Genomic DNA, 60,948 nt, shown 5'->3' on the forward strand with positions numbered 1-60,948 from the left:
CATTATCAGAGATTCTAGTTCAAGATGGCTGACTGAACCAGCAAATTTACTTTGACCTCTAAAATTCCCATTGCAATGTCACAGAGATGAGATTATATAACAAGAGTGTGTAGAATAAACAGAGTAGTTGATTAAGAAACACCGTAAGTGGGAAAAGGAAGCCCAGGCAATGAAAAGAAAAGGAACAGCTAGTTTCAAGAGGCAAAAGAGTGCAATGTCACAGAACCTAGGGAAGTAGGAAGTTTCAAAGGAAACAAGGAAAAGAAAAATAAAAGACTAAAAACATCCGTTGGATTAAGCCATTAGGGGGCCTTTGGTGACCTCAGTAGGAGCAGTTTCAGGGCAATGAGGGAAGCAGAAGCTAGAGGGGATCATGGGTCAAGCTTCCTTGACAGTACTTGTCATACTGTTATTGTTGTTTCGGATGGAAAGAACTTTAACAAGTTTATAGGCCAAGAAGAAATAGCCAGTAGAAAGGGAGGTAAAAGAGAAAAAGGTGGTGAAACCTATGAATCGAGTTTCAAGCAAAAAAGAGAAAATGAAGTTAAGAGCATAAAGTAAGGAGTTCGATTTGAACAGGAAGGGGAACCCTCCATCCTCTAGAAGAAAGCCAGGAACGTCGTGTGTGTAGATGAATGGTAATAAGGGGGGTGGAAAGTTGAGCAAGAAAATGCCTCTTTTTTTTGTTGTTGTTGTTGTTGAAGTAGGAAACAGTGTAGTCTACTAAGAGTAAGGGAAGTGAGCACTTAAGAAAAGTGGTACAGACACAGCATATTTGTTGAGGGGAATGAAGGGGGAACCTGACGACAGCCAGGCAACAAACTAAAGGAAAGTGAAGAGAGCTCAGAAAGAGCCTAGGTCGTGAATGTGTAGTGGCACCGATCTGCAAAGTTGTTGTTTTTTCTTTTTGGCATCAATTGGTTAATCTGAAGATAGGGGTTGTTGTTGTTGGCTGCTATAGAGTCAATTCCAACTCATGGTGACCCTTTGTGTTACAGTAGAACTGCTCCGTAGGGTTTTCTTGGCTGTAGTCCTAAGGGAAGTAGATTGCCAGGCCTTTTCTTCCACAGAACCACTAGGTAGGTTTGAATCACCAACTTTCAGGTTGGCATTCAAGTGCGAACCATCTCAGCCACCCAGGACCTGAAGATAGGGGTGTTGTTGTTGTGTGCCATCAAGACCAGTCATTTTCGACTCATAGTGAGCCCATGCGACAGAGTAGAATTGTCCCACAGGGTTCTCTTGGCTGTAATTTCTACAGAAACAGATTGCCAGGTTTTTCTCCTGAGTTGCTGTGAATTTGAACTGCCAACCTTTCAGTTAGTAGCCAAGCGCTTAACCTTTTGTGCCACTAGGGCTCTTTGAAGATAGGAGTAACCAAACCCAAACCCAGTGGCGTTGAGTCAATTCCGACTCATAGCAACCCTATAGGACAGAGTAGAACTGCCCCCACAGTTTCCAAGGAGCGCCTGGCGGATTCAAACTGCCGGCCGTTTGTTTAGCAGCCGTAGCACTTAACTACTAGGCCACCAGGGTTTCCTTGAAGACATGAGTAGAGGAAGCAAATTGTAGCATTGCTCCAGGGTTGAGATATAGTAAGTAGGTGGGTTTGGCAGTAGAAACGAATTAAAAAGATCCCCCAGGTGATTCCTATGCACACTAACGTTTGAGAAGCACTGGTGTAAATACCACTGTATTATCTGTTCTTTAAAGGCAGGTAGAACTCAGCTGTGAAGTTATGTGGTACTAGCGCTTTTTTAGTGATGGAGCTTTAATCACTTTTCCAATCTCTATTATGGTCACGAGCCTGTTCAAGTTTTCTGCTTCTCCTTACATCGCTTTTGTTCATTTATATTTTGCTAAGAAATCTTCCCTTTCCTTGAGGTTTCCAAATAGCTACCACAGATTTGAGGTGAATATTCTCTTAAAATCATTTTAATCTCTTCTATTTCTATGGTTATGTCTCTTTTCTCATTCAAAATAGCATATAATTATGCTTTATTTTTTCTATAACGTGGTGAAGCAAAGCCAAACCCATTCCTATCAAGTCAATTTCAACTCATAGCAACCCTATAGGACAGAGTAGAGCTGCCCCATAGGGTTTCCAAAGGCTGTAAATCTTCACAGAAGCAGACTGCCACATCTTTCTCCTGTGGAGCAGCCAGTGGGTTCAAACCACCGACTTTTCGGTTAGCAGCCAAGCACTTAAACCACTGCACCACTAGGGCTTCTCTTAACCTGGTTAGTGATGGTGTATTTACTCTTTTTCACAACACCAACTTCTGGATTTATTTAACCTTCTAATAAGTCACTTCTGTTTTCCATTTTTTTAATTTCATAACTCCCCTTTTCCTAGTTTCTCTTGGTTAATTTTGTTTGTATGTATTATATTTTTCTCTTTCTAATTTCTTAAGATAAGTCTACGTTATCTTTAAATAACTTGTCTGTATAATGAAGGCTCTGAAATTAATACATTTTATACTGAGAACAGCTTATGCTGTATCCTATAGATTTTGTGTAAAATGTTGAAGTTTTCATTGCTTTCTTAGAATGTAATTTCAGCATTGATTTCTTTAATAATCCAGCATAAGTCTTCATTTCCAGGTGTTTAAGAACTTTAGAAACTTTTTAAAGAACTTTAGACACCTTTTTAATTATTAATTTATAATCTTAATTGTGGTCAAAGAATGCGGTCTATACCAGGGCAAAGTCATAGAAGCTTCACAGACACATCCAAATGCCCTGAGAGACCGACCTTCTGGTCTGTGGGCTTGCAACCATGGTCTCGGGGGATACCTAGCTCAATTGGCATAACAGTTCCTAATGAAAATGTTCTACATCCTACTTTGGTGAGTAGTGTAAGGGGTCTTAAAAGTTTGGGAGCGGTCATCTAAGATACATCTGTTGGTTCCATTCCACCTGGAGCAAAGGTGAATGAAGAAGACTAAAGGCATAAGGGAAAGATTAGTCAAAAAGACTAATTGACCACAACTACCACAATCAGTTACCACCACCAACTGGTCTGACAGGGATTGCAAAAGAGGGTCCCAGACAGAGCAGAAGAAAAATGTAGAACGAAATTCAAATTTACAAAAAAAAAAAACCAGGCTTGCTGGACTCACAGAAACTGGAGAAACCCCAACTGTATGGTCCCTCAGGCACCCTTTTAACTCAGTACTGGAGTCACTCCTGAGGTTCGCCCTTCAGCCCAAGATTAGACAGGCCTGTAGGGCCAACAATAACACACATGAAGGACTTGCTTCATAGTTTAATGATGCATATGAGACTAATGAGCACATCAGCCCAAAAGCAAAGACAAGAAGACAGGAAGAGATAGGAAAAATGGATAAATGGAAACCGGGAACCTGGGGTGGAGAAGGGGGGAGTGTTGACATATCACGGGGTTGGCAACCAATGTCACAAAACAATTGTGTATTAACTGTTTAATAAGAAAATAATCTGCTCTGTAAACTTTCACCTAAATCACAATTTTAAAAAAAAAAATGTGGTCTATAATACCTCTTCGCTTTTTTTTTTTTTTCTTTTTCAATGTATTTAGGGTCTTTTTTTTTTGTACAAATACAGGACCATTTTAAATGTTCCAAGAACATGTGGGGGGAGTATGTCTTCTCTATTCAAGGATGTAAGGATCTTTCTCCCACCTATATGAGTTGCATATGCACCCTCACATATATAGACACACACACAGACACACACATTTATTTGTTGTATTGTTCAATTCCCACATGTCCTTATTTATTTTTTCTTCCTGGAGATGCCCAATTTATATATATACATACTAAAATCTCTCACTATAATTATTTTGTTTTATCTCACTAGTGAATAAATTTGAGATTAAAGAATCCGACAACAATGAACAGAGAGGCAAAAGCTAAATCCCTTTGTTAAGCACCAAATGAATCAGAAAAACATTAAACGAATTCTGTCAATAGAACTGTCTATATCTAGACACATTGTTGATTAAATTACAAGATTTTTTTTTCCTTCAGAAAAATACTTTTTCTGTTGATGTCAAAGTAAATCCCGCGAGCACATGAGCTACGTATCAGATCATTCACCCCTTCCCAGGCTGTAAGACACAATGACTTCCTTTGACTCATTTTTAATGCTGGCTTTTGTAGGGTTGAAATTGACTGTGCAATTAGGTGATTTTGTTAAAAAGACAAAAATTTGGCTTTTCTCTCAAGAAACAGACGCCATCATGAATACAGTGGTGAGAAACTAAAAAGCAGTCCAGAAACGCTTTTAATTATAATGCAAAGTCCTGTTATATAAACCTACAAATATGGTTGTAAGCAAAGAACCTGCCTGCATTGTTCATCTTTAAAGGTCCTTTGCTTTTCTTTTTGTTAACTCTTCTTTGGGATTTTAATGAAGGAGTAGGTAATGTACAAAACACAATTATGTTTTGTCAATAGAGTAGCACCACACAGAAAGAAATCAGCCACAGGAGAGAATTGTTACTACTAGTCACATTGGTTTAAAGCCTGAGAGGCTCTGTGGGGATAGAATAGGTAGAAAACTGTAGGAAAGGGCCCAGAGTTGGACACTACAATAACCATAGCTGTTTATAATTACTATTATCATAATAGTTATTTAGTGATCATCCACCAAATGCTTTACCCTCATTATTTCATTTAATTTTCATAGTAATCCTATAAAGTAGACGGTATTACAGTGTCTCTGTTTTACAGATGAGAAATTCGAGTATCAGAGAGTTTGAACAACTTGCCAAGTGTAGCGCAACTGCTAAATGGTAGATCAGGGACTCGAACCCAGTGACTCCAAAGCCTCTGGTGTGGCTGTAATCTGGGGCGTGGGTGGCTTTGGTTAATCTGAGAGACTAAAAAAGATCAAGATTGGTCACTGCGGGTGGAAAAGGCACAAATATTTCGCCACCAGGCCACGGAAAAGCCACTTTTAGACTGGCCACCTTGGAGCCACGAGGATGAGGAAATGCTGGTTTCCTCCGGACCCAGCCCGCGAGCATTCAAGCCTGCGGCTGAAGGACGCAGTGTAGGAGGGCAAAGGCGAACCCCTCGGCAGCCGCGCGGCGAGTTGCAGCGCCGCCTGCCGGACGCACGGAAAGCCTTCCGCGCTCCACCCGAGGGGCCGCCCTCCTCATCGTCCAGCGTGTTGCGGTGGTGCAGGGGCTGGCAGTCGTAGTCGTCGTCCAGACCATGCCAGGCCCGGGTAGGAGCCAGAGCCTCTCTGAGCCGGACCCACGGGGCGTCCGGATTCCAGAACCCCAAACCCCGGGCAAGTCCCCACACCAGCCGCCTCAAGCGCGCGAACTTGGCAGTCGAAGGTTCCTCGAAGTTTCCTGCGGCCACTTGGGGGAGGGCCAGGGGTTTATCCTTGGCTGTCCCCGCGCCCTAAGCCCCCCTGGACACCCTTCCGCGCCTACCAACCAGTCAGAGAGCCCGCAGGGCCGGGTGCCGCTCTGGTGGTGAGGATCCCGGCGGAGGCTCCGGCAGCATCTCCCCCACTCAGGGCAGCCAACCTGCGTCCGTTCTCGGGTCCGTTCTCGGCGGTCTCCCCGGGGCAGGAGGGGAGAGGAGGCGGGCAACAGCTCCACAGCGGGCTGGACCTGCAGCCCGTCGTCCAGTCACTCTTCTCCCCGGGACATTGCCACACTCAGCGCGGACCACACCTGCCTGCACCTTCTCCCAGGCAGGCCCGTCCACTCCACCTCGCCCTCATCACTGTTTCCCCGGCCCAGGAAAAAAAAAAAAAAAGGAGAGGCAGAAATTAAATCCACTGGGCCAGGCCCTGTGGTGGGCTCCTTACTTTATTCCATTTACTTCTTACAGCACCCGCCTGATTAACGTCTGATTTTACAGCGAAGAAAACCGAGGCTTGGAAAAGCCAGCCAGAACAGGGAGGCCCCAAACCTGCTGTCTCTGTGCTCTCCTGACCTTCCCACTTCACCTCGCTCAGTGGCAACGGAGATTTTACAGACGTCAACCATTTTTAGCTTACATTTTCACCGTCCTCTCTGAATTTGATGAAAATTGGACCATTGCCTTCCATTAGGAGGAAGCATTTCCCACAGTTTATGAAGCGGACTGAGGGAAGAAGACCTGTTTTCCAGAAAACGTGCCCGAGCTTTCAGAGTTCTTGCCCTTTAGCTCTGGGGCTTTGTCATTCTCAGCTCGCCTTCTAACATACTCTGAGAGAAATTCAAGGCTTGGTAATCAGTTTAAGGGAGATGTTACACGTGTGTACACAAGAGGAGGCATCTCGGCCTGTGGGAAGAGTTCTATCTTCTCATTTCCGGACTCTTCTTCACTCGTGGTGTCACAAGGGTTGGTGTCATCCAGTGTGATAACTCATGTTGTCACCTCCCCATGGACCTCTTCCCATACTGGACCATACAGAATCCTTGTAGTCATTGTTAGGTGCCCTGAAGTCAGTTCCGACTCATAGCAACGCTTTAGGACAGAGTAGAACTGCCCTGTAATGTTTCTTGTATTAATGTTTCTCGTAAATCATAATTCCTGTATATCACTCCTTCTTTTGCTTTAATTACTACTTCATTCTCAAAAAAAAGTTATTGATATAGGTTCACAAATACTAATTACCACAATACTGTAGCTAAAACACCAGTAAATTTGACAAAATTAGTGACTATAAAATCACAGGCAGCAAGGAAAACAACATGTCATTTTATTTGGGTAATGACAGCTCTGACCGCAGTGCATCAGAAGGTTTAAAAAGTAAATTAGCACAGAGTGTTAGCCTTAGGTATATTGATACATGTAAGCTGGGCTTACAAAAAATGTTTTTGATGTTATAACTAACTACAGGGATATTTTTATAGACAGTCATTTTGGTGTCACCCCCTCTGACAGTGTCACCCAGTGCCATCTGCACCCCTCACCCCCCTAATGACATCACTGCCTTCACCTTGACCTGTGAAATAACCACTCTGAATAGTAAATTCCACAAGCAAAGTGAAACTAAAGCTGCCCACCTCATAGCGTTGTTGCCAGGGTTAGTGACCGGCACAGAGTTAGCCTCGGGGCTGTTTAGTTAGTGCCTCTATACCCGGCAGGCAGTCCCTGGGTGGTGCAAAGGGTTAAGACACTCCTCTGCTAACCAAAAGGTTGATGGTTCGAGCCCACCCAGAGGGGCCTCAGAAGAAAGGTCTGGTGACCTATTTCTGAAAAATCTGCCATTGAAAACCCTATGGACCACAGCTCTGCTCTGACACACATGGTTCACCATGAGGCAGAATCAACTCAATAGGAACTGGTACTGGTAATAACCCGCAGACCCTATTTCATAGGCCTCAGCAGGGGGTAAAAATCTCATCTTGAAGAAAACAGTTTCTGTATCTCTTGACAACCCTAGCATGGAAATTACTTTTCTCCTTGAAGACCTGCCTGTTCTCACTGCTGGTCCACAGCCAGGGCACCCTAACACTCTCTTTAGCCTGCTCGCTTTCAGGAATGAGTTCCCACCTCTTTCTCAAAAAGTAGATGTGGCTCTGGCATTCCTCCCACCATCAGTAACTGAAAAACAAATGCTAGGCCTTTACAGAACCCTGTGCTCAGCAGGTCAGCCCAGCTCCTAGGAATGCAAACTGGAGTTTCAAAAAGATTATTGGAGGATTTTCCAGCGTTTTGGAGAGTCCCTCTGGGCAGATCACACACCGTAACAAGTTCTTTCCAAATTGTGACAATTCAATCACACCTTCCACAAAGAATTGACTTTTCACACTTAGCGCAGGTGGTGGCTGCCCTTGCTCACTTTCCCCTAAATCTTGAAGTGGGTCTGGAATTATGTATGATACTGAAGCGAATGCAAGGTACTCTGAACACTGCTCCCGTTCTGTGGCTTCTGTGCACAGGCAGGAGGGGAGGGTCCTCTGCAGAAGGTTACTTTGCAGTTAGAAAGTTTGTCGCATCCAGCCACATCCACCCAGAAAAGCCAGTAGCCCCTGCAATCCCACCCCACCGCCAGCTGTTAGGGAAAGAGAAACAAGCAGCAGGACAAGGGGCAAAGGCCTCACATCCTAGGCATGGCTTTCTGCTAGCAGTTGTATTCTTTTCTCTCGAAATTCTCTTTAACCGCAATTATCTTTATCAGGAAATCGGATATTGGGAGGAGGAGAGAGACATGTACTTCACCTAAAAAAATTTTTTTTTCCCCGTCAGGCAATGCTTGAAAATCCTTTGACTGGGGACAAAGCCTTTTGTTGTACAAGTATCAGACTTGAAACGCAAAGTCCTATCTGGGAGAGATAATAATGAGATTTAAAATCATACTAAAGTATAAAATATAAAAGACCGATGGCAGATTCTTGCCTCAGACAGATTGTTCCATTGTTATTGCTGGAGGAGGAGGGAGAAGAGTGTATTTGTAAGAAAATAGGAAGAAAGAATATTTGTGACGTGTGCAAGGAACAAAGCCTTATCCTAGGGATAAACATCCCACTTTTACTTTAACATTTGACATGGGGCTTCTCTGATGGACACAACGAAACCTGATGGCTCAAGTCTTGAAACTAAACTAAATATTTCCTTGTTACCAACAGCCAAGGCAGTCTCTGTTTAAGTCTCAGGTTCAACCCAGCATTCAACTCATAGCCTTAAATATGTCCATCATTTTAAAAATTCAGTTATCAATAAGAAAGAGTAATTTTAATATTAAAGTATATGAACTCAGTGTTTGGCTCAAAACTCTAGAAAAAATAATAAGCAAAAAGAAAAAAATAAAACAAAAGAATTATCAAGACAATTGTAAAAAGTAACTAATAAATTCAAGAATTACTGTTCCAAAAAAAGAAACCCTACAATACAAGCAAACCTCTATCAAATGCAATCAAGAAAAAAAAAGAAGAAACATAAAATGCAGTAAATGAGAAATGGGAAAAGAACAACAGAAATCAAAATTTCAAAAAGAATTCTATGATCTTTGCTTTCATTTCTTTAAAAAAATTTAAAGAGGGTCCTGTTTATGTTCTCTAAATCCCCTTCCTCTCTTCAAATTCCCTACCACTCCAAGATTCTCACTTCCCAAATCCCTCAGAATCTTCTCAAATATTCCCCTCACCCGTCTTTTTCAGTCTTTTTCCTCCCTATTATGTAGATTGGTTTGGCTTCCCTGGCTTCTTTTTGTAGCCTTTCCACTTCTTCCATCATTTGAATTTTCCACCACAAAGGATAGCCCAGGAACTGACCCAGCGAGCCAAAATTCTAACCATTCTCCTCCTGATTTTCAGGTCCCATTTGCTCCTCCCCTTCTCCTCATACTTTGTCAAAAGTCTAGGAGCCTAACCAAAGCACTCACACCTGAACCAATCTATAAATCTTCTCTCTGGCACCTAACCCCATCACAAATATTTCCGAGTTGAAGTCAGCATTGAAATAGTAGCCCTAAGAAACCAAGGAGATTCATCCCCAGAATTCAAGGGTGGTTCAGTATTCGGAAATCTAATATAACATGCTGCAACAATATAACACCCAAAGAAAATCACAGGCTCTCCACGGGTGGTGGACAGCATTTGTAAGTACAACTAGGAAGTCACTATGGACAACAATTTTGAAAACTAAAATATAGTTGCTGAAAGAGGCAGAGGTTGAGAGTGGGGACAGAGACTCTGCTACTTTTCTAGATACAATGATAGGGAACTCAGATCCAGAACGTGAATTACCTTAGTTTACATCATCCTAAATTCCAGTTGAACCTGTTAAAAGTTTAGGGTTTGGCCTTGCAGAGTGCCTATTTGTTTCTGAAGGGCTGGAAAAAACACAAATGGAGCCAGCATGACTTTCCCAAATAATTCAGAAATAGGCAAAACAGGTTAACAAAATTTAAATTGCCCAAATTCTTGCATCCAGAGAGAACCACTAATTAACATTTTAGCATATTGTCTTCCACCATGAACTTGGAAATGTAAGCACTCTTGATGATTGGTAAGGACAAAAGTTTTGTCTCTGAGGCTATAACAATCACTTCTGTGTCCCCAACCCCTCAATGGGATACCACAGACTACTAGACTTGGGAGTTTGAATAGTTTCCTAAGGCAAGGGATTAACCATTTGTCTATCCCAGTGGCAGGAGGGATTAGATGCACTCTCATCAGTAGCAGAGCTACTTTCTGTGTGTGGTTTTGGGGAAAAAAAAATACTATCAGATGGGGGCCAAGGGGGCATACCTACACACATACACACACACACATATACACACCAATTGAGAACTTCCCTAGGGAATCCAGGGATGATTGGTTGTGGGGCATTTTCCTTGGTTTTGTATGCAAAATGGATGGGGAGAGGGTCCTCACCTTTCACTAAATTCTGAGAGTCTGTGATTCTCTCAAAATGTCAGGAACCCCTATTTGTAAAGTCTTTTCCAGCTCTAATACTCTAGCACTGTTTGGGGTTAGGGCATTTATTCTGCCTGGTCACTAGACGGAAGCCTTGGAAAAGCTGGAGGACAGAGAGAAAACTAGGGTCTTACAGCAGAGGGAGGTTTGGGGAGCAGGAGCTGGCCCATGAAAAATGCACACAGACCTTAACCTTCTTGATGTCATTTGTCTTGCTTTTACAGCATTTCCTCTAATATTTAGCCATCAGAGGCTTAACAACAATTATGTCAACATAAAAAACACATCCCTTCTCGATAAGATGCCTAAGATAAGTCCCTGCTCCCAGTGCTACTCCTAGTTATACTTGTGACAAGGAAAAGAGTCACTAACCTTGGGGTCAAATTATGAAATAAGAGGAGACAAGAGCTAGCATGTATTCAATGCCTACCATACACTTGACTTGCCCCCAAACCCTCATCTGATCAGTGCCAGAATCAGATTTCAACCTCAGCTCTAGCCAATTCCAGGGTCTATTTAACCTCTAAGCTGAACTACTTCCCCTATCAATCAATTTTGTCCATTTTGTATTCTTACCTACACCCTCGTTTTCTCTCAAATTTCTATACTCATGTGAAGCACACATTAACTTGATTTAAAATCCCCTTACATACTTTATTTGACTCTGAAACATAAAAGAATTATGTAAAACTTTGAATAAGACTCTGTAAAAAACGTTCTGGATTATAAAAACAGAAGAATTTATTGTTCAAAGGCTGCCATCAGGTGGCCAGAGATAGCAAACCCAGAAAACAGACCCTTCGCAGAAAAGACATGGGAAACTCCAAAAGCCTTAATCACATTTGTTAGCAAAGATTGATAATAGGAAATATCTGGAACATTGTGTGAGAAAATGTTAACATGCTCATGTTCCACTAATTCTGACCTGTCAGAGCTACTCTGCCCATAAGCAATGGCAGCAAGATGTTTATCAGAATCCGAACCAACACACTTGACAGTTGATAGCTCTAACAGAAAGAGTTCTGTTTTCTCTATGCTTTCAAAATGTATGGCACAGTTTTCAAATTTACCCATCAAAATTTTATGGAGATACTGCTATGGCCCAGGCTCTCTGAATTGTACTCGGTATGTGATAGAAAAGCAAAGAACAACATCTGTCCTAGAGAGCCTCAGTCTGGTGAGAAACAGGGTCCCCACCCTGTAAAGTGATATACACTCTGTATTCTTACTTATTCCCTGGGGCAGGGAGGAGTTTTCTGGGAAGGTAGAAAAGAATGGTGATTATACAGTCGTAAAAATGAAAACACTTAAAATCTGTGTCCTTTACTGCACATAGATTATACAACCACTTTAAAAATGAGAAAGAAGTTTAAAAACATGAATAATCTGGTAGCCATGAATGAAATTGATAGTTAGGAAAAAATTCCCCCCTCCCGGAGAAAGAAAGTGGCAACCTCACTTGGTTTTCATAGGCCAGTAACATCAAGACATGTATGAGTATACATAAGGGTAACTATGGATATGGATATATATATGTTATATATAAGAATAACTATGGGTAGGTGGTTTAATAAAGTGAGGATTACATTCTTGGAGTGCAGAGAGGACAGAAAACAGAGATGAAAGATATTGGGTCGTGACAGATAGACAAACCAAAAAACCAAACCCACTGCCGTCCAGTCGATTGCAACTCATAGCGACCCTCTAGGACAAAGTAGAACTGCCCCACAGAGTTTCCAAGGAGTGCCTGGCAGATTTGAACTGCCAATCTCTTGGTTAGCAGTTGTAACACTTAACCACTACGCCACAAGCATTTCCACAGATAGACAAAAGAGGTATTAAAGACCTCAAGGAAATCGATGAAACCCCATAGAAAGCTTTTGGTTAGCACAGCTCAAGGCCCCTGGGGTTTAAGATCCCTGCTGGTTAGTACTGCATTTATATTGTTCAACTCTTGGAGAAAATAATGAGTTTGATGCACCAGAGCCAAGACTGACTTTGGAACAAGGGACCTTTATAGATTATTATACCCTTATCCATAAAAGGGGGAAAACAAAATTATGTATGATAAGGATTAAATGAAATTATTTTAATAAAGTCCTTATCATTATACCTGGCACATAGGATTTAGACAAATGTTAGCTGCTATTATCATTAATTATTACTAGTTATTACTACACACACTTTCACAAGCAATCACTGCGGCATCTCATTTTTGAAAGGCAATAAGGTCAAATGTGGTCTCTAGGATAGATGTTTCCCCTCTCTAGACGTAAGCTTGTTAAGGGTGTTTTATTTTTTTGTTTTTTTACAAACTCAAGAATAAAAGAAGACACATTCCCAAATAGATCGACAATTTGATCAAAAACAATTTTTTATTTTCCCTTTACCTTCAGTTTGATATTATCCAAAAATTGACTTGATTAACCATAAAGACAAGTGAAATTCTGATACATGCTATGACATGGATGAACTTTGAAAACATCATGCTGAGTGAAATAAGTCAGTCACAGAAGGACAGATATTCCTTGATCCCACTTTTGTATCCTATTTATACATAAAATATCTAGAATAAGCAAATACATAGAGACCAAAGTTTACTAGTGGTTACCAGGGACAGGTGGGAGGGACAAACAGGGAGGTATTGCTTAAAGGGCACTGAGTCTCTGTCAAGGGTGATGAAAAAATTTGGAAACAGTGGTGATGGTTGCAAAACAGTGAGCATAATTATTGTCTCTGAATCACACACATGAAAATGGTTGAAATGGCATTTCGTTATATATATTTCACCACAACAAAATTAAATTTATAAAAAGTCAACTTGATCCAACCGTTGCATCCAAGGTTGTTCTGAGGGAAAATTGAGGCTTTGGTTCTGTGCAATCTTTTCATTCAATAGGTACCTTTTTGTACCTCAGAACTCATTTTGTGATTGCCAGCTGAATTTCCAATACTTTTCAACTACTTAACAGAGATGCCTCAAAGGAACTTTATTTTCAAGCAACAGATCCAAGCAAGCCAGCAAGACTTTACAGCTGAACTGTGAACATATGGCTGAGTATTTCCTCACCAATCGGGAACTTTATTAGAAGTTCCTATATTAGAAGAAAACTCCATTCCCCCGCCCCCTCATTCTAGACCCTTTGCTCAGAGTGAAGGAGAATTAATGACACAGGCTTCCTGAGAAAGGAACATTTAGGTGGTCTTGGATAGGAGGGAATGAAAGGACGAGAGAGACTAAGCCTCCCCACAAAAGAGGGAAAAAGAAAGTTACAGAACAAGTTAAGGCCAGTTAAAACCTATCAGCACCTTCGGAATAAAAAAGAGACCATTCAGACTGCTCTGATGAAAGGGTGCCACATAATCCGAGGGAGGAAGGGTAAATGAAAAGTAAGGAATAGAAATACTATATACACAGCCCTCTGTTTCTATACTCTGCATTAGGTCAGTTTGGACACGGCTTTGCTCCCATTAGTCAGACCTGACATGGAAAGACCAAATTAAGTACAATAAATGCTAACTATATGGTCTGAAACTAGAATTGCTTGACACATTTGAGCAACTTTTACAGATCAGGAAGAGGGCCTGCTGCAAGTACGAGGGTTGATAACTAAAGAATAGGCCTGACCCGGTACCATGTGGGATTATTTCATGAGGCTGAATTCCCATGCCCCTTTTCAATGGAGAGAGCTGCTCAGTCACACACACTTTGGCTACATGGGGCACATGCAGAGTAGTGCAAATCCACCCCTCAATACCAGAAAGCACAATTATATATGAGTCCCAGCTACGCTCACCAGAGAACACATTCACAGCAAATTCAAATTTCTAATTCCTGAACTATTTCGAGTCACCCCACATTGTGGCCACTCAAGACTAGAACAAGCAACTTCTAGAATAGAGGAATTTAGCAAAGTTGCAGGGTACAAAGTCAACAAAAATCAGTTGATACTATAGATTGAGTTATGTTCCAAAAAAATATGTGTTGTAAACCCTAGCCTCTATGCCATTTGGGAATGGGTTGTCTTAGTTATGTTAATGAGGCAGGATTAGTGTAGGGTGTATCTTGAGTCAATCTTTTTTAAGATATAAAAGAGATTAAACAAGCAAGCAGAAGAGAGATGGTGGCAGAGGAAAAGACAGATGCCAACCCACATGAAGATCACCCAGGAGCAGAAGCTCAAGAGACAAGGACTTTTCTTCAGAGCCAACAGACAGAGACAGGCTTCCCCTACAGCCAAAATCCTGAATTTGGAGTTCTAGCCTCCTAAACTGTGAGAAAATAAATTTGTTAAAGCCACCCATTTGTGGTATTTCTGTTATAGCAGCACTAGATAACTAAGACAGAATTTGGTACCAGGAGTGGGGTGTTACTTAACGGATACCTAAAACGTGGAAACCATTTTAGAATTGAGTAATGGGTAGAAACTGGAAGAGTTTTAAGATCCATAATAGTAAAAGCCTAGATTGCCTTAAAGAGACTGTTGGTAGACTTATGGACATCAAAGGCAATTCCAGTAAGGGCTCAGAAGGAAGCAAGAAGAGCTAAAGAGAAAGTACCCTCTTAGAGAATACATATGGCACCAGCAACAGAATGTTGCTAGAAATGTGCACCTTGAATGTACTTCTTGTGGGACTTTAAAAGAAAAATGATGAACATGTGTTTGGACAATGGCCGAAGGGTGATGCTTTTTATGCAGTCGCAAAGAACTTGTCTCAATTATGTTCAAAAGTTGGTAGAACTCGTAAGTGATAAACTTGGATATCTGGCTGATAAGATTTCTAAACAAGTTGTTAAAGGGGCCGTGTGCTTTCTCCTTGCCACTTATAGCAAAATGCAAGAGGAAAGCGATGGACTTTAAAAAGAACCGTGAAATCTGAAAACAGAACTTAAAGATTTGGGAAATTCTGTTGTTCAAACTGAGGACACCTGTTCTTGAATATTCACCAAGGACATGGCTACACAACCTATTGTTAAAGAGATTAAGCCTGTGAGTAATGGATCTAACCAGCTACTACAGCCGAAAACCCAACAGCCAAGACTGAAGGGGACAGAGAAAAAAAGGGAAAGAACTCTGTCTGCTTCTTCCTCTACAGGCAGGAAACAGCCCCAAGGAGCTACACCTGTTGTCCTTCAAGAAAAGAAAAGGACCATCCCTGGAGCAGCTCAGAGATCAGCAGAACTGTTGGAAGGAGCACAGGAAGTAGAGCTGCCTCAGTCTCAAAGGGTGGGGTCATGGCCTCTAGGATTTCAAATGGTGGAGTCCCAGTCTCCTGGATCTCAAAGGATAGGACCACAACCTCCTAGGTTTCAGAGTCAAATCTTCACCAACTCAGCTCTGGAGAGTGGGGGGCCCCTGGTAAGGTGTGCCAGGGGATGGGGACGTTGCCCAAAGCTGAGGGGGCAGGGCTTCCATGCCCATGGGGCAGAAGAATGGGCCTGTCAGGCCCAACAGGGTGAGGTAGCCACTTAGATGGACTAGGAGAATGGGGCTGCCTAAAGCTGAGGGAGCAGAGTTTCCAACCCAGAGGGCCTGGAAGGTGGAGCTGAAACCCAGGGCAGAGGGGCCTCCACCTAGAATTCAGAGGCCATGGCCAACACCCAGAGTCTGGAGGGTGGGGTCATTGCCCAGATGGTCTCAGAGAACTAATGTAATTTGTTCTGCTCAGTTTTGGACTTGCTTGATGCCTGTTATCCCTTCTTTCCCTCCAATTTCTCCCATTTGTAATAGAAATGTCTACCATGTGCTTGTTCCACCGTTGTATTTTGGAAACAGATAAACTCTACATTTCACAGGTTCACAGATGAAAAGGAATTTTGTCCCACAATGGAATATGCCCAAAGTCTCACCCATATTTGATAAGATGATTCAGAAGATGAGAATTTAGACTTGAAATGGATTTAAGACTTTTTGGATGATGTGAGGGTATAAATGTTTTGCATGTGGCAAGGACATGAATTTGGGGGGGATCAAAGCGTGGAACGATATGGATTGAATTATGTCCAAAAATATGTGTTGTAAATTCTAACCTCTATGCCTGTGGTTATTAATTCCATATGGGAATGGGTTGTCTTTGTTACGTTAATGAGGGACTACTAGTGTACAGTGTATCTTGAGCCAATCTCTTTTGAGATATAAAAGAAATCAAACAAGCAGAAGAGAGATGCTAAGCCACAAGATCTCCCAGGAGCAGAAGCTCAAACAGACAAGGACCTTCCTCCATAGCCAACAGAAAAAGAAAGTCTTCCCCTAGAGGAGGTACCCTGAACTCAGATTTCTAGCCTCCTAAACTGTCAGAAAATAAATTTCTGTTTGTTAAAGCCACTCACTGGTGGTGTTTCCATTATAGCAGCACTAGATAATTAAGACAGGTTTCTATACATCAGCAATGAAAAATCTGAAAGGGAAATTAGAGAAATAATTCCATTAACAATAACGTCAAAGAGTATAAAATACAGAGGAATAAATCTAACCAGGGACATGAAGGACTTATACAATGAAAACTATAAAGCACTGCTTAAAGAGATGAAAGAAGACTTAAATAAAGGGAAAGGTGTCCCATGTTCATTGATCGGAAGACTTAGTATTGTTAAGATGTCAATACTACCCAAAGCAATCTAGAGATTCAACACAATTCCCAATTAAAATCCTAATAGCCTTCTTTACAGAAATAGAAAAACCAATGCTCAGCTTTATAAGTAATGGTACCAAAACCCAAAACAAACCCACTTCTGTTGAGTCAATTACAACTCATAGTGACCCTGCAGGACAGAGTGGAACTGCCCCACTGGGTTTCTAAGGCTTTAAATCTTTATAGAAGCAGACTACCACATCTTTATCCTGTGGAGCGAATGGTGGGTTCGAACCACCGACCTTTTGGTTAGCAGCTGAGCACTTTAACCACTGCACCACAATGGCTCCTATGGAATCCCAAGAGGCCCAGGATAGCTAAAGCAATGTTGAAAGTGAAAATCAAAGGAGGAGAACTCAGACTTCCTAATTTTAAAACATACTATACAGCTACAGTAATCAAAACAGCTCAGTATTGGTATAACAATAGACACACAGAACCATAGGATAGAATTCAGAGCCCAGAAATAACCCCACACATCTATGATCAACTGATTTTTGACATAGGTGCTAAGTCCATTCCATGGGGAAAGAAGTGTCTCTTCAATAAATGGTGCAGAAAAACTGGATTTCCACGTGCAGAAAAAATGAAACAGGATCCATGCTTCACACCGTTACTAAAAGACAAATTCAAAATGGATTAAGGACCTAAATGTGCAAACTAAAACCATAAAATTCTTAGCAGAAAAAGCAGGGGCAACATTGTCAAGCCTAGTTTTTAACAATTTTATAATAGCAAAAGCACAAAATGCAAAATAATAAATGGAACCTCATAAAAATTACTAACTTTTGTTCATCAAAAGACTTTGCCAGGAAAGTGAAAAGACAAGCTACCAACCAGTAGAGTATCTTCAGAAACCATATATCCAACAAGAACCAAATAACCAAAATATATGTATCAAACTTTGACAACTTAACAAAAAGACAACTCAATCACCAAAACAACTCTTCACCAAAGAGGATATTCAAATGGCCACCAAACACATGAAAAGATGCTCAGTGTCAACGGCCATCAGAGATATAAATCAAAACCACAATGAGATGCCATTTCACTTCCACTAGGATGGCTAAGGTAAAAAAAAAAAACAGAAAACAACAAATGTTGGTGAGGATGTAGGGAAACTGGAATCCCTACCCATAGTTAGCAGGAATGCAAAACGGTACAGCCATTGTGGGAAAAAAACCACCATATGACCCAGCAATTCCACACCTAGGTATATACCAAAAAAACTTGAAAGCAGAGATTCAAACAGAGATTTGTACGTGAATGTTCACTGCAGCACTGTTCACAATAGCCTAAAGGCAGAAACAACCTAAATGCCCATTAACAGATGAATGGCTAAACAGAATGTGGTACATATATACAATGGAATACTGTACTACTCAGCCAGTACATGCTACAACATGGATGGAGTTTGAAGAAATTACGCTGAGTGATATAAGTCAATCGAAAAGGACAAATATTATATGACCCGACTCATATAAAAGAAATGACAAATGTATAGAAAACAAAGTTTATTAGTGCTTACCAGGGGCAGGAAGAAAGGAGGAAGAGGGGAGGTTAACGGTGATGGAAATACCACATTATTTGAATAAGGGTAGGGTTGTACTGCCGATTATTGTAACTGCTGTCAATAAGTTGTACACCTGTAAAAAGCTGAATTGGCAAAAGTTGTGTAATAGATATATTTACAACAAAGACAAAAAAGGAAGAGGAGCTGCTGAAGCTGAACATGTAAAACCAAAAACCTCATGGGATTTGGTTTCTTGATTTGGAGGTTCAGGGTCATGATTTCATGAGACATCCCAGTTAATAGGCCTAATGTAACATGTTTAGTGCCTCTGTTCTACCTCCTTGTTCGATGTGTAGTCCTGGGGTCTTAAAGCTTGTAAGCGGCCATCCGAGGCACAACAATTGGTCTCTATTCTCCTGGAAAAACAGAGGAAGAAAGAGAGTCAGGAACACAGGGAGGCTATGGACTGTGTGGCTAATTGCCTTCATTCACAACCATCTCCGTTGTCATAAGACCAAAAGACCTAGATGATGCCCAGCTACCATTACTGAACATTTTGATCAAAGATTCCATAGAAGAATCCTGGTCAAAAGGGGAATATGCAGAACAGAATTTCAAATTTCCAATGAACTCCAGACTTCCTGGAGCCAGGAAGGTTGGATGAACAACAAAATAAATAATATTAAAAATAAATAGACAGATAATAGAACAAACTTTCTGAACAAGCTGCCATGTTTTAATTCAAGAAATAAGTAAAAGTTCACAAGCAATCCAAAACAAGTGCCAGGAGTTCGTGCCAAAGGATTGGCCACACTTGCTGCAGAAGTTCGGTCTCCTCAGAGTCACTTCGGCCAGTGCTTCCTGAGATGCTCCTTCAGCTGAGGAATAGAAGGTAGCAGCTGCCGACACTCATGACAACGAAGGGGCAGCTTCAGGAGCTCGGGCATCCCATCTCGAACAGTCACTCTGCCAGCCTCTTGTACCATCTCGATCACAGCTGCAGGCAAGAGAAAAAGTTCAGATTCCAGCTACTCTGGAAGGCTGGTATATCAAAAACAGAAAATGTGCCTCCAAATCAAGATATGCCAGATACCTTAAAGTTCTGAAAATCACATTGAGTAAGGGTAGGGTTGCACCACCGATTATTGTGAACTGTTGTCAATTACAATTGACAATTGACTCCCTGCTAGGAAAACGGGCTTGATGAGCTTCTAAAATGAACAACCTATCTTGAGATGACTCCATGTCTTCGGACACACCCTAAGCAATCCATGGAACTATGTCGAGGGCTTATCACAGTGCTTTACCCCTGCTGGCCCTTGGTAAATGGTAGCTATCATTGTTAATACCCCAGCATACTCAAATTCTATAATATATAATCAGGAAATGCCACCTTCTACGTGTGTAATGGTTAAGCACTACGGCTACTAACCAAAAAGTCAGCAGTCGGAATCCATCAGCTGATGGGAACCCTTTGGAGCAGTTCTAGTCTGTCCTATAGGGTCGCTACGAGTTGGAATCAACTCGACAGCAACGAGTTTGAGGGTTTTTTTGGTACATATACACAGCCTTCCCCTGTCAAAGAACCACTTTGGACATGAGGTAACCCCTGAGCTCCCACCCAGCTGATGGCAGAAGAGACAAAGGACTGTTGAGAGCTTTCCCGTCTGTGAACTCCAATAATCCTCAGGACAACTTAAATCCCCTCCTGTTACAATAGAACACCATTTAGACCCTGATGAAACAGCTTTCTCAGTCACCCAAGAAGGCTGTTTACAGCAAAATGGCAATTCTACTACAATCCAAATAACCCGGTTTCTCTTAATGGAGCTCTCTTTACAGAGAACACAGAGTTGCACATGGGTTTTTGAGGTCAGGTTATTATTTACAAAAACAACTGAATCAAATAGAAGAACAGCTGAGAAAGTGAAACAAATGTGGAAATCAAAGAACATGGCTTACCTTGTGATTCTAAGAAGTATTCCGTATTGAAAGAATTCCAATGTTTTTTGTTTTTAAGGCAGGGGGAATCAAAGTCCTGGCTGATCACATGAAGGTGCACATGGCTAGTTGAAAGGAAAAAAAAACCGACCATTAAAAACTACGGTTAAATCAAAATGACAAACAGCAGAAGTAGGGGTGCATACAGTATGGATAGTATGAATCCAATTCATTCATTCATTCACTTAACAGTATTTAATACTTAAGTACCTACAAGGTGCCAAGCACTATTCTAGGCACCAGGAATTTAGCAATGAGTAAGACAGGAAAAGCCTCTGTCCTTATAGAAATTACATTCTAATGAAGGGAAAAATACAATAAGCATATAAATAAAGGAAATTCAAATCGTTATCATTGCTAAGAAATAATAAAACTAGGAAATGGGACAGTGAGTGTCTGGGGTTGAAGTTGCCTCTTTACTAGTTAGTGTGTTCACAGAAGGCCTCTCCCAGGCAGTGATTTCAGCTGAGAAAGTAGCCAGGCAAACAAGGTCTGAGGGAGGAGTGTTTCATGGAAGAGGGGAGGACAAGCACAAAGGCCCTGAGACGAGAAAAAGCTTGTTGTAACCAAGGAACATAAAGAAGGTTAATGTGGTCAAGCGTGGTAAATAAAAAAGAGAATGGTTAGAGACTAGGTAGAGGCCAGATCATAAAGGCTCTTACAGACAGACAAGGGATTCGCATTTTATTCTGATCACAGTGGGGAGCCACTGAAGGATTTTAAGCAGAGGAGCGCTGATACATGATTCATACTTTTGAAAGATCACTGTGGCTGTGGTGTGGAGTAAGGACTGTAAGGAAGGTAAGAGGGACACAGGGAGACCAGTTAGGAAGCTGTTGCAGTAGCCCAGGCCAGAAAAGAGTGTGGTTTAAACTAGAGCTGTAGCAGCTGAGAGGGTGAGAAGCAGTCCAATTTCAAATATATTTTGGAATAGATCCAGCAGGGCTTACTAAAGGATTAGTTGTGGGTTTGGTCTAAAACACTGGCTGGTCCCACTTGCTGAGATGGAGAAGGCAGGGAATAGCAGATTTGGAAAAGCACATCAAGAGTTGTGTTCTGGGCTTATTAAATCTGATAGAATGCTTTTTTGTATAGTTTTGACTCTTGGAATGATAGTAATGTTTCACATTTCCCCAGTAAGTTATCAAAATCAAGCAGTATATGGGGGAAATCAAAATGGAACGTAAGCAGTAACAAATAAACTTAATTGGATTATAAATGAATAATGAAACCACACTGAAAAGGATGGGAAAAAAATAGCTAATCTAAGTAACTTCAGAAAACAGTATTAGAACTGGATACTGTAAGGCTAAAGACAAAAAGAACTGTACACAAATTATGTACTAATTAGTAATGTCTTTCTCACAGGTTAGCAGTTCTGTAACTATTTTATATGTATACTAAGATTGAACAAATAAGTGAATCTATTATAGCTAATGAGAGCCAGGTTTCTCTGTTGGAGAAAGAAGTTACAAATAGGGAAAGGGGGAAGACTAGAATGACCCCTGTGGTGCTGGTCTGAAATCAATGCAGATGTGCTATTTATGTTTTAGTATTCACTCATATATTTCCTAGCTCTATCTGCTGAGAGGGCCTATGAGCAATGATACCCCAGAATCAACCACTTCTCTCATTACAGAAACCTAGTGCCCAGGTCTTGGTTTATATATAAATACTACTCTCCAATAAAAGTAACCAGGGCTCCTTGGAGAAGTGGTCCATCCCATAGCTGGGACAGGACGAATACAAGATGAGCCTGGACATCTTGTGGGGCCAGAAAATAAGGAAGTGCTAAAAATATATAGGATGATCATGTAACTTGGGAATGGATAAGGGTGATGGTTGAACGATATGATGTCATTTAACTGTACATGAAAACAATGTTGAAATGGGAAATGTTTTGTTACATATATATTAACCACAATTAAAAAAAAAAAAGTTGTGGGGGCATGTCAAAATGACACAGGATCCAAGCTTAAGGAGTTCATAATGGCTAAGGATGAAACACTTTGACTAACAAAGTAATGATGGTAATGAATTATAACCTATGTAATAAGTATTCACGAGTCCATAGTGATAAACAAACAACTGAATAAATAATGGAGAAAGGACAGTGCTATCATACAGAAAAATTCCAATTAATAATCAGAAGGAATGAGAGAAACAGAAAATAATCATTGGGCAAACATCATATTAACAATGTTGTGGGCAAGATCCACCAAGAGATACCAAAATCACCGGGCAAAAGTTTAGTGAGAAATAAGATAATAGTGTAATCTCAAAACATATCTCCTCCACAATATTTATCAATTACAAATGGAAAAATAGTAACTTTGAATGGAGAAACCTGGCAGACACCACCTTAACCAAGTGATCAAGGTTAACATCACCGTACCAATGGAACACACTTCTAATAGGATGCACTGAGAAAGACATAACATCACTTCTATGGAGTTTTCGGCTAAAAAAAAGCGCAACCTCAGTCTAATCATGAAAAAACATCAGATAAGCCCAAAATGAGATACCGTACAAAACTGGCCCAAACCAAAACCAAACCTGTTGCCAACAAGTTGATTCCGACTCATAGTGACCCTACAGGACAGAGCAGAACTGCCTCACAGAGTTTCCAAGGAGCAGCTGGTGGATGTGAACTGCCAACCTTTTGGTTAACAGATGTAGCACTTCATCACTACGCCACCAGGGTTTCCACAAAACTTGCCAGTACTCCTCAAAAGTCTCAAGGTCATTTGAACCAGGAAAGAAAGCAAAACTAACACCAATTGAGGGAGACTAAGGAGACGTGAAAAATAAATGCAATGTGTGATCCTGGAATGTATCCTGGAGCAGAAGGACATTAGAAGAAAACCAGTGAAATTCAAATGAGGTCTAAAGTTTCAGTTGTGAAGACGCTGTGGAAGATCTTCGTTTTGCTACATACTTTCCCCTATTATGTTTTCAAATTGAAAACATATTACCTTCACAATAAGAAATATTTGTTTACTACGTTTTCTTTTCTATAATGTCTATTCAAAATCACATCATGAAGAGTGATCATAAAAGGGTAGGTAAGTGGTAGCTTACTGACTTACTGCTCATTTTGCTTCCCACCCACACCTGCCACAGCGCTTGCTTTTAGCATTCTCCCTAACACAACAGCACTTATATGAAAAAAGGTACAGACGCCACGGTTACTACGTGAAAACAGATAACTAGTCATGGGCTCTGCTTTTACAGAAATAGGAATATGGGTGAGTTTTCTTCCTAAAATTTCAAATACAGTTTAACAATTTAAAAATATCTGTCTGTCTGTCTGTGTCTGTCTATCTATCTATAAAATGAGATACAGCATACATCTACCCTATGACTCAACAAATCCACTTCTAGGTATTTAACCAACAGAAAAAAAAGTCTGTCCATGATATATGCAACAACATGAAGGTCAAAATTACACTGAACAAAAAAAAGCCAGACACAAAAGTGTGCACATTGTATGAGCCCATTTACATGAAGTTCTAGAATAGACAAAACTAACCTATGCTAAAAGAAATCAGGGCAGTGTTGGGGGGTGGGGGAGGACTGACTGGCAAGGGGCACAAGGGAATCTTCTAGGATGAGATGATGAAAATGTGCTGTATCTTGACCAGAGTGATAGTTACATGGGTGTACACGTTTGTCAAAACTGATCAAACTACACACCTTAAGCATTTTACTGTAGGTAAGTGATGCCTCAATTTGAAAGAAAGAATTTGATGGGGAGGATGGCAAAAAGGTTCCACTTGGTTAAAGCGGTCAGTAATCTAAGTCATATAATTACCTACTTAAATAAAATGTAAGAGTATCGAGTGGTTAAAAAAAATAAAAAAATCAAGGTAAAAACTCTGAAATCCCATTAGTCTGATGATCTTGTTGATGCTTAGCTCAAAGGAACTGTGGAGATCCTCCTTGCCTGCATTCTCTGAAAAGAATCCATCAGTCCTTTCCAAGTCCTTCTGGGAATGAGCCGAAAGGAAACCAACTCTACACTTCTCTCTCGTTTTATTTTAAATCTTAGATCTACGAAGCTGCCGTTATAGAAATCTATGGTGTTTGTTTCCTTCAGAGCCATGGTCCTTAAGCATTTTGGAGTTATGATCTATGGGCTCTTTTGAAACATCTGACAAAAGTCACTGACCACCATCCTTAACCTGAGTATGATGCAACTGCTTCATCTAGTGCTACGTCAGGCCCTCAAAGGTTGAAACTTCTGAGAGGAGCAAAAAACCACATGTGATTGAATTACAATTAGAAGTAGAAACTCAAGGCTTGCCAGGAAGTCAGGCAGAGGGTGGAAACTTCAGCCCATCTGCCTTAGAACCATCCCACCCTACTTCCCTGGGCCTTGGGGCTATCAGCACACTCAGCAAGCCCAGCCTGTTTCCACCTGTCCACCTTGGCAGAACCAGGAGGCACCAGCACTACCCACCAGGTTTACCTCATGCTGGGGATGGCATGGTAGCCCAATCGAAAGCGGAGTTTGCTGGAGCCAGCACAATCTGCAATCACCTTTTCCCCCACAGTGTGCATGTGTTTGAGGAGCTCAAGGTGTTCCCGGGTCACAGCCTTCAGACTGGAAATGGAGGCCCATGGTAAGACCAGCCAGTGATGACGCGCCTTGGGATATTTATCCTTAATCACCACCACCTGCTCATCTTTGTAAACCTAGCAGAGGCACAGAGAAGGAAACAGACATCTACTGAGCATCTTCTGGGTGCCTGGTGCTGTTATATTCATTAATTCGCTAAATCTCCCCCACAATCTTGTACAAAAGGTTTTAGTATCCCAATATTTTTAGATGGGAGTGCTGAGACTCAGATAAGTTGAATGTCTTGAGCAAAGTTACCAAGTGGCAAATCTAGGACTCAAACCTAGATCTAGCTGACTGCAGAGTCAGCGTTCTCAACTATCATACTATACAGAATACACAGAAGATACGGAATACAAAATAGTTCCATGCAGCTGATGTGAAATTGCCACAGGCATAAATCTGAATATACTCTTCTCTACTCCAAGGGTAATGTGATGCACACACCTGTGTTCCAAGAAGCCCTATCAGCCCTGGCCCCTCGCTAATCCAGGATATAATTTAAGAACTCAGAGTTCCTTCCAGGATGATGCCTAACTATTAACCCCAGGGTAACCCAGTAACTACAGTCACGATACAAAGCTCCCTTGAAAGGGACCACACTAAGGTTAACACAACTTACTAGTACCCAGAAGTTTAGGAGGGACAAGGGGAAGGAAGATTCATTTGAAGTATTTAGCTTCTTTCCAAAGAATTCCAGTTGCTACCATTACTGCCAATGGGAAAAGCCATTTGTTCTCACAAAACAGCCCAAGAAAACAAATCTCATTCAAAGAACTGATCTCCTTTGATTTCATTTGTAGTGTAGATATGACCTCTGTGGAAGGGTCATTTAAAACATGAAATAGACTTTAATCCCGAAATTTATTCTCACCTGCATTTTGGGATCCTGCATAGAAATCTTCAAACCTTGACTCCAGTGGCCTAATGATACCTAAGACATAAAAAGGGCGATGTAAATTACAAAAGCCAACAGCTAAATCTGGCATTAGTTAATCTAGGGGGTAACAGCAAAGTCCCAGCAAACTTGGAAATAAGGTTAGTTTTTGAAATTAAACTAGCTGCCTTTGCTTTCATCTACTACCTTGTAGGACTAAAAGCCCTCCCCACTCTCTTCCTATTTTGGAGCTGGGTGTCATGATAGAGGCCAAAAACGGTACACAATGTGAACTGCGTTATCTTCTTTGCCCTCTCACTTCTATCTACAGCCTGATTAAGTTTCCACTTTCATATCAGGATGGGAATTATACGACCTAGGAAATCTTTTCCAGTGCTAAACTTTTATACGTATATAAACGATCGACCCATTTTTAAATGGTTCAATGTTAACTCCACTGCCATTATCGCTCTACCTTCAAGTGGCTTACCTCAGGAATTCAAGAGAAAAATAAATAAAGGGACATTCACCCAAATGATTTTCATCCCACAAACAAGTAACTCTTTCATCACGGTTAATAACCCTCGTCGCGGTTAATAACCCCTTTACATGACTGGGTTTTACAGTGTACAAAATGCTGGAACCGTCATTGTATCTTTTAATCTCCACATCATCTGTCAAAAACCCTACCCTCACCTTTTTGGTAGCTGCATCTTCCTCCTTCTCTGTGGGCACAGAGCATTGGGTAGGGCTGCTCTTGGGATCCAGTCCTGTCCCTGGCTCAGCTTCCTGGGCAACATCCCTTTCTACAGAATCACTGTCACCTGACCTCTTTCTCTTCCTGGGTGTTTCCAGGCCAGGGCTCTTTGCCTCTTCCTCAAACTCTACAATATATGGATAAAGTTCATTCACCATGTGGAGAACCTGGCCAGGCTGCAGCTTCACCTCTTGGTCCTTCCCAATTATGACTGAGTCAATGCTGGTGGGATTGACCCCTACCTATAGAGTAAATCATCAGAAGATAGTTTTAACAACTGCAATAACACCTTTTATAATTCAGCCATTTACAAAACAGGGTCTGTTTCCAAAAGTTCATTTGTAAACTGGCTACAGGAAGTTTAGAACACATTTTCCCCACAGAAACAGTTTCCTAAATCAGCTATAATACCAAGCTGACCCACAGAACCCTTGTTAATCTGTACTGTGGCATGCTACCATCGCCAATTTTTCTGCAGAAAATCCAAGAGGCTGGAACACATCTCCCAGGCCATGGTCCAGGGTCAAAAAACAATTTCTCCCTTTCCCCTGCCCTACATTCCTTTGACAGAAGCAATTCCTCCCCCATTTCCCAACACTCCCGGAATTTAGGTTTGTTGGGAGAAGCCTTCGAAAGGCAGGAGACCTTTCCACACATGAGAGAATAGCCTTCATTGGCTGGCACAGACACTCTAAATTCAACAGCATAAGAAAACCATCAAGTGTAACATCGAAATACACATACCTGCTTTACCTTGACATATCCCTTGTTACACTCTGCTTTCAACTGTACTGAAAGAGATTGGGAAAAAAGTTAAACTTAAATGTTACTTAGAAGAAGCACCTGCTTCTGTTCTCCCTACAAGACAGTGAAGCCTCACTCCAGAGAGCAACTTGACAGATGCTCCCCCAAGGCCTATGAGCGTGTTACACAGAGGGCTGGGGCTCCAAACCTCACCAATTTCTAAGAGCTTCAAATCCTCCATAAAATGTTCAACAGTGTACATACTCCTTTAGCTACTGCTAATATTCCAATGGGAAACCCTGGTGGTACAGTGGTTAAGTGCTATGTCTGCTAACCAAAAGCTCAGCAGTTTGAATCCACCAGGCACTCCTTGGAAACTCTATGGGGCAATTCTACCTGTTCTATAGGGTCACTATGAGTTGGAATTGACTCGACAGCAATGGCTCTCTTGGCTCTAATATTCCAATAGGCAAGCTTCATCGAACCCCCACATATCTCCCTATTCCAGAGCCCCTGACCCACTTGGGATCAGACTCAGCAGTCAGGAAAGATGACCCACCTCCCTCACAAGCTACTGACTCAGGATTAAATCCGACTTCCACTATTATATGAAACTATCAGATGCCTTCAACAGACACCCTGGTGGCATAGTGGTTAAGAGCTATGCCTCCTAACTAAAAGGTCGGCAGTTCAATCCACTAGGTGCTCCTTGGAAACCCTACAGGGCAGTTCTGCTCTGTCCGATAGGGTCGCTATGAGTTGAAATCGACTCAACGGGAATGGGTTTGGGTTTTTTTCTTTTTTTTTTTTTTTCGGTTCAACAGACAAAGAGGTAAAAGATACATTCCTGGTAAACAAGCTCAGCTGGTCCTGGGTAGGGGAGTGGAGGGAATGTTCTGGAAAGAGGATTGTAGTGGTAAAACAGATGTAACATTAAACGTGCAAGTTTAGGTAAGTGTCTGGGGTGAGACAGGGAGAAAAGAAGAGACCCCACAGCTGCTCACCAGGGAGAACAGCAGAGGGCAGACCTGCATGCATGTAGGTCCCATGCAGCTGATGCTGTGAGAAGGGGAAGAGAGAAATGCAGCGTCTGCATCTGTCTCTTGGGCCTAACCACTCAACCGTGGCTTTACTCCCATTTACATTAACTCGTGGGAAAGTCTGTAACCAGTGCTGCAGACTCCAACTCTCAAAGTCCAGAACGCTTGGAAAACCCTGCTATTGGGGTCACACTGCAGATGTGTTAGCAGTGAGTACATGCAACTATCAAAAAATGAGGTACATGGTAAGGCTTTTCCTGAGAGCAAGGACTTTCATTTCATTAAACCCCAGGAAAGTCATTTCAAGAGCTGGAAGCTATGGTCTTACTGAGACACCAGCCTCTTGCGGGGCAATATGTATAGGACAAAACCACTTCATCACTTCTCAGACACAGTTTCAACCTAAAGACCTCAGAATTCATCTTGCCCACTGCCCAGTGAGGAATTTCCCTGGGCAAAGCAGGATACAGGCCTCAGTTCCATTATCCCGTGCTAACAGGATGGAGTCTGCCTGCCTCTAACATTCACCCAACCCATCCTGAATATCACCACGTGGGAAGGCAGAATTAGGAATGAATGGGGCCCAGGTGTTGGCCAAAAGAGTTCAGTCCCTGAGTTTTGTTTATGGCAGGGGACAGGTTTTCATCAACAGCACCCAGGAAATGTGCATCTTATCCTGGGGAACCAAGCATGGTCATCTCTACATTCCTATGGCCAGTTACCTTGCTGTCGAGAACATTTCTTATCAGTGATCTTGGTCTCGGGGCTGCGCCCAATCACAACTGCTTCCAAATGTGGGAGCCTGATTCGCTGGTGCCGGCTGTCCTGTCTCACCAGCCAGCACACCCGCATCATTACCCTGAGACAAAACAGAAGAATAAGAGAATCGCTGGAAAAACAACTGCACCAGCATGGCAAGTCCTGCAGGGCCACACCCCAGCACCATCTCACACACCATTTACCAGCTGTTCATCTTAAGGTAAGTGACTTCACCCCTCTAGTCTCAATTTCCTCCCCTGTAAAATGAGATAATGACAGCCCTCATGAGGCTGTTGTGGAGGTTAAATGAGATACTATGGGTATTTACCTGATATTGTGCACATTTACCTGTGTCTGAATCATGCTAAACAATCAAATATTTGTAAAAATCAAAAAAACCAAATCTGTTCCCGTCTAGTCAATTCTGACTCATAGCAACCCCACAGGACATAGGGTTTCCAGGGAGTGGCCGGTGGATTCAAGTTGCTGACCGTTTGGTTAGCAGCCATATCACTTAACCAATGTGCCTAGGTTTGGTGATATACCCTATGTACTGGATGTTGGGCTACATGCTAAGAATCAAAGGATGAATAAAGGTGCAGCCACTGTAGAAATCTGTTGGCGGTTCCTCAAAATGTTAAAGATAGAATTACCATATGACCTAGAAATTCCACTCCTAGGTATATACCCAAAGGTACAGAGCAGGGACTCAAACAGATATACTTGTACACCAACATTCATTCCATAAACAGATGGATACACAATATGTTTATATATGTGGTATATATATGCAATATTTTTCAACCACAAAGAGAAATTAAGTTCTGATATACACTATGACATAAATGAACCTTGAAAACATTATGCCAAGTGAAATAAGCCAGACAACAAAGGACAGCTACTGTACGATCTAACTTTTGTGAAATATCAAGAACAGGCAAATGCATAGAGACAAAAAAATTAGTGGTTACCAGGGGCTAGGGAAAGAGGAGTTATTGTTCAATGGGTATAAAGTTCTTACGGATTGAATTGTATCCCCCAAAAATGTGTGTCAACTTGGCTAGGCCATGAGTCCCAGTATTGTGTGGTTGTTCACCATTTTGTCATCTGATGTGATTTTCCTGTGTTGTAAATCCCACCTCTATATTAATAAGACTGTTATGTTAATGAGGCAAGACTCAATCTACAAGATTAGGTTGTATCTTGAGTGAATCTCTTTTGAAATATAAAACGGAAACTCAAGCAGAGACATGGGGGACCCCCTACCACCAAGAAAGCAGAGCCAGGAGCAGTGCACATCCTTTGGACCCAGGGTCCCTGTGCTGAGATGTTCCTTGACCAGGGGAAGATTGATGACAAGGACCTTCCCCTAGAGCCAAGAAGACAAAGAAAAACTTCCCCTGGAGCTGGGTCCCTGAATTCAGACTTCTAGCATACTAGACTTGAGAGAATAAATTTCTGTTTGTTAAAGCCATTCACTTGTGGTACTTCTGTTATAGCAGCACTAGACAAATAAGAGTTTATGTTTGGGGTGATAAAGTTTTGAAAAGAATAGTAGTGGCAGCTGCAAAACATTGTGAATATAATTAATGCCACCAAATTGTACAATTAAAATGGATAAAATGGCAAATTTTACATTTTATGTATATACATCTTACCACAATTAAGATGAAAGATGACTAAAACATTGTCCCTGTCTTTAAGGGGCTCAGGGTGCAGGGGGCAGACAGACTCATATTCCAGTTATTACTATATAATATGATAAGCACTGTTAAGAAGGGATTAACTAAATTGTGCATTAGCTCAGGGAATTGTTCTCTTGCAGAGAGTATCAAAAAAAAGGCTTCAGGAGGAAGGAATACTTATGCTGGGTTTTAAAGGATGAGGAGGAGTTTGCCTAGCAGGCAACTAAGGGTGTAAGAAGAGAGAATGTTCTTCAGGCCATAATGTGTCTTCATGTGTATCAGAGAGTTTCCCTTCCTTAACTGCCATAATATACCGATGTTAGAACAATACATTGTACTGCCATCTGCCAGAAGAGTGTCATGATAAATATACAAATGTACAGTTTTTAAAGTGTGAATGTGGCACCGATACACAAAATGCACATCAACAGTGGAGGTGCTGATGTCCTAGGCACCTGGAAGAGCACATGCACTAAGACGCCACGTGGCACGACTATGGGGCACAGGGGTTGGAGGAGAGGGACAGGAGACATGGTTGTAGAAGCAAGAGATCAACTTGTGCAAGATCTCATGACCATGTTGAGAAGCTCAGACCTGATGCTGAGGGCAACAGAGAGACAGCAGAGGTCTGAGAACAGGGAAATGACAAGACCAAGTGTGGTTTTCACTGGAAAACAACCTTTATGGCCATGTAGGGTATCAGCAGTAGAAGATAAAGAGGCAAGAAATTCAGGAGACAGATGAGGCCTGAATAAAGGCAGAAGCAAAGGGGGTGGAAAGGAAGAAGAATCAGGAGAAATCATGAAGATGCTTAATTACTGACTGGATCTGAAAATGACAAAGGAGTAAAGAGAGACACCAAGATTTCTAATTTGGACGCTACCCATTAGTTAAAATGAGGAGTACACAGGGAGGCATTATTTGGGGATAGAGAGGTAGGGGACAGAGAAATGATTTCAGATTGAAACAGAATTACAGTACATTAAGTTGCTTGCGGAACATCCCAGGGTCAAGCTGGGATAGATGGGTACGGTGCTCAGAAGAACATATATATTCGAGAGGCATCAACATGTTATTAGAGCTGAAGCAGAGAGAGGATGAAATCACCCAGGGAAGCAGCAGGGAATTATGGGCGAGGTCAGGGCTGGATTTTGAGATGCCTCCCTAGACTCTTATCAAAGCTGAAGCCTCTAACATCACCTCTCTAGGAAACGTAGCCTGCAGTCGATACAGCACTTATCATGCCCTCTGCACAAGCACTGTGTCCATATACCAAAAAACCAAACCCACTGCCATCAAGTCGATTCCGACTCATAGTGACCCTATAGGACAGAGTAGAACTGCCCCACGGGGTTTCCAAGGAGCACCTAGTGGATTCGAACTGCCGACCTTCTGGTTAGCAGCTGTAGCACTTAACCACTATGCCTCCAGGGTGTGTGTCCGTAAGTATTAGGAAAAGAAACCATATTTTTAAAAATCAGAATTGCATTACCTTCTGCAAAGACAAGATAATGCAAAGCAGAGTGAGCATATCACTGCTGAGGATGTACAAATCCATAGGAATTGGATTAGTCAGGAAAAGCTTCTGGAAGCCACCCAGTTAGAAAGGGCCAGGAGCCAAAGCACTGATAAGTAAGAAAAGGAGTGCGAGGGAGCATTCTGCTTTAAAAGGCACAAATAATGGCACAGATTCAGTACAGGCAGGCCATGGGTTGTGGGTGGAAAGCAGGCCTTAGTTGACTAAACCAGAGGAGCTATACCAGGGAGTCATAAAAGGCAGAGGTGTTGAAAGAACACTAAGCTAAAAAGTTTAGACAATATAATCAACAGGAGACAAATGCCAACATTTGAGCTACACAGTAAGGTGAAACAGCAGAATTCAAAGAATACTGTGCCAACAGTTGTGTATAGGCAGGCTAGAGAGGAGAAATCTGGAGTCAGGGAAATTAGTCCGGGAGGCTGTTAATGTAATATAGACCCAAAGAGGAGTCCAAAAGGCAGTTTTTTTGTGAAGGAGATGATGCAAAGAGCATGAGGAGTCAGCTATAAATGTAAAATCATAAGCTTGAAGTCTCCAATGATAACGATGCTATAAGCAGGTCCCACTTTTAAATGCTATGTGTTCTGAGGACATCTGTTTGCATTTGCTGGAAACTGATGAGCGTGCAGTAATGGATCGAGAAGTGAAGCATGTGTCAAGCATTGGCAAATAGGACATGTGGTCACTACTGAAGTTGACAATAAAAGAAGCCAGGACAGAATGCAGTTTGGGAGCAAAAAACCAAACCCATTGCCAACAAATTTGATTCTAGTTCACAGCGATCCCATTGGACAGAGTAGAACTACCCTATCGGGTTTCCAAGGTGTGGCTGGTGGATTCCAAGTGCCAACCTTTTGGTTAGTAGCTAAGCTCTTAACCACTGCGCCACCAGGGCTCCTTATTCGTAGTGAAGGTAGAATGAAAGCAAGACCTAAGTAGCTCATGTTAAAAAAAAAAAAAAAATCACGGGACAACACTGATGGTACAACTAAGGTGGAAGGGCACAAATCTGTATCGTCTACTCATATGAAAAATCCTGTTTCTAAGCATTCCACATGATTCCCAAAATAGGCAAATTCCCATAAGGCTTCAAACCTGGACCAAATTAATTCCAAATGGAAATTATATCCCTGCCTTGGTGAACCTTTCACTGATACCATAGGGAAAGGCTTGCTTGTTCCGGCCTTCCTACAAGGCCCGCTGAGAACGCTGTCATCTACGATGTACAACGTCTACTGTAAAGAGCCCTCAAGATAAGTTTCTCTCAGCGAACGTTTCCGAAGGAAACACTATCCTTCCCGACAAGCTGAGCCGCCTCCCTGTGTAGGCCAGTGCCCACTCTCTAATTAAACTTTTTTCTACTTGTGTTGAGACCAAGCTAGATTCAGATGTCCGGGCACACGTGAACAAACCAGAAGTGGAGCAGAGACCAAAGTGAGCGCCCACTGAAACACCACCCACGGCAGCTAAAGGAGGGAAATAGGGAGCCAAGAGCCCTAGAGCCCGAAGGTGGGGCAACGCCTACCGGGAAACGGGAAGGAAGCTTTGAGCACGTTAATGAAGGCACATTCCTCAAGGGCTACCCCGGCCTAAGGCCTCAAACCCTCAGCTTTTAACGCGGCCAGCAGAGCAGGCAGGCCAGCGACTCCCTTACCTCAACACAACCGAGACCGACACGATCTCTCTGTTCCGGCCGTGCCACACCGTTTCCGGCGCTGCGGGATGACGTCCCGAGAATGGCTGGAAAGCAACCAATGACGTTACGAACCCCTCTCAGAAGATTGGCTAAGACGGTCTCACCCAATTCCGGGTTTGGGAAATGTCCGCTATTAGCGGTCTTTTTGTGGGCCGTGGGCCAAGTGTAGCCCCTGACAGTTATCCTTGTGGGGACGAGGTCTCTCAGCGTCTTTCTGCCCGAGGGCTGCTGCCTTGTCACCGCCTATCAATCTCTGAATTGGGAGAGACTTCATGCAGCTGTCCCTTCTGTGTTTCTAGCCGGCCGTGCAGGCTCTCTGCACTCCCTCTGCGAGGCCATCTTTTCCGCTGCTAGTGCCAGCTGTAGCATTGCTTCCCCCTTTTCTAAGCTACAGTTGGCTTTCTCCTATTGTTGGGAGGGGTGAGGGGCGGGGAAAACCTACTAAGATTTTTTTTTTTTTTTTTTTTTTTTAGTGCTGTCTTCGCTAATAAGGAAACCCTGTTGGCTAGCGGGAAACCCTGGTGGTATAGTGGTTAAGTGCTAGGGCTACTAACCAAAAGGTCAGCAGTTCGGATCCCCCAGGCGCCCCTTGGAGACTCTATGGGGCAGTTTTACCCCCCTGTCCTATAGGATCGCTATGAGTCGGAATCCACTGGACAACACTGGGTTTGGTTTGGTTTTTTGGTTGATGGCTAGTGGTAAAGGGCTAAGGCTGCTAACCAAAAGGTCGGCAGTTCGAAGCCACCATGCGCTCCTTGGAAACTGTATGGGGCAGTTCTACTCTGTATATATAGTAGTTATGAGTCGGAACTGACTCCACGGCTAGGGGTCTTAAGGGCAATCAGAGAAGAGAGAAGCAGGATGCTGGGATGAAGTGTGTTTACTGATTTTTATAGTAATTCTAGGAAGTTCCATAACAGTCGTGTACTGCAATTATCCAAAGGCATTTTCTTAGATAAAAGAATTCCTACATCGTGGGTGAAAGAATAATCGTTTTTGTCAAAGACAATAGAAACTGAACCTTTAAGAGTCAAGTTTCTTGATCAAGATGGATTATTGTTTTCTTCAAATATAAAATCAGACACTCAACGGTATAACATCAGAGCCATCAAGACAGAGTGGGAGGATCTTCCGGGAAACAGGGAAGAGAGATTTGCTCTTGTTAGAAAAGAAGATGCAGGCTTAAATTAGGGCCACACCAGGAAGTGGGGAAACACAGGAAGCATCTCAGGAGCCTCAGAGCCAGGGTTCATGGCAGTGGAATGTGGTTCACTACTCAAGATAAAAAGCAGCAGCTCTGATAACCTGGCTAGTTTTGTTGTTTGCTCAGAATTAAGCTTCTCTTTGCTTCTACCTGCTTTGTCCTTGTGTGTCCTGCATTCAAATTTTGAATTGTATCATTCTAATTGGATTATTCACCCTATAATATGAAAAATTGGGCAGTTTCCACGCCCGGCCTGTTAGGTCTAGCCCATTGTCTATAGTACAGTAGTGGCATAGCTAAGGGGATGGCAGGCACTTAAGAGTTTCCAGACTCCGCTAGAGAACCATAGAAAATTTATCACAAACATAAATTAATAGAGTGGTCTGCAATACTATCTAAGGCAGTAGTCCTTAAGTATAGTTCCAAGATTGATATATTTATGACTGGCTTTGGCCAATGGCACATTAGCAAGCATGATGCAGACAGAGGCTTGATAAGTGCTTACACGTTGTTGTTGTTAGGTGCTGTCGAGTCCATTCCGACTCATAGCGACCCTGTGCACAACGGAATTAAACACTGCTCGGTCCTGCACCATCCTTACAAGCCTTGTTATGCTCGAGCCCATTGTTCCATCCATTGTGTAAATCCACCTCGTTGAGGGTCTTCCTTTTTTCCACTGACCCTGTACTTTACCAAGAATGATGTCCTTCTCCAGAGACTGATCCCTCCTCACAACATGTCCAAAGTACATAAGACACAGTCTCGCCATCCTTGCTTCCAAGGAGCATCCTAGTTGTATTTCTTCCATGACAGATTTGTTCATTCTTTTGGCAGTCCATGGTATATTCAATATTCTTCGCCAACGCCACAATTCAAAGGCGTCAATTCTTCTACAGTCTTCCTTATTCATTGTCCAGCTTTCACATGCATATGATGTGAATGAAAATACCATGGCTTGGGTCAGGCACACCTTAGTCTTCAGGGTGACATCTTTGCTCTTCAACACTTTGAAGAGGTTGTTTGCAGCAGATTTACCCAATGCAAAGCGTCTTTTGATTTCTTGACTGCTGCTTCCATGGCTGTTGATCGTGGATCCAAGTAAAATGAAATCCTTGACAACTTCAATCTTTTCTCCGTTTATCATGATGTCGCTCATTGGTCCAGTTGTGAGGATTTTGGTTTCCTTTATGTTGTGGTGTAATCCATACTGAAGGCTGTGGTCTTTGATCTTCATTAGTAACTTCTTCAAGTCGTCTTCACTTTCAGCAAGCAAGGTTGTGTCATCCGCATAACACAAGTTGTTGATGAGTCTTCCTCCAATCCTGATGCCCTGTTCTTCTTCATATAGTCCAGTTTCTTGGATTATTTGCTCAGCATACAGATTGAATAGGTATGGTGAAAGGATACAACCCTGACACACACCTTCCCTGACTTTAAACCACTCAGTATCCCCTTGTTCCATCCAAACAACTGTCTCTTGATCTATGGACAGGTTCCTCATGAGCACAATTAAGTGTTCTGGAATTCCCATTCTTCACAATGTTGTCCATACTTTTTTATGATCCACACAGTTGAATGCCTTTGCATAGTCAATAAAACACAGGTAAACATCCTTCTGGTATTCTCCGCTTTCAGTCAGGATCCATGTGACATCAGCAATGATATCCCTGGTTCCACGTCCTCTTCGTCATACGGCCTGAATTTCTGGCAGTTCCCTGTTGATACACTGCTGCAGTCGCTTTTGAATGATCTTCAGGAAAATTTTGCTTGTGTGTGATATTAATGATATTGTTCTACAATTTCTGCATTCGGTTGGATCACCTTTCTTGGGAATAAGCATAAATATGGATGTCTTCCAGTCAGTTGGCCAAGAAAGCTGTCTTCCATATTTCTTGGCATAGATGAGTAAGCACTTCCAGTGCTGCATCTCTTTGTTGTAACATCTCAACTGATATTCTGTCAATTCCTAGAGCCTTGTTTTTTGCCAATGCCCTCAATGCAGCTTGGACTTTTTCCTTCAGTGCCATCGGTTCCTGATCATATGCTACCTCTTGAAATGATTGAACGTCAACTAATTCTTTTTGGTATAATGACTCAGTGTTATTTCTTCCATCTTCTTTTGTTGCTTCCTGCATTGTTTAATATTTTCCCTGTAGAATCTTGACTATTGCAGCTTGAGGCTTGAATTTTTTCTTCAGCTCTTTCAGCTTGAGAAATGCCGAGTGTGTTCTTCCCTTTTGGTTTTCTATCTCCAGCTCTTTGCATATGTCATTGTAATACTTTACTTTGTCCTTTCGAGCCACCCCTTTGAAATCTCCTGTTCAGTTCTTTTACTTCATCAATTCTTCCTTTTGCTTTAGCTGCTCGACATTCGAGAGTAAGTTTCAGAGTCTCCTCTGACATCCATCTTGGTCTTTTCTTTCTTTCCCATCTTTTCAATGACCTCTTGCTTTCTTCATGTATGATGTCCTTGATGTCATTCCACAACTCGTCTGGTCTTCAGTCATTAGTGTTCAATGCATCAAATCTCTTCTTGAGATGGTCTCTAAATTCAGGTGGGATGTACTCAAGGTTGTATTTTGGCTTTCATGGACTTGCTCTGATTTTCTTCAGTTTCAGCTTGAACTTGCACATGAGCAATTGACGGTCTGTTCCACAGTTGGCCCCGGCCTTGTTCTGACTGATGATATTGAGGTTTTCCATCGTCTCTTTCCACAGATGTAGTCAATTTGATTCCTGTGTATTCCATCTGGCAAGGTCCATGTTGGTGAAAAAAGGTATTTGCAATGAAAAAGTTGTTTGTCTTGCAAAATTCTATTATTCCATCTCCAGCATTGTTTCTATCACCAAGGCCATATTTTCCAACTACTGATCCTTCTTCTTTGTTTCCAGCTTTTGCATTACAACCCAGGTGGCTCATCTTCTGGTGCTATATCAGACAATATTCCACTGCTATTCATAATGTTTTCACTGGCTTATTCTTTTTAGAAGTAGACTGCCGGGTCCTTCTTCCTAGTCTGTCTTAGTCTGGAAGCTCAGCTGAAATCTGCCCTTCATGGGTGACCCTGCTGGTATCTGAATACTGGTGGTATAGCTTCCAGCATCACAGCAACACATAAGCCCCCAGAGTGCAACAAACTGACAGACACGTGGGGGGTACACATTGTGGTCTGACTTCTTGGGGTGCTGCCTCTCAGACCCCAGATGCTCTACTGTGAGAAGCACAACTTAGCCACATGAAGAGGCTACACGAAGGAGAACTGAGGTCCCCACCAACAGCCCAGGTGAGCTCCCAGTCAACATTAATTTCCCAGCCATGTGAGTGAGCCACCTTGGAAATGGAGCCTTCAGCCCCAGTCAAGCATTTCAGCAGACACCACATGGAACAGAGATGAGCTGTCCCTAGTAAGCCCTGCTCAAATCGCAATATTTTGAGCAAATAAATGATTCCTGTTACTTAAAGCCACCAATTTTGGGAGCAGTTGTTACAGAGCCTTAGATAACCTAAACGATCTCTTAAAAAAAAAAAAAAAGTAATTGTTCCTTCTGTGTGTTAGAATTCTCAACACTGAAATGTTTGAACTTTGGGTCAAGACTCAACTTGCTCTAATACAAAAGCCACTTATACACTTGTAAAAATATTAGTTTAATATCTGTGCCCCCACTCATTTGTAAACTCCATGAGGAAAGGGATTATGTCTGTCATGGTCAACATTGGCTCAGTGACCTGAAAAGACCCTGACACACAAGAGGCACCCAATCAATATTTTTATAAATGAATGCCCACCCTCTAGCTATACTAGTTCCTCTGAGCAGGATAGTAAATCTTATGATCATTATTAGTAGTAGTAAACATTTATATAATGTTTACTACATGCTAGATATTCTTCTAAGTACTTTAAATGTATTTACTCATTTAGTCCTCACAATAACCCTATGAATTAGGTACTATTATTAGCTCTTCTTACAGATGAGGAAACGGAGGCACAGAAAGATTGAACAAGTTGCTCGCGGCCGAGCCAGCATTCAAATTCAGGGAGTCAGGCTCCTGCATGCATATCCTTAACTACTACACTGACTCTGCCCTAGGTCTGGTAGTGCCATTGCTATTTGGAGCAACAACAAAGTAAGTTTACACAGCAGAAGATGACTAGCAAGGAGCATGCTTCTGTCACAGCTGTGACTATACACATAGAAAGTTGCACATAGGGAGCAAGCTCCTGCTCCAAAATGCCAGAAGAATGAGAGTCAGATATGAGAGGTGGTAACACCCACCAGGAAGAAAGACCCTTACCCCCCGCAAATCTCAAGTCTGGCTGCTAAAACGACTGAACCTCAACTTGTGGGCTCAGCCAGCCCAGTCTTCCAACAGAACTGTAAAAATCCCCCAAGTGTTTACTTTACTCAGCACTGAGTCCCTTTGTTGCTAGTCCTACTGTGACCTGTGGCTGGGCTTTCCTGATGCTCAGTGCAGAGACCGATGGCAAAGGTCCACCCTGGCACCCTCACCAGCCCTGCCTTTGCTCTGAGGGGCAGCCTGGATATGGGAGTCTGAACCTAAGCCAACAGTACTTTCAAGGTCACCAGCAGATTTGCCTCCCAGTTTCATGAGTGCAGTACTTTCTTGACTCAATACCACCACTCACACCACCAGCAAATGTGTACACACACACAGACACACACAGTCACAAATACCTCTGGCCTCACTCCCACATTTGGAGAAGACATGAGAAATTGAACATAAAAATATTGAAATGGCAGTTTAACCCAACCATAGAAGAAATATTCCATAACTGTATTGTTTGATAGCTACAAAAGGGATATAGACTGGAAGGTAGGACTTCAGGTCCCGGTAATCAGGGGAGCCTTTCCAGTGGGAGTCTTTCAACTGGGTCTTCTCCATACAACATTCATTCAGCAAACAGTTCTTGAGCACCTGCCAATGTCAATGACTGTGCTAGGTGCTGGAGATAAAATGCTGCTGCTAAGCTATGATCATCAAGACAGCCCTTCCACCCTGAAGCATTGCTTTAACTGCCTGAATCCCATCAGGCTCTAAGAGGCATCCCTGCGAACTGGTCACCCTGTAGGGGATGCTGTCAAGGACACTGCTCCTCACATCACTTAATGTTCTCTTTATAGGCATCCCTGGGAGACATTCCAATCTGATCTCAGTTCCAGGAATAGTTTTACTTCTCCAGAGTAACAGGTTTGTTTTTTATGTATGGGCACCATGAATTATGGGACCAATGAGACTGTCAGCTTAAGAGACAAATTCATGACCCAGCAGTAGCATTTTTAGCCTGACTCCAGCCTATATTTTGTTTCTACCCATGTTTTTATTTCTTCATCCTCCCCGCTTTTAACTTATGCCATTTTATTGTGTTTTTAATATCCTTGGAAGTGGCCATGAACCCTTTCTGGAAGAAGACATGTCTTCAATGTTTATAATACAATATACACATTATAGAAATGCTGTGATAGAGGTGTGTCCACAGGGTGATGTAGGAACACAAGAAGGGCTTACAAATCAGTCAAGTGGAGTAGAGAAGACCTTGCATGGGAGCCACTGCTTAAACTGAATTTTTTGTTTTGTTTTGTTGAGGATATTGTAGTTGATTCACAATGCCACAATTCTCAAACAAAATTAAATTGTTGCCAAGTACAAGAAGAGACTAAAAATATGTCTTTCAGAATAGATTTTGATGTCATGTCATGGATTTATGGGACACCATAGAAATTATTTATAACGAATTGAAGCTACTTGCACAAGAGGTTTCTTTCACCAATGTTTTTCTGACAAAGATTATGGGGGAAAACAATTCATATATGTGCACAGAAGGAAATTCAGATGAAATCTCAATCTTAAATTACAAGATATTTGATAAAGTGAGGAAAAAATTAAGGTAATTATCTAGAAGATGTATATACCCAAAATGTTATCAACTGAATTATTCAAATAAATGATATCAAACAGGATTTAAGAGTTTTAATTATTTAGGTCAGGTGTCTCTGATTTGGAAGGGATATTAAAAGTCACTTGCTTCGATTTCATTCCTTTGTAGCAGTATTCTTAACTCGTCGTTTCACCTTCCAAATATATCTCCAGTCTTGGAATCTCCCTTGGTTGTGTGATTGCTTGTGTGAAAACAGAAGGAATAGCTGCTGACACATTGTTTTAAGTGTGCTGAATCAGCAAATTATTTTTAAATAAACTCAATTTACATCCCCCAACACACACACCTTTTTTTCTTCTTTTTCTAAGAAAGAGCGCCAGCAGAAATTCATGTTGACAAACTGCATACAGAGGACCTCAAGAAATAGGTCGGGATTTTGTAGGTGAAGCACTCCACAATTTACAAAAATTGACAATAAACCTGTTTGCTGCCCGTCCTTCCACTCTTCAATAGTATGAAAAATTACGACCAACTTCCTTCAGGTTTAAAAAAAGAAAGAAAAAGTAAACCAGATGTGATATATCCCATGACTTCTTTCAGCTTTCTGCTAGGCCTGGCGGTTTAAAGGGAATACTCTCTGTCCTTGCATTGGGGAAACTTGTTGACTTTTAACTTTGACTGAATGGAATGCATTACTCTTTTTTTCCCTCTCTCCACATCTATTAAAAATTTTAAAACAGAAACAAAAACACATAAAATCAAAATTACCTGACAAGCGCTCACTGCTAAGAAGAAAGGCTACTCTGGACTCAGCTATTAGTCAATGTTTTAAATGTACCCGGGATTTATTGTATCAGGTACAGTAAGACACACAGGCTCAGAAATGACTATCATGAAAGAAGCAGTTTATTATATTCATAGTTCCCTGGGGAGAACACAGCAGGCCACAGGACAGGGCCACACTGGGAGCTGAACATGGGGACAAAGTAACAACAAGCTGGAATTGTAGGAAAGGGCTTATGTATGGCAAGCAGGGTGAGCTTAGCTAGGTTTCATGGGCTTCCTGGGGTTTGGGCATTTTTAATAATTCTGCAGGCTCTGAAGGCATAGCGGCTGTTCCTAGTTGTTAGGTACCTGGCCCCAAGGCTATTAGGGCAGGTGCATAGTGGCCCAAGAGTGTGAGAACTCAAAAAGGGGAGTGAATAGAGGGTGGACTTAATCAGCTGCTCAAGAAAGGCAGTGACCAGCCTCTGGCCAGGACCTCAAAACTGTCAAGACAACATTTTCAAAAGAAAACACTGTACAGGTAGTCCCAAACTTAGAACTGGGGTCTGTTCTGACAATTCCATCATAAATTGGTTTTGATGTAAGCCAAATATCTTTTTTTTTTTTTTGGTTTTCCTTTCTATTGCCTTTTATTATTAGTATCTCTATCAATCCGATCTTTGTCTTTGGGGGCTGGCGTGAGAATGATATAACATCAGCAAATAACAAATAGCATAATAACATCAGCCAATTATGCGCTGCAACATGTAGTACATATTACTAATGATAACATGTACAAAAAAAAAGTCATGAGTAAGTGCCAAACCAAAAACCCACTGCTGTCGAGCTGATTCCGACTCATAGCGAGTCTATAGGACAGAGTAGAACTGCCCTGTAGAATTTCCAAGGAGCGTCTGGCGGATTCAAACTGCTGACCTCTTGGTTAACAGCCATAGCACTTAACCACTACACCACCAGGGTTTCCGTCACACGTGCAGTTTATCATATTTTGAATACACTGCAAGTTGGGGACTACCTACCTGTATTAAAGTTACTCTGACGTCTCCTGCCAGCTGGGCACCAACACACTGAATCGAGTAGAGCTAGGCCAAGTGCGTCAGAGCTCTCCAGCAAGCAGTTGGAGAACTCATAAACACATGTGTTCATTCAGAATGGATTTTTGGAAACTTTTTATTATGGACATCTTCAAACCTATACACACAAGTAGAAAGAATGGTGTAACTGGCTTCCATATAGTTTTCACACAGCTTCAGTAATTGTAAACATTTTCCAGTCTTGTTTTATCTATATCCCACCAACAGTAACACTATCGATTTTTTTTTTAAAAACCATTCTCGCTCCTAACACAAGTAACAGTATCTTCATGTCATCTAATAATATCCAATTCTTATTAAATTTTCCCCAATGGTCTAAAAATGTCTTTTTATATTTAGTTTGCTCAAATCAGTATCCAAACAAGGTCAAACATTGCATTGAACTGTTTTGCCTTTTAGAACCTTTTATTCTGTAGCAATCACCCTTCTACCCTTCATTCCCCCTTCCCCCCCCCCTTCTGTTTATTTGGACAATGGGTCATTCGACCTGCAGAATGTTGTGTGTTCTGCATTTGGCCAATTGCTTCTTCACTGTGTCATTTAACTCGTCATTCTCCACCTCATGTTTCCTATAAACTGGTGTTTAGATTTAGAGGCTCGATTATCTTCAAGTTCAATTTTTCAGGCAAGAATATTTCATAGAATGATGCTAAGATTCATCTGTGGATTCTGATGGTATCAGCCTGATTCCTCCATTTGTAACCCATGCCCAATAGCTTCAGCACCATTGATAATCCTTGCCTAGAGCCATTATTTGAGGGTTATGAAAACGATGGCTTTCTAATTTCATCACTCCTATATTCAGGACCTAGTACTCTTTTAGAAAGAAAAGTTTTCTCTCTGCAACTAGGTGATTTCCCTGAAACAGTTCTTAAAAGTAAGTTATGATAAATTCTTGATTCTTCCCATTATTGATTAATTTTCAGAACGACGAGTTGTTGTCCTAGCTAACCAAAAGGTTGGCGGTTTGAGTCCATGCAGAGACACATCAGAAGAAAGGCTTGGCGATCTACTTCCCAGCCCAATGGAGCACAGTTCTACTCCGACACACGTGAGGTTCCTGTGAGTCAGAACTGATTCAAGCGCAACCGATAACTACTGTTGGGAGTGACAAGTTACTAGTTCAAAGCTTGAATTGGGAGGGGAAATTTTATACTTTTTTCAAGTTTAATGTTTAGCAAGTTCTACACTTACATGGATTAAGAATTATAAAAAGGCATATTGTGACATGTCTCCCTCTCACCTGTCCTCTCCCCCCAGCACCCAGCTCTCACCACAGGCAACCATGTTATAAGTTTTTGTGTATCCTTCAGAATTACCCCATGCACATTCAAGCAAATAAGTATACAGTTTTTCTTTTTCTTAGCCAACTTTTATGCCCATTATTTTATTCACTTAATATATGAGCTTGCATATTTTAAAAGTATTTTCTGTATCAGGTTTCGTTGTCTTCTTTATTTTGGTGGTCTCAAGAGGTTATCTTCATATTTGCATCACACTTGCATTGTTCTCAAAATTGTGGAAATTTCTGTTGGGTCCCTGAAGCAGAAAGAAACACTAAACATGGTAATATTTATTGTAGAAACTCTTGGGTGAAGTGATTTGACATACATCATTGTTGTTGTTGTTAGTACCATCAAGTCAATTCCAACTCATAACAACCCTATGTACAACAGAACAAAATACTGCCCAGTCCTGTGTCAACCTCACAATTGTTGCTATGTTTGAGCCCACTGTTGCAGCCACTGTGTCAATCATCTTGTTGAGGGTCTTCTTCTTTTAGGCTGACCCTCTACCAAGCATGATGTCCTTCTCCAGGGACTGATTCCTTCTGATAGCATGTCCAAACTTCGTGAGATGAGGTCTCGCCATTCTCATTTCTAAAGAGCATTCTGGCTGTACTTCTACCAAGACATCATACGATTCTTATTTCATGTGCTTAATCAATGTTAGGTTCACAAATACATAAATTCATGTTACAGTAAGGTAGGAACTTTTAGACAATTGTTCTATAACACATGAACACTATTATCTACTGTTTTTATTGTTTATGCCTATTTCATGCCTTCACACTTGCTGGTCTGCCCGGTAAACCCATCTGTATGTTGTATGGCTCTCCTACTCAGCAGTCCAATACGCTCCCTTTACTAGCAGTTATCACACTGAACTTTTTTTTTTGTACTCTTTTTTTTTAATAGTGCTTTAAGTGAAAGTTTACAAATCAAGTCAGTCTCTTACACAAAAATTTATATACACCTTGCTATGTACTCCTGGAAACCCTGGTGGTGTAGTGGTTAAATGCTACAGCTGTGAACCAAGAGGCTGGCAGTTCGAATCCGCCAGGTGCTCCTTGGAAACTCTATAGTGCAGTTCTACTCTGTCCTATAGGGTTGCTATGACTCGGAATCAACTTGATGGCAGTGGGTCAGTGGGTTATGTGCTCCTAGCTGCTCTCCCCCGAATCAGACAGCACACTCCCTCTCTCCACCCTGTATTCCCTCTGGCAATTCAGCCAACTTGGTTTCCCCTCAGCCCACTCACCTCCCCTCCAAGCAGGAGATGCCCACATAGTCTCATGTGTCTACTTGAGCCAAAAAGCTCTCTCCTCACCAGTATCATTTTCTATGTTATAGTCCAGTCCAATCCCTGTTTAATGTCTTAGTCATTTAGTGCTTCCATAACAGAAATACCACAACTGGGTGGCTTTAACAAAATTTATTTTCTCAAAGTCTGGTAGGTTATATCCGCCAGACGCTCCTTGGAAACTCTATGGGGCAATTCTACTCTGTCCTATAGGGTCACTATGAGTCGGAATCGACTCCACAGCACTGGGTTTGTTTGTTTCGTTTTTTTTTTTTTTAGTAGGTTATAAGTCCAAATTCAGGGCGTCGGCTCCAGGGGAAGGTTCTTTCGGCTCTGGAGGAAGGTCCTTGTCCTCAATATTCCCTTGGTCAAGTAGATTCTCAGGTGCAGTGACCCTGGGTCCAAAGGATGCACTCTGCTCCCTGCTTTCTTGGTGGTATGAGGTCCCCAACTCTCTGCTTGCTTCCTTTTCATCTCTTGAGAGATAAAAGGTGGTGCAGGCCACACCCTAGGCAAACTCCCTTTACCTTGGATCAGAGAGGTGACTTGAGTATGGGTGGTGTTACAATCCCACCCTAATCCTCTCAACATAAAGTTACAATCACAAAATGGAGGACAACCACACAATACTGGGAATCATGGCCTAACCAAGTAGATGCACACATTTTTGGGGGGACATAATTCAATCCACGACATCTGAAGACTTGGTTTTGGGAATGGTTCCAGTCTTGGGCTAACAGGTCTGGGGCGAACTTTTTTATGTCTCTAGTTCCCTTACTATGTGGTGAGCTCCTTGAGGGCAGGGACCATGACTTAGATAATTGTTTTATCATCAGGCCCTAGCACACTCCCAAGGAGCCCTGGGGGTGCCACATTTAAGCACTCAGCTGCTAACTAAAAGGTTGGCAGTTGTAAAACACCCAGTGGCTCCACGAGAGAAAAACCTAGCGATATGCTTCTGAAAAGATTACAGCCAAGAAAGTCCTATAGAGCAGTTCCACTCTGTCACATGGGGTTGCTGAGTCGGAATTTTCTGGACAGCACCCAACAACAGCACCCTAACCAAAAAAAATCCAAACTCACTGCCATTGAGGCAATTCTGACTCATACTGACCCTATAGGGCAGAGTAGAACTGCCCCATAGGGTTTCCAAGGAGCACGTGGTGGATTCGAACTGGCGACCTTTTGGTTATCAGCAAGCTCTTAACCACTGTGCCACCAGGGCTCCAACAGCACATTACCTGGCAATATTAGATTTTTAGTGTTGGTTTGAAGAAAAAAACTATACACCATAGATGATAATTCAGAAAGCAACATCTAAGACCAGAAAATTAGCTGCTGTTCAGGGAGAGCAAACAGTACACAGAAGTGAAACAGTGCATTTGGAACCTGACAGCTCTGGTGACTGGTGTGCAGTTTAAATAAACAGAGAATGATGAGGTAAGCAGGGACATGCTTCCAGGGTAAAGTTCAAAAAGATAACACCTAGCGTGGAAGATGTTTCCCAACTTGCTCTGAAGCCTCACCTCCAGCTACTCCAGCCCATTAGCTCTGGCTATATCCAATTACTCGCAGTTTCCAAAAGACACACTTCTTCCACACATCTCAAGGCCTGCCTTTGTGCTTTGTCCTTTGCTGGGAATATTCTCCTCCCTTCTTCAAAACTCAGCTCAACTGTCACTTTCCCGGGGACGTTTTCCCTACTCCATCAGTCTAATATAGACCCCTCCTCCCCTGCTGACCTGCCTCTTGCTGTTATAGTTCAATGACTTCTCCGGCTCCCTCACTAAAGACTAAGTGTCGTGGACCAGGCTTTTCCACCTTTCCATTTTCAGCTTCTCCGGTGCTAGATATTCACCATATGTTTGTTTATGTAACTGAATAACCCAGGCCCCTATTTTCCATTATGCCCTCGTCCCAAAATTTGAAAGCGCATGAGCTCACTTTATAGACTGTAGATCCAGGTTCACATACTAACAGAACCTGAAATTCAGATAAAGTCATTAGAACAACTTTTTACATTTAGCCACTCTCGATGGTACTGCGTCCCCAGCTAGCCAAACCAGGTGAAAGCCTGGCCAGAGAAGGGCTCAAGGCTCTCAGCTTGCGCCAAGACATCCTAAACGTTTCCCTATTTATTTGCACAATCCCCTGAGCTCCATGTGTAGGAAACAGCATGGCCCAAGGCTGGGACCTGGACTTGCACAAAGAGCTCTTTCAACCTCCCATTTGGTGAATTACAAGATCCTGTATGGAAACCCTGGTGGAGTAGTGGTTAAGTGCTACAGCTACTAAGAGGTTAGCAGTTCAAATCTGCCAGGCGCTCCTTGGGAACTGTATCGGTTAGTTCTACTCTGTCCTATAGGGTTGCTATGAGTTGGAATTGACTCAACAGCAGTGGGCTTGGGTTTTTTTTTTTTTGTATTCTGCGTGAAATACAGCAAGACCCAAGGCCTCTGACACTGGTCTGAAGGCCAGGCCCGCCTTGCTCAGCATTTCTTGCTCGGCATGTTCCCATAACCTCAGGGCTGAGGAACTAAACCGCTTGAAGACGCCGAAAGACGCAAATGAGGCGAATGCAGAGAGGAGGGGCTGCAGGGCTTTGTTCTGAAAGGTTTCCGTTCAGCAGACCGCATTCGCCAGGGGCCCTGCTCCAAGCTCTCCCTAACCCTACGAGCGGCGGCGTCCACTTCACCCATTTGAATTCTCCGAGTTGCCTCGGAATTGCAGAGCAAACTGAATAATCCCTGCTTCCGCCCGAGACTTCCGCATCCCGGGCCCGCCGGGTAAAGGAAAGGGGCTCCAGAAGGTTCCATGAGCTTCAAGAACCCAGGCTTACGCCCACCCCCCCACAAGGCCTTTCGGCACAGCGCCTCCCACCCCGAGCGCCCCCGCGCCGTTGCCCAGGTAACTGCGGGGAGGTGGCAGCGGCCAAGAGGGGCGGGACTTCCGGCGAGTGACGCGCCGCGGCTCGGCTACAAAAGACGACGGCTGCGGCGCTCCGAGGGGAACTTTCCAGAACGCTCGGTGAGAGGTGGAGGGGTGGCGACTCCCGAACTGCGTACAGCTACGCGCTCCGTCCCGCTCCCCCACACCAGCCTCGGTCCGCTCAACTGTGAGTTTCAGTCCTCGCGCTTCCCCTTGTCTCCGCCTGGCGCCATTGGTGGCGCCGGGATTCCGGATGGAGTCGCGGGCGGGAGGCGGTTGGCTCCGCGTGGGCGAGAGGGTTGTCGGTACCCATATCCACGATTCTCAGTCTGGAGGGCTGGTGTGTGACTCGGCAATGAATCTCCGGCTCGCAGTGAATGGGCCCGAGACCTTGAACTCTCCCACTCCTCATCCAGTCTGTGGACCCAGAGGAGGCGCCGCCTTCCTGCCCCTCTGTCCGCGCCCCCGACCCCCCCGTACCGTACTTTCTCGGGGTGGGCGGCCTCGCGCGCACGCGCAGAGGGAGGCAGGGAGTCGAGGGGCTGCGGGAGGAGCCTGCGGCTTTCGTTTCTTTCTCCCCACCCTCTCTTTGTTGAGGGCTGGGCTTCGCTCTCCACCCCTTCGATCCGTGGTGGGCGGGAGAAAGGAAGGAAACCTTAACGGTCGGCGCCAAATGCAGGGGAGAACCTGACGAGATGTAAAGTACCCTGCCTTATGGGGAGAGGGGGTTGGACGGTTAAAGCGGAGGAGTGTAAACCCTGTGATTGAGAAACATCTCTAAGGACTTGGGGGAGGGGAGCTGTTTCTCTGGATCTGGTGTTTCTGATTATTTCTGTAAACCAATTCCCCCTATCCCCAATTGTGCCCAAACGTCTTTTTTCTGGGGAGTATATGGCGTTATTAGACTTACCAAAGACGGTAAAACGTGAGAATCCACGGACCGAACCTACTATGCTTCTTTTTATTGTGGCTGGCTGTCACCACCTTTGGGAGGGGGAAACAAGCAACCCAGGTAATAATGTGTTAGTTCGGATACTTTAGTGTGGGAGAGTGGAAGCCAACTGCTACAAGGAGCCCTTGAGTTATTCGTTGGTAATTACTGTTTTATGTTTAGTCTACTAGAATTTGTGGCTGAGTTATCCCAGAAATTGTTACTTTTACGGTGAAGTTTAGATAGTGAGGTGGTATTCCTCTAATCAGATTTGGCGAAGGACTCAACTTTTGTCTTAACTCTGACTTTACTAATTAAAACTACAATTTGAAAGTCGGTTAAAATGGCATTTTCTTATTTCAGGCTGTAGAAAATGGTGAAAGAAACCACTTACTATGATGTTTTGGGGGTCAAGCCCAATGCCACCCAGGAAGAGTTGAAAAAAGCTTATAGGAAACTGGCCTTGAAGTACCACCCTGATAAAAATCCAAATGAAGGCGAGAAGGCAAGTAGTACGTCCTTAAAAGTATCTGAATAGTTCTTTCCCAGGTGTCTAGTTTTTATAGTACCACGTGAAATTGAGTGTATCTGACATAATGGCAAAAGGAGCCCTGGCATGATATGGTTAAGCGCTGTGGTGCTAACCAAAAGGTCAACAGTTCAAACCCAACACCCACCAGAGGCTGCATGGGAGAAGAGATCTGGCAATCTGCTACCATAAAGAAAGATTACAGCTTAGGAAACTATGGAGCAGGTTGCTATGAATTGGAATCAACTTGACAGCATAACAACATAATGGCTGTGCTTTGTAAGTTTTGTTTTAAAAAATGAAATTTATTCTTTTTTTTTTTTCTCAAACAGTTCAAACAAATTTCTCAAGCTTATGAAGTGCTTTCTGATACAAAGAAAAGAGAATTGTATGACAAAGGAGGAGAGCAGGCCATCAAAGAGGGTGGAGCAGGTGGTGGTTTTGGCTCCCCCATGGACATCTTTGATATGTTTTTTGGAGGTGGTGGAAGGATGCAGAGAGAAAGGAGAGGTAAGACAACCTAGTCCACATGCAGCAAATTAAAGTAGCCATTGGTCAAAACAGATTGTTGAGCAACCATAAGTTTTAAATGCATGTTTATGTTGGTATAATGTTGGGTACTTAATTTATGGTGTAGTTTAGATTGAGGTTTGATGTAACAATATGCTAAAAAAAAAAAATTTGCTAAACCAATTAAGCGGTAACAGATTATTCGTAAAGGTCTTGCATGTACTATGATTAATCAAACACTAAAGAAACAAAATAACAGCAACATAATTTTCAAAGTGTTTTTTATAGATACCAGGCTCATAGCGACCCAGTGTTAAATACAGTAAGTAGCCTCTTCAGTCAAAGGTGATCTGAAGTAAATTTTATGAGGGTCATACAGCCAGTCCACTGTAGAGCCAGAATCAGAACACAGGTTCATTGTCTTCACATAGCTTGTTAGCTGTAATCTTGATTCAGCTTTATTTTATCAAAATACATGAATTTTTATTTAGCAGAAACGTAGTCTGCAGGCTGTAGAAATATTGTTCAGTACAGTGTTCTGGTCAAGAGAAGACAGTCTCACCTTATTTCCTGTATGTTTTATACAAACAAGGGCTAATGAGTAGAGGCCAACTTTAGAACAAATGGGCAAGTCGTTAAATTTCACTCTGAGCTTTTTAAGAAGTTGTTTTGTTTTACTTTTTTAAATAAGGGATTGACCTAATAGCTATCACTGGCAAATTTTTTGTGTGGATTAAATCAACGAGAGGTTGCTTTTTGGCATGAGACCAATTGGACCAGAAAATACATGCTTCATTAAGATCCAGAAACTTTATTTTCTTGTACTCTAGACTCTGTATAAAGTGAGCAGGGCAGTTTTCATCATGCTAAAACCATTTACATAGGGTTGTGTTTATGATATTCCAAAGTTGGAGCTAAGAACAGAAGGGTGTATAGTAAATGCCATGTAGCATTTCATTGGAAACTAAAAGTGTTTACAGGTGCAGAAAGGAGTTGGAAAACTTTCAGTTAGGTATAAGGAAGTACTGTTTGGTGGATAAAGTCCTTGATGGAAAGACTACTGACTAGGAACTTATTACCTAATCATTGGCAGGTGAATTTATTTCTGCACTCTCAGAATCCTCATATGATCTCCACCTTCCACTTCACATTTTAAGATGAAGTATGCAACTCTTTGTAGGTACTGACCACGTGGCTCTTAAAGTTTGGATTGACAGTCAAAATTCAGTTTTTCAGTCACGGTAGCCACATTTCATGTTCTCGGTAGCCACATGTGACTAGTGGCTACTGGTATTGGGCAGCAGAAATATAAAATATTTCCATAAAATATTTTTTTTTTTGTCATTGCAGAAAATTCTATCGGACAGCAGTATCATAAGGAATATGAGAATGTAACTTTTAAACAACTAGTGTAGGCTAAGCAGTTTTTTTTTTTTTTTTTTTTTTTTGCTTTGCTGCTGTTGATTAGGAAGAAATCGGAATTTATAGTTTTAAATGGCAACTCAGTGAATACAGCAGCCACATCCCTGGCTAATAATGATTAGCAGCATTTTGTTATGCTGAAAAAACATTGGATGAAGTAATTGGCCATGTTGCTCAATACTGTACTGTCTTAGTTATCTAGTGGTGCTATAACAAACACCACAAGTGGATGGCTTATACAAACGTTTATTTTCTTTCACAGTTCAGGAAAATGGAAGTCTGAAGTCAGGGCACCAGCTCTAGGGGAAGTTTTTCTCTCTTGGCCCCGGAGGAAGGTCCTTGTCTCTTTTGAGTTTCAGCTCCTGGGTGAGCTTTATGTGTCTTGGGATCTATCTTCCCCACCTCTGCTCTGCTTAAAGGAGATTGACTCAAGATACACACTGCACTAATCCTCCCTTTTTAACATATAGCAAAGACAACCCGTTCCCAAATGAGATAACCATAGGCATAGAGATTAAGATTTACAACAGTTTTGGGGACATTCTGTCTATAACACATACTAAGTGAAAAGTTCAAAGAAGATGTTGGGACAGAAATGCAGGTTTGGATTCATTTCTCGTGAAATGTGTCTGTTTAAATAACATTGGTTTTCTGGAGTGATTTTGCAGGTAATGTTTTTTGATTGCCATCATATAACAGTTTGAAGATCCAATGTGGTAATGTGACATTTTGTGTATGTAAATAGATGTTCAGTGAATGTATTCTCTGTGGTTCATTTCTTATTCTTTACGGTTTTTGTAATGCCTTGGACTCAGAAAAGATGTAGTAGCTTAGATTTTTAATGTGCAATGTTTTGTTTTAGGAAAAAATGTTGTGCATCAACTGTCAGTAACGTTAGAAGATTTATATAATGGTGCAACAAGAAAACTAGCTCTGCAAAAGAATGTGATTTGTGACAAATGTGAAGGTATGGTATTTCTAACATCTTAAGAAAACTCTGGGTATGTAAAACTCGCAAATGTATACTACCCAAATCGTGGAGTGTAAAAGTATAGAAAAAACCATGTGACCGTACCACCTAGAGAAAATGAGCAGAACGTTAGCATTTTCTCTGTATATTTTAAATGTATTTGAGACTGAACTGACCCCCCCCCCACAACATTTGGAGACAGCGCTTGCTTATCTGATATTTAAGAAACATTTTTTTTCATAATCTGTAGTATGTTTTAAACTGTCTCTTTTTGGCACTTTACGTGTTTCATTTATAGACAAATGACTGGCTGTGAACCTCTAAGCGTCTTTATAAATAAAGGTTACTTGGTATCTTGTAGGCTTAAAAACTCTTTAAAATGTTCTGATCTCACAGATGAAGTAGTCCTAAATTCAAGATTCTAAAATGGCTCCTTCGGAAGACCAGCAGACAAGATGTTTATAGATATTTGAAGGTGATTGTGGCTATATTTTATAAAAAAAAAAAAAACTGGATTGTAGATTCTTAGAGCAGCATTTTATCAGATCTTTAAAATCTTAAAAGAGTGGTGTTTAGGAATGGTCTTAAGTGTTCATTACTGTGTTTGATACTACATTTATACATAACTTCATCTTCTTTTTAAACTATTTAGGCCGAGGTGGTAAGAAAGGAGCAGTAGAGTGCTGTCCTAATTGCCGAGGTACTGGAATGCAAATACGAATTCATCAGATAGGACCTGGAATGGTTCAGCAAATTCAGTCTGTGTGCATGGAGTGCCAGGGCCATGGGGAACGGATCAGCCCTAAAGACAGATGTAAAAGTTGCAATGGAAGGAAGATCGTTCGAGAGAAGAAGATTCTAGAAGTTCACATTGATAAAGGTGAGTTTGAGCCATTTCTCATTCTGAAATCTTGGGTGCTGTGGGGTGTTTAGTTTCATTAGTGTATTATATTTTATAGTTGATGTATCACCCAGAGATAGGGTTTAGCTCCTCGGTAAATAATAAAAGGCACACATTTGCGATCTCCCCAGTAAATATAAAGAACCACCTTTTTGACATTCATTGGTGGCACTGTAAATGATTGACTAGTGTTCCCGTTATGTGGCTGTACCAAACTTAATACATTCTCCTGTTAAAAGTCTTTTCACCAGTTTGTTATTTTTTTTTTTATATATATATATAGCAATTAAACTCTCTTTGTATACATTCTTAGTTTTCTCAGGAATTAACTAGATTAAGAGATGTATGCATACTTCAAAGGATTTTGGGAGGGAGGCTTTTTGTTGCTTAGCTTTGTCGCTTTTTAGAACATGTGTTGTAGAGATTTTAGAAAATTTGTATAATCCCAAAGGAAAATAAAATCCGTGTCTGCGGTAAGTGACTGCAGTAGTATTTTACCATATGAGTTAAGCTGCTCCCCTGTTTTTGCTCGATAATCATACGCCCTCATTATTTCCTGAACCAATGATTAAAGTTGCCTAGGTAAAAGCAACTTTGTTTCACTGTTCATTATGGAAATCATTAAACCTGTACAGAACCAAATAGTAAGATGAATTTTTTTTCTCAGCCAATTATTGAATTCAACAAATCTTCTTACTGTTAATTGGCCACTGTTTAGTAGGGTGTGTGTTTTGAATTTTTCTAGTGGTAGCCCCCCTGGCTACCAGCAGCATGTACTTAGGAGGGCATTGGTTGCAAGAGAAACCATTTATGCTGTGCTTACCCATACTTTTTACGGTAATATGGAACAACTAGCAACACCTGAGTTTAATTTTGCTGCACAAATGTGACAAGACAGTTACTTTGCCTTGTACATTGTTGAAGGCAGATTGTTTAATTTGGTTGTGTATGATCATTTTTTTAAGTCTTTCATTTTTTAGAGGTACATACTGAACCATTGGGATAAATTGATAGTCTGGGTTTTGCTTCGAAGTAACACATGGGGGAATGTAAGTGGAAGTATCACAGGAGAAACGAATAGTCCTGAGTTGATAACTGGAGAAACTAGATATATGGAGATTCATCTTACTATTTGGTTCTGTACAGGTTTAATGATTTCCATAATGAACAGTGAAACAAAGTTGCTTTTACCTAGGCAACTTTAATCATTGGTTCAGGAAATAACGAGGGCGTACTGCTACAATGTAATGATCCGCAAACACAGATTTTCTTAAGTTTTAAGGTGATGCCCAAGCTATTACTGAACTATATTGCAGGACAGAGGTTGGTGGGGTGGAATCTCATTGAAATATGTTGGCCTTTAAAGAATTTTTTGCAGTGTTGGGAAATAACCTGTCTCTCTACTTTTTACATTGACCACATAGACTAAGAGAGTGGCAAGCAGTGATTATCCTTTATTTTGTTTTTAAAGGGTACTAAACTGAATGGTTCTTTAACAAAAAGATGTATAAAAGTTTTTCAATGGTTGAAGAGTTATTCCAAATAAAAGTTAGTTGATGAAGAAAAAACGCAAACCCATTACCCTTGTTGATTCCAACGCATAGCAACCCTATAGAACAGGGTAGGACTGCCCTGTAGGGTTTCCAGAGAGCAGCTGGTGAATTCAAACTGCCAGCCTTTTGGTTAGCAGTCAAATGCTTATCCACCACCAGGGCTCCATGTTGATGAAGGTTTTCTCTGTATAATTACTGGTAGTACAATATGTAGAAGAAAATCTTGGTTTATGCCACTCTTGCACTTTACAAATAACCCGAAATAGGTTCTTACATATAAGTGGTGAGGTGGAACTCTGGTTAACGTTTATTAGTTATAATATTTGACATTTTATTTAATTTTCACAACAGCCATAATGGGGTTGGTCTCAAGGGAAAGTGGAAGCTTAGCAAGGTTGTGCCTTGCCTCCCTGGGTAATCCAGCTTGTAAGTAGCAGCTCTGTGATTTGAAGCCAGGTCTGTTGGTCTCTAGAGTTTGTGTTCTTTAGTATGTAATAGTTTCCTTCTTAGTAGGAAAGTGGGTTGATCTAACCAAGTAGCCATTTTTAACTATTTCTGTGATGCTTAGCATTCACAAAGATTTTTCAGGCACACACAAACCTGCATTTGTGTGTCATAATAGATTTTGGGATTCTAAATTTAATTAGAAGTTCAGTGACAAAATTAACTTTTGTTTTTAGGTATGAAAGATGGCCAGAAGATAACATTCCATGGTGAAGGAGACCAAGAGCCAGGACTGGAGCCAGGAGATATTATCATTGTTTTAGATCAGAAGGACCATGCTGTTTTTACTAGGTAAAAACTCAGCCTGTCTTGCGTGTTTGGTTTGGTGGTTTTTAATTTTAATGAACTTTTTATTACTCTTAGAACATATTTCCTAGAAGTACCTTGGAAAAGCATGAAAGTTAGGCTATGGATAATGTATTTTGTAAAAGGTTGTTAAAACCATAGTTGTGACTATATGCTTGTTTTGAAGGAGGCTGTAAAAAAAATAGAATCTGATGTTAGCTTTTGGTCTCAAAATTGTTGCCTAATCTGGAACTTGAAGGGTGTGCTTCAATCAGGAGATACTTTGTAGCTTTTATTACTAATAAATATAGTCAGGCAGGCAGCAGGTGGGATGGGGAAAACTTTGCCCTCAATCTTAGTACAGGCAGTTAATTTGAAGTAAGTGCCCTAAAGCTGTCACCAGTTTCAAATTGAGTTCATGATAAACTGGATTGTTTCCATACCAGGCAAAACCAATCTCTGTAAGAAACTCAAATTGCTACCCAACTTTAAGTATGTTTAAAAACGCAGGTCCATTGCTGTGTAGTATTTAATGCTGATTTTACGATGATTTTAACACTGAAGCACAAAGATTGGTGGTTGACAATGAATGTGTTAAATATATACCCATGACTAATTTCAAAGTATACCGGACTGGAGGTAGAGTTCCAGTAAATGTCTTGGTAGTGTCATCTAGAAGGAACTATCTATTATAACTAATTTTAAATTATAATACAGACATTTCCCAAGTCTTAAGAACAGTAGGAAATGACAACAAGGTAAGGACTGTTGTGCTGTCGCCAGTCATTATTACAGATTCACCATGAATCAACCTGAAGGCAACTGACGACAAATTGGTTACCTCACAGAGATCAGGAAATCCTTACCGTCCCTTGAAGTTGCTCGTATCCCCGTTATTTAATTTCATAGAACCTAAATAATCCTAGACTCAGCCCAGGTCTGTCCAACTGTTACACGATAATGCCCTGTTGTGATAGTAGTGTTTGTTTACTGCCTTTTAGCCTCATTCTTGTGAGAATTTTCTTTTCTCACTTTTTATGGGAAAACAGATTAAAAATGAGGTAATGAGGCAATTTAGGGATGGTACATGGTAGAGGTTGCCTATAGAATGTGCTGAAGGATCCTGAAGCTTTGTAGATACAAGGCTGGCAAGTCCCGTATGTCTGCTGCTTCATTCTTAGCATGGGGAAAGGAGGGTGTCTTTGTGAAAGACGCCATTGATGTTAAAACAATCGCCTGCTCTGGGCCTTCTGATAATTGATGATTTAAAAGATGTAACTATGTGCCACATTTACATCGATACAGACGAGGAGAAGACCTTTTCATGTGTATGGACATACAGCTGGTTGAGGCATTGTGTGGCTTCCAGAAGCCAATATCTACTCTTGACAACCGAACCATAGTCATCACTTCTCATCCAGGTATGATACCTAGACTAGCTCCTCATTCTAGTCGAGTGTTTTTTTTTCATTGTCTGCTGATAACTCAGTAGTGTTATAGGAACTTGGTGAAAACTGAGGTTCTTCCTTCATTGCATACCCTTCATGAGGCTGAGCTGAAGTCATGTGACCTTGGCTCTTTTTTGTTTTGATAGCCACTAGAAAACCCATAAGTGAAAGATGACAAAATTGCTTCAGCTCACAGATTTGTTCCTATCAGTGAACTCTAGGATGTTGTCTACTTGTCCTGCATTCTAAAAATCTGACCATACTTATGGAAGAACTTGGCTTCAATGTTTTAGGTCAGATTGTCAAGCATGAAGATATCAAGTGTGTGCTAAATGAAGGCATGCCAATTTATCGTAGACCATATGAAAAGGGGCGCCTAATCATCGAATTTAAGGTAAGCTATAGTCTGAATACTTGAGAATGATTAATTTTTTAAAATCCAGTACAGAATTACATTTTTCTGAATGTCAAGAAACACTAAAAATTTATTGTTATGTTCTTGTTCAGGTAGAAATACTCTGATCTGATAGTACTCCTGCCGCCTTGTGAGCGTTCTTTGTTAACAAGTTGGGGGTGGATTTGTTTGCATCATTAGCTGGCTATTTAAAGTGTTGGTGGGGGTCTTAAATTGATCTTATTTTATTTCAGGATCTTAAAATAATCGTTGTGGATTTTTGGGTTGAATACTATATTAAATTTGCTGATTCATTAAAAATGTTTTTTGGTTAAGAAAGGAACTACCTTTTTAAATAAGAATAGTTTTGTTTAAATTAACTGTTACAGAGGATCAGAATGTATTTTAGGACGGGCTTGTGTTAAAAAAAAAAAAAGTATTTGCTGAACAGAATAGTGGTTGTTTAGGTGCAGTCTTACTAGGATCACAAAATAAAACCTGTGTCATAAGCCTTAAAAATGCCAATTCAGAATGTCAAGTGCTACTAACCTGACCTGGGATTGGTAGATTTCCCCTACAAGTTAGATATGGGTATATGTGTTCTTCTTGGGAAAAATTGAGCCCACAGTAATTGGTCTACAGAACTAATGATGAAATCAGTCAAATTGGACTTACAGTAGAAATTTCCTTCTGTAGGTAAACTTTCCTGAGAATGGCTTTCTCTCTCCTGAAAAACTCTCTTTGCTGGAAAAACTCCTACCTGAGAGGAAGGAAGTAGAAGAGACTGATGAAATGGATCAGGTAGAACTGGTGGACTTTGATCCAAACCAGGAAAGACGGCGTCATTACAATGGAGAAGCATATGAGGATGATGACCATCACCCCAGAGGTGGGGTTCAGTGTCAGACCTCTTAATGGAGGCCGCTGAATATTGCTCACTCTTGGCATTTTATATGCCGTAGTGAAGAAGTGAAGGACTGTAATCATAATATGCTCACTACTTGCTATTGTTTTTGTTTTAATGTTCAACTATAGTAGTGTTTTAAAGTCAAGAATAAACTCAAATATAAAAGCTCTGACTTTGCCCTGTATGTACGATGACTTCAGTGTGCAAGATAAAGTCTAATACTTGTAAAGGCTACTTTTGGTTTTTAAAAAAGAAAAAATCTTCTCTAGTGTTTGTTGGGCCATACCTTGTAATTGTTTTCAGCTGTGCACATGGACTAGCTTAGACTGAAATGCTAGGTGTGTATATTGACTTCAGTCTATGACCCTTAATTGTTAAGCTGTAAAATTAAAACTGTACTTAACTGGCAACCAAAAGAAAATCTGAATTTGTGGAGAAGTGTTGGTTTGTATAATTGTTTGTATTAACGTGAGATTCGTTGTGATGATTCTGCATTTTTCTGTTGCCTCAACTGTTTCTTGAAGATGGCTCAAGATATAATTTAGCATGTGATATTAGTGGTGGAAATGATACCTTTCTAAAGAAGGGATTTATCATCCTATACTGCTTCTTGAGGTCTTGTACTTCTAGAATTGCACTTACTTTGGCTGTGCCATCTTTTTATGTATATATTATATGAAAGTATGTTGATTGGTTCTGGTTTTTTTGTTTGTTTTAACCCCTTGTCTTTGGACCATGATAAGCCCCAGAGTAGGGACTCCAGGAGTTGGGTAACTTAGAAGACAAAGTGAAGATACCTTTACATGGAGAAGTAATATGCATGTATGAGATAGGAAAGGTGTTCCTTAGCTATGTTACAGGCTTCCTTTAAACCATATAACTTAACGCTCCAAAGTATTGTAATGATGGTAGTATAGCAAATTAGGATGAATAGCTTTAATTGTATGTTTAAAAGTCATCATATGTTCACATGCTTAAATCTGGATATTAGAATTCAGGCAATTCTTGGTATGTATGAATTTCTCCTTAATACACTGATTGCAAAGCATTTCCAATGTGTGTCACTACAGGCTTTTTTTTTCCCAGCTCGAAGCCTTGGCTTTTCCCTAATTAAGATAGGTAACTTTTCCTTTAGCTAAAATGAGTAATACCAAAAAATATTTAACTATAGTTAAATGTTTAATATTATTTAAACCTGGATGGGGAGTGATAATGGGGGTGGGGGTAATGTGCCAAGGGTGGTTTAAAACTTGGTAAACACTGGAGTAAGAGTGAGAGAGCTTTTTGCCTATTCTAACCTATCCTCAGGTTCTGCTCTCTGTCCTGTAATTGGGAAGCTTAAATATTTCCAACCTGGAAGTGGCCAGTATCATAAGTTCCTCTATAGAGAACACCAACTTAAAAAGATACTAAAACTTGATGTAGAAAATATCTCCCAAGTGTTCTGTGCTTCTTGTCGATTCTCTGTTGACGGCCTCTTCCCTCTCCCATTAGCATTAGTGTTGGGCTGTCTCTTAGTTCCTTTGCCAGACAGCTACCTTAATACAGTTGGTAGATATGAAAGAGATGTTCCGGAAAGGAGAGAGAAAAGCCAAGGCAGTGAAGAAATAGGAAAAGGTGACCTAGGTGCCTGGTATAGGCTCTCAGTAAACAGTTAGTTGCCCACGCCTCATTTAAGTAGCATCCCATGTAGACAGCAACACTGACTCATCAAAGTATTCAAAATCATACATGTGACAGATTTTAATTTTAACTGAGCTTACATACAGGTTCTAAAAGTTGCAATGAGTATGTATTGTGATACATTTAAAGAGCTTTGAAAAATTACAATATAAAAATTGTAAGGACACTTTAAAAACAGTTAATTTTTCTAATTAGAGAA

General features: G+C 41.5%; 2 protein-coding genes across 5 annotated transcripts; one reads left to right on the forward strand and one right to left on the reverse strand.

The window, feature by feature from the left end:
* Positions 1–12,741: 12,741 nt before the first annotated feature.
* On the reverse strand, positions 12,742–34,568 carry APTX (aprataxin). Of its 4 annotated transcripts, none has more exons than XM_049897064.1 (8): positions 34,179–34,568; positions 29,263–29,399; positions 27,501–27,547; positions 26,912–26,998; positions 25,997–26,056; positions 24,973–25,199; positions 20,463–20,566; positions 12,742–19,497 (listed from the first exon to the last, which is right to left on the reverse strand). In XM_049897064.1, the coding sequence occupies exons 2-8, from the start codon at positions 29,393–29,395 to the stop codon at positions 19,343–19,345; spliced, it is 813 nt and encodes a 270-aa protein (XP_049753021.1). In that variant the 5' UTR covers positions 29,396–29,399; positions 34,179–34,568; the 3' UTR covers positions 12,742–19,342. The 4 variants fall into 4 exon arrangements, with proteins under 4 accessions (XP_049753021.1, XP_049753020.1, XP_049753023.1 ...); XM_049897063.1 differs by having other exon boundaries at positions 26,696–26,998; XM_049897066.1 differs by lacking the exon at positions 26,912–26,998.
* A 14,160-nt stretch (positions 34,569–48,728) lies between these two features.
* DNAJA1 (DnaJ heat shock protein family (Hsp40) member A1) lies at positions 48,729–59,750 on the forward strand. The gene is made up of 9 exons (XM_049897061.1): positions 48,729–48,899; positions 50,007–50,148; positions 50,505–50,682; positions 52,967–53,071; positions 53,727–53,954; positions 56,209–56,323; positions 57,623–57,738; positions 58,059–58,159; positions 58,856–59,750. The coding sequence occupies exons 2-9, from the start codon at positions 50,017–50,019 to the stop codon at positions 59,072–59,074; spliced, it is 1,194 nt and encodes a 397-aa protein (XP_049753018.1). The 5' UTR covers positions 48,729–48,899; positions 50,007–50,016; the 3' UTR covers positions 59,075–59,750.
* The last annotated feature ends 1,198 nt before the right edge of the window (positions 59,751–60,948 follow it).

Source organism: Elephas maximus, chromosome 9 (assembly GCF_024166365.1).
Source record: "Elephas maximus indicus isolate mEleMax1 chromosome 9, mEleMax1 primary haplotype, whole genome shotgun sequence".
Classification (NCBI taxonomy): domain Eukaryota; kingdom Metazoa; phylum Chordata; class Mammalia; order Proboscidea; family Elephantidae; genus Elephas; species Elephas maximus.

Bases quoted from the DNA above. Each gene is read 5' to 3' on its own strand.
- APTX (XM_049897063.1), bottom strand. From the start codon at position 29,395: ATGATGCGGGTGTGCTGGCTGGTGAGACAGGACAGCCGGCACCAGCGA. The intron at 25,200-25,996 runs GTGAGAATAAAT...TGCCTCTGCTAG, and splicing joins TGCAGGATCCCAAAATGCAG to GTTTACAAAGATGAGCAGGT. The intron at 19,498-20,462 runs GTAAGCCATGTT...TCTTGCCTGCAG, and splicing joins ATACTTCTTAGAATCACAAG to CTGTGATCGAGATGGTACAA.
- DNAJA1 (XM_049897061.1), top strand. From the start codon at position 50,017: ATGGTGAAAGAAACCACTTACTATGATGTTTTGGGGGTCAAGCCCAAT. The intron at 53,072-53,726 runs GTATGGTATTTC...TAAACTATTTAG, and splicing joins GATTTGTGACAAATGTGAAG to GCCGAGGTGGTAAGAAAGGA. The intron at 58,160-58,855 runs GTAAGCTATAGT...TTCCTTCTGTAG, and splicing joins GCCTAATCATCGAATTTAAG to GTAAACTTTCCTGAGAATGG.